The 60,123-nt window shown below is 53.1% G+C and overlaps 2 protein-coding genes and 1 non-coding gene across 5 annotated transcripts in view; all 3 read left to right on the top strand.

The window, feature by feature from the left end:
* The window catches only part of L1CAM (L1 cell adhesion molecule), a 23,646-nt gene extending 21,163 nt beyond the window's left edge, over positions 1 to 2,483 (top strand). Inside the window, exons 26-29 of the mRNA XM_032846383.1 lie at positions 7 to 69; positions 516 to 588; positions 695 to 706; positions 1,143 to 2,483. Coding sequence (XP_032702274.1) covers positions 7 to 69; positions 516 to 588; positions 695 to 706; positions 1,143 to 1,374 — 380 coding nt within the window. The 3' untranslated portion in view covers positions 1,375 to 2,483. The remainder of the gene's footprint in view (positions 1 to 6; positions 70 to 515; positions 589 to 694; positions 707 to 1,142) is intronic.
* Positions 2,484 to 24,396: 21,913 nt separating this feature from the next.
* On the top strand, positions 24,397 to 24,533 carry LOC116860366. Its single transcript, XR_004381303.1, has one exon. It is a non-coding gene; the product is annotated as a U4 spliceosomal RNA (small nuclear RNA).
* An 8,260-nt stretch (positions 24,534 to 32,793) lies between these two features.
* On the top strand, positions 32,794 to 58,877 carry PDZD4 (PDZ domain containing 4). 3 transcript variants are annotated; one of them, XM_032846356.1, is made up of 8 exons: positions 32,794 to 33,239; positions 53,539 to 53,774; positions 54,764 to 54,854; positions 55,300 to 55,398; positions 56,251 to 56,313; positions 56,688 to 56,789; positions 57,054 to 57,164; positions 57,300 to 58,877. In XM_032846356.1, the coding sequence occupies exons 1-8, from the start codon at positions 33,180 to 33,182 to the stop codon at positions 58,815 to 58,817; spliced, it is 2,280 nt and encodes a 759-aa protein (XP_032702247.1). In that variant the 5' UTR covers positions 32,794 to 33,179; the 3' UTR covers positions 58,818 to 58,877. The 3 variants fall into 3 exon arrangements, with proteins under 3 accessions (XP_032702247.1, XP_032702246.1, XP_032702248.1); XM_032846355.1 differs by having other exon boundaries at positions 53,539 to 53,792; XM_032846357.1 differs by lacking the exons at positions 53,539 to 53,774; positions 54,764 to 54,854 and having other exon boundaries at positions 32,797 to 33,239.
* Positions 58,878 to 60,123: the final 1,246 nt, after the last annotated feature.

The following is a 60,123-nucleotide window of genomic DNA, read 5'->3' as shown; positions in this document are numbered from 1 at the left end:
TCGTCCTCCTGCTTCTCGTCTTGCTCATCCTCTGCTTTATCAAGCGTAGCAAAGGCGGCAAGTACTCTGGTAAGCGAGGCCGGCAGCCACCGGGTGGGAGGCGGGGCCCAGGCTCACCTCCCTCAGGGGGTCTTGAAGGCCGTCTCGTTGGCGGGCCCCAGTCCCCGGCCATGGAAGGCCTGCACTTCCAGACGGTAGGAGCTATAGGGCCACGGGCCTTCCAGGACAGCGCTGGTGGTGGTCATGGGCACCCGAGTCTCTGGCAGGATGGCATGGCTGCATGGGGACAGGCAAGGGGCCCCACAGGAGCTTCCGTGTACACTGGCAGCACGTGGCGCTCAGGCTCACGTGGGATGAGGGGTCTGCCTCGAAGTCTTCCCAGCTTCTGAGCACTGCCAAGAGAGAACGGGGGCACTCAGGGCACAGAGGGTCTCCAGCCTGGGGATGGGGCCCAGTGCCCAGAGGCAGGCAGGGGTGGGAAAGGAAGCTGGGCCTTCTCTGTGTCTGTGTCTCAGTGAAGGATAAGGAGGACACCCACGTGGACTCCGAGGCCCGGCCGATGAAGGACGAGACCTTCGGCGAGTACAGGTGAGCCCAGGGATAAGAGTGGGGCCTGGCTGGCCACCTGGCACCACCCTTGCTTTCATATCTGACCCTGTCTCTCTCTTTCTTCCTTGCTGCTGGGTGATGTCAGGTCCCTGGAGAGGTAAGATGGGGGTGGTGGGAAGATACCGGCACAGCCTGATGACGGGGGCCGTTCCGCGGACAGTACCCTGGGGTTCTGCCATCCCCCAGCCTTCGGCCCCGCAGCTCCCTGTTTCGGGGAGAAGCCGACATGCCCCAACCCGTCCCCACACTGATGCCCAGTTTATGGGTCTGCGTCACCTGTAGGTTGAGCACCCACTTCCTTCCTCTTGGCCCCTGGATCCTGGGCATGCCCCAATCTTGCCCCTCTGGTGGTGTGCACCCCACCTGCCCTCCCGGGCCATGGGGCAAGGATGAGGACTTCTTCCTCAAATGAAAGGCAGGTGGAAGCTGGGCCCCGCCCTCCAGCCGGGCCTCCTCCCTCAGGCTAGACCTGCACGCTCCTGCTGGGCTCCCCCGGGCAGCCTCCCACTCCCTCCCGCCCTCTGTCCTCACAGTGACAACGAGGAGAAGGCCTTTGGCAGCAGCCAGCCGTCCCTCAATGGAGACATCAAGCCCCTGGGCAGCGATGACAGCCTGGCCGACTACGGGGGCAGTGTGGACGTCCAGTTTAATGAGGATGGCTCCTTCATCGGCCAGTACAGTGGCAAGAAGGAGAAGGAGGCCACAGGAGGCAATGACAGCTCAGGGGCTGCCTCCCCCATCAACCCTGCCGGGGCGCTAGAGTAGCGCGTTCCAGCCAGGCAAGGCCAGGCAGGGCCAAGTCTGGGGCCGGGCTACAGGGGAGTCAGAGGCCAAGACCCCCGAGCCCAGCACCTATGCTGACCTTGGGACTGAGGCTCCATCCACTCCCTTCCAGGCCTCGGCCCCACCCTCCCGGCCCTGGGCCTGCGGGAGGCTTGAAGTTGGGGGCAGAGGAGAGGAGCTCACTGCCTCTGAACCCCTTCTGACTACCCGGTCCCCACTTTATTGCCAAAACCCAGCTGCACCCCTTCTTGGGCACGCACTGCTTTGTTCCAACTCGGGGACCAATCACCCGCCCACCAAGAGCCTGCAGGGCCGTGGTTGGGCAGAGAGGAAGTAGGGGTGGCCACTCTTCGGACAGCCTGGCTGGGGTTGGGGACGGGACTCGGTGTCCCCACCATCTGCTCCAATCAGGACGGGAGCTGGGCAAGCTGGCCGCGGGGGCGGAGGAGGCCATCTGGAGGGCCCAGAGTCCCCACCTCGCAGTATCAAGCTGGTCGCCACCTTCCTCCACTGCCCGCTCCACCCCACGGCCGGCTTCCCGGAGCTCTGCACACACGCTGCCTTCAGTGCCCACCAGACAACATCCAAGTGGCCTCTGTCACTGCCAGGGCGTGGGGCAGGCACGTTTCCCCGCTGCCCCTGCCACAGCCTGCAGCCCAGGACCCTCTAGCCACCCTGCCCGGTCCGAGTAGAACCCCTCCTCAGCCTCCCCTGCCCCTCAGCCTTGGGAATGTAAATACACCGTGATCTTGAAAGTTTGTGCCCTCGCCTTTCCCCATATGCCACTAGTGTAGGCAGATGTCTGAGTCTCTAGGTGGTTTCTAGGTTTTATAGCAATTAGCTTTGATGATCCCATCCTAGGAAAAATAAAAACAGACACACACACACACACACACACACACACACACACACGGGAAAAAGGAAAGATTGGTTCTCCCAGCTCTGCCGCGCTCCTGCCTGGCAGCTACGGTCTCCGTGTATGCCTTTGCTTGGTCTGTTGATGAGCCCTTTACAAAAAAACAAAAGAAATATATATATATATGTACATAAATATCAGAATTATGACAGGCAAATAAAAACCTGTGACTGAAGACAAGCTGTGTCATTTTACCGAGCACACTGGCCTTAAGTGGACCCGAAGGGCCGGCCCCTGGCTCTCCAAGGGGAGGTCCGGTTCCTTCCCCACAGTTCAGGGGCAGCCCGTGTTTCATCTGCAACTGAGCACGGAAAGCATCTGAAGAGAATTTCTTTCCCCCAGTTGCCCCCTTCCTGCTGCCAGATCAGCCCCCCTGGCGCTTAACCCGAGCCCTTGGCCCTCCCGGCCCCCAAGGCTGAGCTGCAGGCCATCGAGGTCACCCACCTTCCCCAGGCCCTGGCTCCCAGGCCGTGGCCTCTCAGGGCTTGCCTGAGGGAGGCTTGAAGTTGGGGGAAGTTTCTGCATATCTCATTCTCCCGTCGCTGTTGATCAGTCCTGTGGGCCGACGAACATGCTGTCCCAGCTACTAGAAACACCGGCTCTCCCAGCACACACCCCTCCAGTCCTTGCCCCGGTTCCGAGCTCCGGTAGACAGCAAATCCCTTCAAGGCTTCTCCACACTCGTCATCCCGGCTTAACCTCCGGCCGTAGCAGTCAACGTCTGCTTCTTGTCCCCAGAATCAGGGCTTTTTGTGACATAACAAGGAGATGTTTTGCTCAGCTGAAGGTCCATCCCCCCTCCTCTTTTGCACTGAGGTGGGGGCCGGTGGAAAGTGAGCGGATGGGGAGCGTTGAGGCTGGGCCTTCCCCTGCCCCAGTCCATCTCGTCGCTGGAAACCCAGTGTGGCCTGGGAAGGGCTGACTACAGGGCATTTCCGACCCGGGGCCCTGTTCACTCGTGGCACAGAGCCTAACTCAGGGCTTGAACTCGAGACCCTGGGATCGAGACCTGAGCTGAGATCAAGAGTCGGACCCTTAGCCGACTGAGTCACCCAGGTGCCCCAGACTTGGGTTTTTAAAGCAAATTTAGGGGGGCGCCCGGCTGCTTTAGTCAGTAGTGTGTGACTCTTGATCTTTGGGTCATGAGTTCAAGCCTCATGTTCTGAGTGGAGCCTACTTAAAACATTAAAAAAAGGGGTGCCTGGGTGGCTCAGTGGATTAAGCCTCTGCTTTCGGCTCAGGACATGATCCCAGGGTTCTAGGATCGAGTCCCACATCGGGCTCTCTTCTCAGCAGGGAGCCTGCTTTCCTTCCTCTTTCTCTGCCTGCCTCTCTGCCTACTTGTGATCTGTCTGTCAAATAAATAAATAAAATAAAATAAAATAAAATGTAATTTAAAAAATAAATAAAAAATTAAGAAAAGATAAAAATTTTTTAAAAAATAATAAAGCAAATTTAGGTTTACAGAAAAATTGAACCGGCAGTAGAATTCCTCCACAGAGTCCCTTACTCGCCAACCTCAGCGGTTTTCACTCCCGTTAACATCCGGCACTTGCAGTGGGACACCTGTTACCACCCGAGAGCCGGGGCCGGTCTATTGTCCACGAGTCCGCGGCGTTCACAAGGGCTCACTCTGTGCGTTCTATGGATTTGGACAAACGTATAATGACATCAATCCGGCTTTCCCATATCCTACAGAATTATTTCGCTACCCCGAAAATCCCCTAAGAATGTCTTCACCGAGACCTGGCGTGCACGAAGGAAAATGTATAGCTGCGTTTGGACCTGCAAGCCCCTCAGATCACGCTGCAGAACACTGGACAGCTGAACCAAATTTTCAAATTTCCCAACACCGACAGATCAGCTCCGGGGCAACCTACCTCCCCAGACCAGCAGTGCCCCCTCCTCAGAGCTCTGAGTCCCAGGGCCTAGCCCCTGTCTCGAAGCTGCTATGTCTGAGGAACTGCAGCCTACCCATTGCTCCGGGAGTCTGTGGGGGCAGCTGGAACAAAGGACCACAGACCAGGGGCTCCAACAACAGAAGTGTCTCCTGGTTCTGGAAGCCAGAAGTCCGGGATCAAGGTGTCGGCAGAGCTGCGCTTCCTCTCCACACACTAGGGAAAGACCTGCCATTGTTTCGGCTTCCTCATAAGATCCAGACTGATGATGGAGAAACTGGTAACAAGAGTGTGTTGGGAATCCTATCTCAAAAGAGGGGCCGCATGGATGGGTTTGTCTGCGTCTCCAGGCCTGAAAGCACCACTGGGTTTGCGGGACCCGCTCCCCGCAACCCAGTGTTCTGCCTTCCACGAGAGAAGCATGAGCCCCGGCACTAACAGCCCTACAGCTATAAAAATCAAGAGAATTTTTATGGATTTTTATCTATCTTGTTTATTTTTTTAAGATTTTTTAAAAAGAGGGCACCTGGGTGGCTCAGTGGGTTAAGCCTCTGCCTTTGGCTCAGGTCATGATCTCAGGGTCCTGGGATCGAGCCCCACATCAGGCTTTCTGCTCAGCGGTGAGCTTGCTTCTCCCTCTCTCTCTGCCTGCCTCTCTGCCTACTTGTGATCTCTGTCAAATAAATAAATAAAATCTTTTTTAAAAAAGATTTTTTAAAAAAGATTTTATTTACTTATCAGACAGAGAGAGCACAAGCAGAGGGAGAAGCAGGCTCCCCGCGGAGCAGGGAACCCGATGCGGGGCTCGATCCCAGGACTCTGGGATCATGACCTGAGCCAAAGGCAGAGACTCAACCCACTGAGCCACCCAGGCACCCCAAAAGATTTTATTTTTTACATTATCTCTATACCCAACATGGGGCTTGAACTTACAACCCTGAAATCAAGAGTTGCTTGCTCTACCGACTGAGCCGGCCAGGTGTCTCTTAGAAAGTAAGAGAATGTTTAGGGCTCTCATGCAAGTTCCCTGGTGTCTTGCAAGGGGGTACCCATTCTCCTCAAGACCCACCATAACCATCCCCTGTTACCATTAAACCCATAGCCAGGGTCTACTCTCCATATACACCAAAAGAATAGCGAGAGTTTTGATAGTAAGTACTGGCAGAACGTGGGCACAGTATGTGTAAATTCTAGAGATGTTCCGCCAAGGAGGAGAGGATGTGACATTGAGTTAGATGCAATTTATTGAGCTGACGCATTTACCAGGGAGTCTGTATTTAATGTTAGCCTGTGTAGCTGCAAGGGACTCTAACAAGTCCACTTGGTTGGTTGACTTAAACTTGAAGTCAATCCTGGCCTAAATTCAGTGATATCAAGATGTCAGAACAGGGGCGCCTGAGTGGCTCAGTGGGTTAAGCCTCGGCCTTCAGCTCAGGTCATGACCTCAGGGTCCTGGGATTGAGGCCCGCATCGGGCTCTCTGCTCAGCGGAGAGAGCCTGCCCCTCTCTCTCTGCCTGCCTCTCTGCCTACTTCTGATCTCTATCAAATAAATAAATAAAATCTTTAAAAAAAAAGATGTCAGAACAATAGATCATTGGAATGGACCAATCACCCGCAAGGAAATTGAATCAATAATTAAAAAAAAAATCCCAACAAACAAAAGTTCAGGGTCAGACAAATGGCTTCACAACTGAATTCTACCAAACATCCAAGGAAGAGTTAGTACTTATTCTTCTCAAACCACTCCAAAAAACAGAAGAACAAAGGAAACTTCCAAATACACTCTATGAATCCAGTATCACCAAAACCAGATAAAGACGCCACAGAAAAGAGAACTACAGGCCAACATCTCTGACTAACATAGATGTAAAAATACTCAACAAAATACTGACAAATCAAATCCAACAGTACATTAAAAAGATCATTCACCACAATCAAGTGGGATTTATTCCCGGGATGCAAGTGTGGTTCGGTATTTACAAATCAATCAGTGTGACACATCACATGAATAAGAGAAAGGATAAAAACCATATGATGATTTCAAGAGATGCAGAAGAAGCATTTGACAACGTACAACACCCATTCACGATAAAAAAAAAAAAAAAAACTTCAACAAAGTGGGTTTAGAGGGAACATACCTCAACATAATAAAGGCCATCTCTGAAAAAAACTACAGCTAACATTATCCTCAATGGGGAAAAACTGAGAGCTTTCCCATGAAGGTCACGAACAAGACAAGAATGTCCTATCCGCTCTCACCACTTTTATGTAACATAGTATTGGAGGTCCTATCCACAGCAGTTAGACAAGAAAAGAAATAAAAGGCGTCCTAATTGGTAAGGAAGAAGGAAAACATTCGCTATTTACAGATGACATGATACTACATACAGAAAACCCAGAAGATTCTGCGGAAAAAACTACTAGAACAGATAAAGGAATTCGGTAAAGTCCCAGGATACACAATTAACATGCAGAAATCTGTAGCATTTCTGTACACCAATCATGAAGCAGCAGAAAGAGAAATGAAGAGAATAATCCCATTTACAATTTCACCATAAATAATAAGATACCTATGAGTAAGTAAACTTGACCAGGGAGGTGAAAGACCTGTGCCTTGAAAACTATAAACCACTGATGAAATTGCAGAATGACACAAAGAAATGGAAAGACATCCCATGCTCATGGGTTGGAAGAACAGATATTGTTAAAATGTCTAAGCTGCCCAAAGCAATCTGCACATTTAATGCAATTCCTACCAAAATACCAGTAGAATTTTTCACAGAACTAGAACAAATGATCCTAAGATATGGGACCACAAAAGACCCAGAATAGCCAAAGCAATTTTGAAAAAGAAAAGCAAATGGGCGCCTGGGTGGCTCAGTGGGTTAAGCCTCTGCCTTCGGCTCAGGTCATGATCCCAGCGTCCTGGGATCGAGCCCTGCATCGGGCTCACTGCTTAGCGGGGAGCCTGCTTCTTCCTTTCCCACTCCCCCTGCTGGTGTTCCCTCTCTCACCGTGTAATTCTCTGTCAAATAATTGAATAAAATTTTAAAACAAAAAAGAGAGAGAAAAAGCAAAGCTGGAGGCATCACAATGCCAGACCTCAAGTTGTATTAATCAAAGTAGTATGATACAGGCACAAAAACAGACACATAGATCAACAGAATAGAAGAGAATACCCAGAAATAAACCCACAACTCTATGGTCAATTCATCTTCGACAAAGCAGGAAAGAATATCCAATGGAGAAAAAGACAGTCCCTTCAACAAATGGTGCTGGGAAACTGATCAGCTACATGCAAAAGAGCGAAATTAGACCACTTTCCTACACCAAATATACACAAAATAAACTCAAAATGGATTAAGGACCTAAATGTGAGACCTGAAACCATAAAAATCCTAGAAGAGGACACAGGTAGTTATTTCTCTGACATCAGCCATAACAGCATCTTTCTAGATGTCTCCTGATCCGAAGAAAGATCGATGTGCAAAATAGATGAAGAACTTATAAAACTCAACACCCAAAACGTGAATCATCCAGTTAAAAACTGGGCAGAAGACATGAGCAGACACTTCTCCAACAAAGACTTCCAGATGGCCAACAGACCCATGAAAACATGCTCAGCGTCACTGGTCATCAGGGAGATGCAGACCAAAACCACAAGGAGGGATCACCTCGCAGCTGTGGCTAAAACAGAAAACAGAAGAAACAACAAGTGCTGCAGGGCGCCTGGGTGGCTCAGTCCTTAAGCGTCTGCCTTTCGCACAGGTCAGGGTCCCAGGGTCCTGGGATGGAGTCCTGTATTAGGCTCCCCTGCTCGGCGGGGAGCCTGCTTCTCCCTCTGCCCGCCACTCCCCCTGCTTGTGCCCTCTCTCTCTCACTTGCTCTTGCTCTCTCTCTCTCTCTCTCTCTCACAAATAAATACATAAATAATCTTAATTAAAAAAATGAAAAAAAATTTTTTCCACAACGGATGGAAGGGGCAAAAATAAAATCAATAGTTAGCTGGGTCGGTAGGTAAATACATAATTCTTTTCCAGCCTTATTGAGCTATAACTGACATATGTCACTGTGTAAATTTAAGATGTGTGATGCGATAATTTGGTACATGTATATGTTGCAAAATGTTTACCACAGGAAGGTGAGTTAACATACCCTTTACTTCCTGAAATTACCATTTTGTTGTTGTTATGATGGAAACATTTAAAGCCTACTCTCATAGCAACCTGTAAGTATACAACACAGTATTTTTAACTCTAGTCACCCCGCTGCGCATTTGCGCCCCGAACTTACTTAGCTTGTAACTGAAAGCTTGTACCCTTGACCAACATGTCATTACCCAGCCCCCAACCCCTAACAACCACCATTCCATTCTCTGCCTCTACCAGTTCCGCTTTTTTAGATACTAATGTAAATGGGGTCACAGTACTTGTCTCTCTCTGACTTATTTCACTGAACAGAATGCTTTCAGGGTCCATCCATGTTGTCCCAAATGACAGGATTTCCTTCCTTTTTAATGGCTCAATAATATATTCAAATACATACAAAACCACGTCATCCTTATCCATGCATTCATTAATAATCTCTTGTCATTTTGACAAGATATCATTTTGATGATAGTTATTCTTTAAAAAAAAAGTTTTATTTATTTATTTGAGAGAGGGAGAGAGAGAGAGAGATAGAGAGCATGAGCTGCCCGAGGGAAAGGGGGAAGCAGACTCCCCACTGAGCAGAAAGCCCGATCAGAACCCGATCAGCAGAGAGCGGGGCTCGATCCCAGGACCCTGAGATTATGACCTGAGTGGAAGGCAGAGGCTTAACTCACTGAGCCACCCAGGTGTCACTAATTCTTCTTTTTTTTAATTTTTTTCAGTAATCTCTACACCCAGTGTGTCACTCGAACTCATAACCCTGAGATCAAGAGTCACATGCTTTTCTGAGCGAGCCAGGTGCCCCCGATGATACCTGTTCTACCGTGTGTGAGGCGTATCTCATTGTCAGTTTGATTTGCATTTCCCTGACCTTGAGTGATGTTGAGCATCTTTTCATGTGTCTGTTGGCCACTTGGATGTCTTCTTTAGGCAAATGTATATTCAGGGGGCGGCTGGGTGGCTCAGTGGGTGAAGCATCTGCCTTCGGCTCCAGTCATGATCCTGGGGTCCTGAGACCGAGCCCCGCATCGGGCTCCTTGCTCAGTGGGGAGCCTGCTTTTCCCTCTGCCTGCTGCACCCCCTGCTTGTTCTCTCTCTCTCTCTCAAATAAATGAATAAAATCTTTGAAAAAAAAAAAAAAGAAAATGTGTATTCAGGTCTTCTGCCCATCTTTAAATTGTTTTTAGCCATTTAATTGTAGGAGATTTAAAAAAAATACATTTTAGATATTAACCATTTATCTTATATATGGTTTGCAAATATTCTCTTCCATTTTGCAGGTTGCTTTTTGGTCATATTGATTGTTTCCTTTGCTATTTATTTGTTTGTTTATTTAAAAGCAGGCTTCCTGTCCAACGTGGGGCTTGAACTCACAGTCCGGAGGCCAGGGGCTGTGTGCTCTACCAGCCAAGTCGCTCCGCCCGAGGCTACAAGTTTGGCTCCACAGCGATGCGTAGGACGCTGCTCAGGATGTGGCCGAAAGGTCATGACTTGGAAAGAACAGGGGTGGGAGTTTGGTGACAGAGGTGTGGGGAAGAATGTGGATGGGCCTCTCGGAAGGGGCAGAGGAGACTCTCAGCGCGGAAGGATGAAGGATGAAGGGCCTGCTTGGTGAGCGCCTGCCCAGCCGCTCCCCAGCCAGTGAGGAACCTTCTCCGAGGTCCCTCGAGGGCCTCAGCCCCAACAGCAGAGACTCCCACTGCCTGTAAATGGCAGCATCTGCAGAGCGACCAACCTGTGGGGGACATGGCGCTCTGGAAGGTGTTCGGACTCTCCGGGAATAAGAGTTTGAGAAACTCCCCCACATATAGAATCCCAACCAGCTAAAGTGGCCACTGATGGGAAGAGAAAGATGGAAAAGATAGGAGAAGAAGGAAGTTATAAAAACCAATTTTGGGCAGACCATTGATAGAAATACATGTTACAGCTGTGTATGATTTCTTCCTATATTTTATTATATTATATTATATTGTATTATATGATAATTTCTTTTCTGCTTCCTCTCCTTTCCCTTTAGTATGTTATATAGCAATTGTTGTGATGAGTAATTTTACAATGTCGTCTCTGGATCACAGAATATTCAAGTGGGACTATGATTTACTTAGAGGGCACCTGGTTGGCTCAGTGGGTTAAAGCCTCTGCCTTCGGGTCAGGTCATAATTCCAGGGTCCTGGGATCGAGCCCCACATCGGGCTCTCTGCTCAGCGGGGAGCCTGCTTCCCCCCCTCTCTCTGCCTGCCTCTCTGCCTACCTGTGATCTCTCTCTCTGTGTCAATTAAATAAATAAATCGATTCTGTGGCTGCGAGTTGGGGATGATTACAAAGGCTGTTGGGACTTCGAGTCTCTCGGCCTTGGGGAGAGGGTGTGAGCATATCTTTTATTAATAATGCCAGCATTTTGTCAGACAGAAACAGAAAGTTGTCACCATTGGTGACTGAAGTTCAAATACACATAAAAGGGTTTGTACTGATGCTGAGAAGCCAAAGAGGCCAGTGGGGGGTCAAATACACGGCATTTAGCTTTGTGATGCTCGCACTGGGACTCTGTAACCTTCCTTGTCTTCTGGCTGTCTGGTAGTTTGGTTCCACCAGCAGGGACACTAGAGGAACACTGTGAGCTTGGAGAAGGGGAGCATGATGCCGACTAATCCAGCATCCTCAGAACTGGTCAGGGGTCACCCTTCCTCAGGGGCTGATGTCCCAGCCCTGTGTGGCCCTTCCCCTAAGCCTTGGCACTAAGGTAGCCATTCTGGAGAAGAACATATAAGTATTTGGTTAAGCGTATACCCAGCCTATACAGCCAGCAATTCTGCTTTTAGGTGTACATCACAAAGTAGTTCTTACACAAGGTGTAAGGTGGCATGTGTAAGAAAGCTCATTGCAGCTTTATTGGCGGTGACTGGGAAGGGCAAGTGATCTGGGCATCCATCACTGAGTAAGCAAATAGGACATTAGGGAACACTGTGCAGAATTTTCAAGCAAGATTATATGTAGATCCACCAATGCAGAGAAAGTCTAAAAGCATGGTACCGAACAACTTTTGTGGCCAGTAAGGACAGAGTAAGTAATTTGAATTATGGTTCTCACTGAGAACAACCAAACAAGCTCAATGAAATATAAAAAACACTCCCTTGAAAATATCCAAGTGGTAGGGGTACCCGATTGACTCAGTTGGGAGAGCATGTGACTCTTGATTTTGGGGTTGTGAGTTTGAGCCCCACGTTGGGTACAGAGATTACTTTAAAAAAAAAAGGCACCTGGGTGTCTCAGTAGGTGAAGCCGTCTGCCCTCAGCCCAGGTCATGACCCTGGAGTCCTGCGTTCTAGTCCCCCATCAGGCTCCCTGCTGAGCAGGCAGCCTGCTTCTCCTTCTGTCCTTCACCCTGCTTGTGCTCTCTCTTTCACTCTCTCTCTCTCTCAAATAAATAAATAAAATCTTAAGAAAAAGATATGCAAGTGATAACAGGCAGTGAAGCATTATGGGGCCAAGATCTGGGAGAGAGTGGAAACAGAGAAAGCTGAGCTCAGCCGCTGATTCCAGAAGAGGCAGCTGAGAGTATGAAAAGCTGAGCTCAGTAGTCGACAGACTTACATGCCAAGGGATCAAGACTTGGCGTTCAGGGCCCAGCAAAAAGGTGGCATCTCTCGCTTTGGGTTGCAAAGGTCTAGGAGTAAACATAAAGTATAAATAGAATAGTCCTGTACAAGGACTGTACTCCTGTCCTTAAGGGACTGTAGTCAAGATCTGAGCCATTTCAATACCTGGAAACTGGGTGAAGGAAATCCAAGATTTTATTGTCCTTCCTGCCTAGCTGCCTGCCAGAAGCACATATAAATCTTTTCTGGAGGAAGATAACATCATCCTTGGCCTCAATTTATTTATGCAGTTTTCCCCATCTAATGCCCAACACTCACTTAAAAACAGCCAGTCTATAGGGAGGGAAGAAAATGTAATAAAAATAAAGTTACAAAAACCAGCAGCAAACAGTAACAGAGGGGTACCTGGCTGGCTCAGTCAGCAGAGCACTCAACTCTCGATCCTGGTTTTGTGAGTTCAAGCCCACATCGGGTGTGGAGTGCATTAAAACAAACAGACAAGCAAAACCACAGTAACAGAGCTACATGAAATTCAGTAATGGAATTATCCAATGCTGACTTCAAAATAATCATATTTAATATATTTAAGGAAATAAGAGACAAAACTGAGAAATCAGCAGACAATTTGCAACTACAAAAAGGATAAAATAAAAATTCTGGAAATGTAGAGTACAAAAACAAAAATTAAGAGTTCAAAGTGTGGATTCAACAGGGGCTGAAGAGAAAATCAGGGAACTGGAAGTTAGGTCAGAAGAAAATAGCCAGAATATAGCCTGGCGAGGTGAAAGGATAGCAGAAGACAAGGTAAAAGGAGGTAAGAGACATAGGGCATATGGAAAGAAAGCCTAGTGGATGTTTAACGGGAGTGCCAGAATGAGAGGAGAGGAAAAATTGGGGCATAAATAACGTTTTCCAAAATTGATGACAGACATCCATTCACAGTTTCGAGAAGTCATGTGAACCTGAAGCAAGATAAAACAAAAGGAAACCACACCCAGATACTTCAGAGTAAAGTTTAGGAAAAGCAAAGACAAAGAGAAAATATTCAAAGCAACGCGGGGCGGGGGCGGTGCGCAGATTGTTTTTACTTACGGGATTAGACTGACAGCCAGACAACTTCTTAGCACAAACTACAGAAAGCAGAAAGCAAGGTGATAGTATATTTGACTTGCTGGCAAAAATAGCTACCAGTGTAGAATTCTGTATCCGATGAAAATACCTATGATAGATCACACAAATGACAATACGTTCTTCCTATCCTTTATTTATATCTTTTTTTTAAAGATTTTATTTATTTATTTGACAGACAGAGATCACAAGTAGGCAGAGCGGCAGGCAGAGAGAGAGGAAGGGAAGCAGGCTCCCTGCTGAGCAGAGAGCCAGATGTGGGGCTCGATCCCAGGACCCTGGGGTCATGACCTGAGCCGAAGGCAGAGGCTTAACCCACTGAGCCACCCAGGCGCCCCGGGAACTCAGTTTATTGATTTGAGACTTACCCTTTTTTTTTCTAATGTATCCATTTGTTATGCCCGAGTTTTCACGTCTGAGAGACCACCAAGGAGCCAACACCGATGTAATCACATGAGGGTTTATTTGACAAGCTTAAGCTTGGGCCCAAGTATACCCGACACAGCGGAGTGGGTACTTGGACCCTGAACCAGATTACAGTCAGAGGTTTTTTTTTTTTTAAGATTTTATTTATTTATTTGACAGAGAGAGATCACAAGTAGGCAGGGAGGCAGGCAGAGAGAGGGGGAAGCAGGCTCCCCTCTGAGCAGAGAGCCCGTACAGTCAGAGTTTTTAAAGGCAGAGTAGGGGTGGACTCAGCGGTGGGTGAGGACAAAGGGGATATTCAGAAGGGCTATCAGGGTAAAGAAGACTGTCAGGATACTGGAGGCCTGGTTATTATCAAGCCAAGGCCGTTTTTCCCTCTAATGAGGCGCTAACATGAAGACAGAGTTTCCTGGTGGAAAGTCACATTCCTCCTATCAAACATCCTTGTTAGTGAGATTTAGCACTGGGACATTTGTAAACCGAGGGAGACTCCTGTCTTGCAGGGTTGTGATTTCTACAAGTTAACTATTTGTTCACACATACTAGCGAGGGGAGGGGAGCGGGTGGAGAGGGGTTCCAGGTGCCAGCTTTTGCTTTGTCAAGTTGGCTGTACTTATGTCAGGGCTAGACTCGAGGTGGGTACAGCCTTGTTTTTCTTGGCCTCCACACATTTAGTGTGTAAATCTCCGACTCGACACTGCTTTAGCTGTCTCCCACACATTGTATTTTAATTTTCATTCAGTTCGGTGTATTTTTAAAAAATTTCCTTTGTGCTTCTTCTTTGACCCATGGATTATTTCTAAGCATTTGGCGATTTTCCTGTTCTTTCTGTTATTAATAAGGTGTTAAACTGATGGGCGTCAACACTGGGAAGGAGACCTGAAGGCCATACAATCCTCCCCCTTTCTTGCCTCAAGGCAAGGAAAACCAGGCTTTCTTATTTGCATGGCCAGAAAGCCGACGCCATTGAGAAACTACTTGGGACTCTGAGGTCATCCACTCGCCTTTTCTGTCATCTGATATTTCCCACCTAAAGCCTTCTGGGGGCACCTGGGTGGCTCTGTTTGTTGAGTATCTGACTCTTGTTTCCAGCTCAGATCACAATCTCAGGGTCGTGAGAATGAACCCTGTTTTGGGCTCCATGCTGGGCATGAAGCCCACTTAAGAGTCTCTCTTTCCCTTTCCCTCTGCCTCTCCCCTAACTCTCTTTCTCTCTCTCTCAAAAACAAAACAAAAAAAAAAAGAAAAGAAAAGAAAAGAAAGAAAGAAAGAAAAAGAAACAGATGAAAAAAATAAAGCCCTCTTTTCTCTGTGCCCCAGAAGTTTGCAGAAGCACTTGACAGAGTGTTTTTCTTTTTCTTTAAAGATTTTATTTTTTTGACAGACAGAGATCACAAGTAGGCAGAGTGGCAGGCAGAGAGAGAGGAGGAAGCAGGCTCCCCGCTGAGCAGAGAGCCCTATGTGGGGCTCGATCCCTGGACCCCAGGATTGTGACCTGAGCCGAAGGCAGAGGCTTTAACCCACTGAGCCACCCAGGCACCCCTAAATAACATCTTTTTTTTTTTTTAAGATGTTATTTATTTATTTGAGAGACAAAGAACAAGAGGGATGAGGGGCAGAGGGAGAAGCAGACTCCCCGCCGAGCAGGGAGCCCAATGCGGGTCTCGATCCTAGGACCCCAGGATCATGACCCGAGCCAAAGGCAGATGCCCAAAGACTGAGCCACCCCGGGACCCACTGACAGACTGTTTTAAATTCCACACTTGGAATTCCGCAACCAGAAGATGGAGGAGCATACTCAGAAGAGAGTGAGTTCCCTTGTTTATTTTATCCATGGTTTGTTGAGGATTTTTATCTCTCAAAATGGATTTTTATTTATTTTTAAAGAGATTTTATTTGTTTATCTGAGCGAGAGTGAGCACAAGTGAGAGAAAGGGCAGAGGGAGAGGTCAAGGAAGGCAGCCGAGCAGAGAGCCCAACACAGGGTAGAACCCGGGACTCTAGGATCATGACCTGAGCTGAAAGCAGATACCCAACTGACTGAGCCACCCTGTTTGAGAAACAGGGGGTCCCTGTTTCTCAAAATCTATTGCCATGGATCCAAGTCAAAATTACTCTCTGGTCCTGACCACATTTGTTTTGACTCTTTTTTTTTTTTGTTAGATTTTATTTGTTTATTTGACAGACAGAGATCACAAGTAGGCAGAGAGGCAGGCAGAGAGAGAGGAAAGGAAGCAGGCTCCCTGCTGAGCAGAGAGCCCGACACGGGGCTCGATCCCAGGACCACGGGACCACTACCCGAGCCGAAGGCAGAGGCCCAACCCACTGAGCCATCCAGGCGCCCCTGTTTTGACTCTCGAAACTCAAATTAAGAGAAGGTGGGAGGCTGGCAAGGCCTGACTATGGCCGAAGATCAGCAGCAGATACCTTGTTTGGGAAGAAAAGGAGAAACTAAAACCTGCTGTGTTAATTTCCCAGTTGGACCTCTTCTCTAAAGAGAGTGATTTCTACTTTGCCAGCCTAGTAAGGGGGAAAGAGGAAGAAAGACACTCTGTTTATCTAAAGAAAGTAGAATGCTGGAAGAGGTATTGTGGAGAGAGGCCGGAGGAGACCAGAATCACAGTACGGGAGACTCAGGAGCCTACAGGGACAAGACCCTCAAGTAGAAAACAGAAGGCCCAAAACTCGGGGCGCCTGGCTGCCTTGCTCAGTGAGACATGTGACTGTTGAGCTCAAGGTTGTGAGCCTGAGCCCCACGCTGGGTGTAGAGATTATGTTTTTAAGTAATCTACAAGAGAAAACTTTGAAAAGGCTCTTACCCTTTAGTACTTACACACTTGGAATAAAAAAGAAAGACACCTTAGTCAGCTCAGCTGCTATGACAAAACACCACAGACTAGGAGGTTTAATAGCAGACATTTTCTTCTCAGGTTTGGGCGGTTGCAAGTTGGAGATCGAGATGCCGGCAGAGCCCGCTCCCAGGGAGAGCCCCACTCTGATAGTGAGCTGCCGTCGTGCTGTGTGCTCCCACAGGCCCTCCTGTGGGTGGGAAAAACTGGACCGCTCACCTCCTCTTCTTATAAGAGTATTAATTAATCCCTTCTAAGGGCCCACCCTCATGACCTCATCCAAACTTAATCACCTCCTCATGTCCCCGCCTGCAAATATTAATCCACTGGGGATTAGAGCTTTGACATATTGTTAAAGAAGAAAACTTTGGGGGCACTAGGGTTACTCAGCCAGTTGGGCATCTGCCTTCAGCTCAGGTCATGGTCCCGGGGTCCTGGGATCAAATCCCGCATTGGGCTCCCAGCTGGGCAGAGAGCTGCTTTTCCCCAGCCTTCTGCTGCTCCCCCTGCTTGTGCTCTCTCTCTCAAATAAATAGATAAAATCTTAAAAAAAAAAAAAAAAGAAAGACTCAACTAAGTAAATTCAAGGATACAATTGGCTTTATTAAGTGATTCAGTTGAGTTCTTCCTGTTTAGCAGGTAGGGGGGTCGCTCTAAGGAACTGCACCATGAGATGGGCCCCAAGAGGTATTAGCAACAGAAGAGAAAGGTTATCCCAGGTGAGGTCCCCTTCCCTCGGGTGGAAGGACGAGGAGTCTTGTCGTCTGGATGGCCTCATCTCCCTTTGGAGGACGGAGACAGCCCATGCGACAGCTTCCCCTATTGGCCCTGATCAGAAAATTCCTGACTGACCTTTCAGACTGACATTTCTGGGGGAGGCTGAAAGTGCAGTTAGGTATCATATCAAGCCAGGGTTTGATGACTTGGCCCAGGCACTGCCATGTTGGTCCTGTGGTTTTCTTTTCACCATTCCCTGCTTTCCCTTAGACTCCCGCCGGATGAGAGATCTGGTTGCTCTGTAGTTCTTACGGCTTTTACTAACCCGCTGGGTGATCCTCACAGGTTCACGTTGCTGCTAAATCCCCGTGATCTTCTCAGGCCACAACTCTTAAGTCAGCCATTCTCTTCACTCTTCCTCTCGAGTTCCAGCCTCAGGGAGATCACATGCTTGGTAGTCAGTAGCTGTGGACAGACATTTATAGCTTCTGAGAGGATACAAGAGGGAGATTATGGTAACTATAAGAAGGATAAATCCTAATGAGCCATGGTCCACAAGACCCAGACTCATCACAGAAAGACCCCACTGAAGGAGACACCCTTGTAAGCCACGGAGCTTGCTCAGGGATGGCGTGCGACCGAACGTATAATCCAGGTATAAGGGGCGAGCTTAGCCACAGTACAGATGCTTCCTTGCTCAGCCAAAAAAGAACGAAAGCTATCCTATTACCAACAACTTCTGCTGCAGATTCTGCAGTAATTTCAAGAATTGAGGAAAAATTCTTGATCACAGCCTCATTTACGTGTATTCCTCACTGGGAAGTTGGGACAGGCCAACACAATGAATCCTGGTGGGTCCTTTCTAACTCAGCAGTGTAAATTCAAGGCAGCCAGCCAATGAGATCTCTTGTTTTGCTTCAGAAAAGATGGGCCGGTTACGTTTTTTCCTAGACCGAAATAAAAGGCTGGTCTCGTTTCCAGAAGTGACTTTCGCACTCACCAGGGGCCTGGGAGGTACAGATCAGGGCGTTATCTTTCTCCCGCTAATGCCGGAGTAAAGGAAAGTAAAAGGAGAAAGGGTTTCTCTGTTATTGTTTTTTTAAAGACTTATTTATTTATTTGAGAGAGAGAGAGAGAGACTGAGCATGTGGGAGCAGGGGTGGGGAGGGGCAGAAGGAGAGGGAGAGAGAGAATTTCAAGCAGACTTCCCGCCGAGTGTGGTCCCCCCCAGGGGGGGCTTGATCCCATGACCCTGAGATTATTATCTAAGCTGAAATCAAGAGGTAGGTGCAAAAGCAACAGAGCCCCAAAAGGCACCCCAAAAGGGTTTCATGTTTAAAGTATGAAGTCTTGGGGCACCTGGGTTAAGCAACTGCCTTTGGCTCAGGTCATGACTCTGAGTCCTGGGACTGAATCCTGCGTTGGGCTCCCCGCTCCATGGGGAGTCTGCTTCTCCCTCTGACCTCCTCTCTCATGCTCTCTCTCTCAAATAAATAAACAAAATCTTTAAAAAAAAAAGTAAAGTATGAAGACTTGTTCTCTCGCATTGCAGTGTTCGTGGTCAGGAGCACTTGGCAAGGTCCCTTTCAAGCGGGCTGGGGGGCTGTCTTCTCCTTTTCTGGGGGTGGGGGGCTGCCTTCCTTTCATGACGTTTCTGGAGCACCCAGTCGCCGTACTGTAAACTGACGGGCAAGATGCTTTGTCACAGGATCTGGGAAGGTTTCCGTAACCTGTCGGTGACAGGCTTGAACACAGGGCATTAGAAATGACCACTGGCTGGTCATACTACCCGAGGCAACAAGGGATCAGCAGAAAGTTGTGTCAGTACAGCTTGGTTGGCTGCCGATTATCTTATGTGGAATGACTTTGTGTCCCAAAAGGAATACCACTAATAGCTACGCTAAAAGAGGTGCCTGAAGCCAGGGAGTCAAGTAGTTCTGGCAAATTTAGAAGTTTTATTTATTCTTTACTTAATTAATTAATTTAGTTATTTTAATTTTTTTAAGAGAGAGAGGGGGAGGGGCAGAGGGAGAGGGAATCTCAAGCAGGCTGCACGCCCAGCTCGGAGCCCAACGTGGGGCTTGATCTCACAACCCTGAGGCCGTGACCTGAGCTGAATTCAAGAGTTGGAAGCTTCACGACTGAGCACCCCGGGTCCCCCAAGTTTAAAAGTTTGAAGTTTAAGGATCCCATTAGGATGCAAAAAGCTGCTTGTGGGGCGCATGGATGGTTCCGCCGGTTACCTGTCAGACTCTTGATCTTGGCTCAGTTCACGATCTCGGGGTCGTAGATGCAGCCTGGCGTGGGGCTGTGCACCTGTGGCACCGGCTGGACATTCTCCCTCTCCCTCTGCCCCTCCCCTGCCTCTACGGGAAAAACAAAGCTTCTCGTGGGCCTTCAGGAAACATGCTTATACGTCGCTGTGTGCCACATACGTCACTGTGTGTCACGTGAGTGAGGCGTGGGCTCCTCCCTGGGCGGGGGTTTCAGTATTAATGAGGTAAGGGTGGCTGTTGGTCTCTCCACGGGTCACTGCACGATCTGTCTGCACCGGGGCGAGTCGGGCTTCAGCTCAAACTGGTTTGCGTGGTTGGGCCGCTGGAGACCTTCCACAAGGCAGTTTATCTCCTCTTGGATTTTGACTGCAAGAAACTAAAACAGATTTGGATGCACTGGTGCCTCGACTGCTCTTGAATTTATACCCATTCAACAAGGCATATGCTTCGGGGAGCCTCGGTGGCTCAGTCGGTTAAAAGTCTGACTTTTTTTTTTTTTAATAAAGATTTTATTTATGAAAGAGAGAGGGAGCATAAGCAGGGGGAGCAGCCGGCAGAGGGAGAAGCAGGCTCCACGCTGAGCAGGAAGCCTGATATGGAACTCGATCCCAGGACCCTGTCATCATAACCTGAGCACCGACCCAGGTACCCTCCCACCCCCGCACACTCTTTTGTTTCTTAAGGATTTATTTTTCTTTTTTAGAGACAGAGAGAAAGCACTCTAGTGGAAGGAGGGGCAGATGGAGAGAGAGAAAAAATGCTCATAAGTGGCTCAGTCAGTTAAGCGTCTGTCTTCGGCCCAGGTCATGGACCTAGGGTCCTGGGATCAGGCTCTCTGCTCAGTGGGGAGCCTGCTTCACCCTCTGCCAGCAGCTCCCCCTGCTTGTGCTCTCTCTCTCTCTCTCTGTCAAATAAATGAAATCTTTAAAAAAATGAATAAATAAGGGAAACAGCCTTTTTTTTTTTTTAAGAATTTATTTATCTGACAGACAGAGATCACAAGTAGGCAGAGAGAGGAAGGGAAGGGAGCAGAGAGCCTGATGCGGGGCTCGATCCCAGAACCCTGGGATCACGACCTGAGCTGAAGGCTGGGGCTTTAACCCACTGAGCCACCCAGGCGCCCCAGGGAAACAGCTTTAAATGCCAGAAGAGTAAGATGTGTTTTGGGTAAGAAAAGGTATGGGGAATGGAGATGCATTTTTTATTGAGGGGAAAGATAGTCATTTTGTCCTAAAGTGAGGTTCATTGTTTAAAGAAGAAAAACAGGGGTTCCCAGCTCGCTCAGGTGGTAGACCATGTGACTCTTGATCTTGAGGCTGTAAAAACCTAAAAAACAAAATAAAATAAGAACAAAAACAGTGTATAATTCGAATATGGAGCGCAATCTTTGAAAGGGAATTTTAATGTGTGATCAAGCTGGCTAAGAGTAAAGTGAATTTATTTAAAAATGAGTGTTAAGGGGCACCTGGGTGGCTCAGTGGGTTAAGCCTCTGCCTTCGGCTCAGGTCGTGATCTCAGGGTCCTGGGATCGAGCCCCGCATCGGGCTCTCTGCTCAGCGGGGAGCCTGCTTCCGCCTCTCTCTCTCTGCCTGCTGCTCTGCCTACTTGTGATCTCTCTCTCTCTCTCTGTCAAATAAATAAATAAAATCTTTAAAAAAAAATGAGTGTTAATATCAAAAGTATGTGGGGAATTAGGGGCCCAGAAATCCGTACAAACAAACCTTGTTAAACTCACCTTTACCCCCTGTCTTGTCAGTTTTTAAGATTCATGATTTCTTTGTATAAAAAAATAGAAAAGCTGCTGCCTGCTCTAGTCCCTTCCTCGGATCTCCATGCTTCCCCGCGTACCTGCAAAAATTCAGCGACGTCTGCGCTTCTCTCCTGTTCATCTGTCTGATGTCAGTTTCCTTCTTAAACCCAGCTCCAGACCCAAAGAGAGTAGAGGACAGTGCCTACCCCTCCGCCAATCTGGGGCACCACCCCTGCCGAAGAACACAGCTGCATCTGCCAAAAAAAAAAAAAAAAAGGGAGCACCTGGGTAGCTCACTGGGTTAAAGCCTCTGCCTTCGGCTCAGGTCATGATCCCAGGGTCCTGGTCCTGGGATTGAGCCCCGCATCGGGCTCTCTGCTAGGCAGGGAGCCTGCTTCCTCCTCTCTCTCTGCCTGCCTCTCTGCCTACTTGTGATCTCTGTCAAATAAATAAATAAAATCTTTAAAAAAAATAAAAAGAAAGAAATTCCTTCATTAAAAAAAAAAAGTGGGTGAGCTGGGTAGAAACTAGATGCAGAAAGTCGTTTGGAGGCCACAGCCAAGTCTGTGCGAAGAAGGTGGGGCCCCAGGCAGAAAGGAGGGGATGGAGGGGATGGGCCCATCTGAGAATTGTCAGCGTAATCCATTCACAATATCCCCTCCACAGGAACTCACAGGAGACCTGTGTTTCAGGAAACAGCTCTGATCCAGCGCTGAGAATTTCCAGTGGCCCCTTACAATGTGAAAGTAGCCCAGACCTGGTATGGATAAGCAAATGCCTCTACCCTCGAAGGGACTTGCATTTCAATGACCTTCAGGGTTTAGCCGAGTGTAGGGAGAGAATGCACAACATCCCTCCCCAGGAACTCCTCGTTTGCATTCACTCTTGGAAGCAGTAGTAATCTGACCCTAAGAATTTCCAAGGGCTTCCCTAAAAATTTAAAAGTACCTGAGACCTAAGGGGACTTGCATCTCATCGCAATGTCCTTTTATTTTATTTTTTAAAATTTATTTTATTTTTTCATTGTTCCAAGATTCATTGTTTATGCACCACACCCAGTGCTCCATGCACTACGTGCCCTCCTCAAAACCCACCACCAGGCTCTCCCAACCCCCCACCTTCCTCCCCTCCAAAACCCTCAGTTTGTTTCTCATAGTCCACAGTCTTTCTTGGTTCCTCTCCTCCTCCTAGTTCCCTCAACTCCCTTCTCCTCTCCATCTCCCCATGTCCTCCATGCTATTCCTTATGCTCCACAAGTAAGCGAAACCATATGATAATTTACTCCCTCTGCTCGATTTACTTCACTCAGCATAATCTCTTCCAGTCCCATCCATGTTGCTACAAAAGTTGGGTGTTCATCCTTTCTGATGGAGGCATCATACTCCATAGTGTATATGGACCACATCTTCCTTATCCATTCGTCCGTTGAAGGGCATCTTGGTTCTTTCCACAGTTTGGCGACCGTGGCCATTGCTGCTATAAACATTGGGGTACAGATGGCCCTTTTTTTCACTCCATCTGTATCTTTGGGGTAAATACCCAGTAGTGCAATTGCAGGGTCATAGAGAAGCTCTATTTGTAATTTCTTAAGGACTCTCCACACTGTTTCCCAAAGTGGCTGCACCAACTTGCATTCCCACCAACAGTGTAAGAGGGTTGGTTCCCCTTTCTCCACATCCTCGCCAGCACACGTTGTTTACTGTCTTGTCAATGTCTTTTAAAGGAAGGGAGTACTTTGTTGGCTTCCTGGCCAAGCAAAACAGTGATCAACACTGCCCTGGGCCTGGTGACAAGACACTCTAGAGCCCTCCCGAGCCTCTTCAGCCTGGAAAAGTCTTTTTCTCTCTTTCCCTTTCTTCCTTTGAAAAAACAAGTTTGACTACTGCCCGACATTCTGCACAAAAGCAACTCCAATTGTACTGAAAATGTAAAAGTAAAAGACAAAACAACAAAGCTTGTAGAAGACAAGGAGAGAACATCTTTATGGTCTTGGGGTTGGACAAGATTTCTTAAGACACAGAAAGCACTGACCATAGGGAAAATGGTGGGAAGTGAGCGTTTTCTGAGCAAGGAACAGAGGGTTACCATTTCACCGTGAGTCTCTTACCTGCAGATGAATACTTTGCTTCAGGTGTTTTCTGAGGTGTGTTGCCCCTGGGCGCTTTTGCTTTTTTTTTTTTTTTTTTTAGAAGAGGGGAGGGGCAGAGGGAGAGAGAGACTCCCCAGCAAGCTCCCTGCCCCACACGGAGCCTGACTTGGGGCTCCGTCTCACCGCTGTGAGATCAGGACCTGAGCTGAAGTCAAGAGTTGGCTGCTCAGCTGACTGGGCCCCCCCAGGCGCCCCTGCTTTGCTATGCTCTTTGCCTTTTAACCGCATGTTTCCCCTAAGCGGATTCTGTTCCATGTCCTGCTGATGTTCCCGGAGTCCCATAGTCCTTGCCATGTGCAATGGATATAGCTTCCCACCTCACAGAGCTCTGTACTTAGCTGAAGCGCACTGGTCTTACCTGGGAAATGCTATCGTGAGGCCGGCCCCCTCTTGTTTCTGCGTAGCTGTCTCGTGTGGCTTCTGTACAAATTCTAACTGCTTTGTCAGACCCTTAACCTTGGTGTGGGGCCATTTTGGTAAAAATGGAGCTGGTAGAGGGTTTCCGTGCACCTCATTGGTTTTGTGAGATCACTAGAGAAGTCAAAGCACTGTCTCTCACTCCCATATTCACACGTTTGTGCTCGGTTTTAACAGAGCAAGTGTGGAATTTTATCAAATCCTTATCAGCACCTACTGATGGGAATCCTGGGGAAGGACTTCCTGATGCTGAACTCCCCTTGTATTTATGGACTGGACCCTACTTGGTCATACGTCGTATCTTATTCTTTTGCTATATTGTTGTAGTCTTGTTTATCTTTACTTTGGAATGTTTGCACTTGTATTCAAAAGTGAGAGTTGTCTGTCCATAGGTTTCCTTCTGTACTCTCTCTCTTTTTAAAGATTTATTTATTTATAAAGATTTTATTTATTTATTTATTTGACAGACAGAGATCACAAGTAGGCAGAGAGGCAGGCAGAGAGGGGAGGGGGAAGCAGGCTCCCTGCTGAGCAGAGAGCCCGATGCGGGGCTCGATCCCAGGACCCTGACACTGTGACCTGAGCCGAAGGCAGAGGCTTTAACCCACTGAGCCACCCAGGTGCCCCAATAATTAAAATCTTCTTAAAAAATACTTTAAAACCATATAAAGAAGGGGAATCGACTCAAATGCCCATTGACAGATAAATGGATAAATGAATGTGGTCCATCCACATAGTGAAATGCCATTCGGCCAATGAGGTTTATCCGCGGCACAATCATTGCTAAGTGAAAACTTCTCCCAGTACTCCGCAGTGACAACTTGAGTTAGAGTTGGCACTGGCAATTTTTGACGGTCTCTATGGAGACTGAATGATTGATGGCAGGATGCCTGGGTGGCTCAGCTGGTTAAGCATCTCACTCAGGTCATGATCCTGGGGTCCTGGGATTGAGCCCTGCATCTGGCTCACTGCTCTGTAGGGACATCTGCTTCTCTCTCTCTCTCTGCCTGCTGCTCCCCCTGCTTGTGTTCTCTCTCTCTCAGATAAATAAATAAATAAATAAATAAAATCTGAAAAAAAATTGATTGATGGGACATTTCCTCCTCGAGGAATAATCATTCTTACTTACCTGGGAGTGCAGCCTGGAGGCCTCCCACAGCAGAGGAAGCTGTCCACCTCCTTCCCCAGGGAGTGGACACCCCCATCCTGAGGGTCACAGATTCACAGACATGGGAAGGAATTTTTTTTTAATTGGAGGGAATTTTTTAAAATATGTAAAAAAATAAAAAACTAATAAAAATTTAAAAATATTGGGGCACCTGGATAGCTCAGTCAGTTGAGCATCTGTCTTTGGCTCAGGTCATGGTCCCAGGGTCCTGGGATTAAGCCCTGCGTCAGGCTCCCTGCTCAGCGGGGAGTCTGCATCTCCCTCTGCCTGCTGCTCCCCCTGTTCATGCTCTCCTTCTCACTCTCTCTGATAAATAAATAGATACAATCTTTTAAAAAATTAAAAAAAATATATATGAGGTTCTGATCCATACTACAATATGTTGCAAACATTATTGAGAGAAATCAGGTATAAAATGACAAATATTACATAATTCCACCTAAATGAAACATCTAGAATGGGCAAAGTCACGCAGACAGAAAGTAGGTAAAGGTTACCAGGGGTTGGAGGAGGGGAATGGGGAGTCAGCACTGAACAGAAACAGACTTAAGAGGTGATGAAAAGGTTTTGGAAATAATGGCAAGAGTCATTAAGAATGTACCTAATGCGGGGCGCCTGGGTGGCTCAGTGGGTTAAAGCCTCTGCCTTCGGCTCAGGTCATGATCCCAGGGTCGTAGGATCGAGTCCCACATCAGGCTTTCTGCTCTGTGGGAGCCTGCTTCCTCCTCTCTCTCTGCCTGCTTCTCTGCCTGCTTGTGATCTTCGTCTGTCAAATAAATAAATAAATAAATAAAAATCTGGAAAAAAAAAAGAATGTACTTAATGCGTCTGAATTGTGCTTAAAAGTGGTGAAAATGGCAAATTTTGTCTTATACATATTTTGTGGCAATTTTAAAAAAGCAAGAGAATGATAAATCTTAATCCGGGCTATTGGTACCCGTGGTTCCGTGCCAGGACCAGCTCGTAGTTTCTCGGGTGTTTTTCGTTTTTTTTTTTTTAATGATTTTATGTATTTATTTGACATAGACAGAGATCACAAGTAGGCAGAGCAGCAAGCAGAGAGAGAAGGGGAAGCAGCCTCCCCATTGAGCAGAGAACCTGAAATGGGGCTCCATCCCAGGACCCTGAGATCCTGACCTGAACTGAAGGCAGAGGCTTAACCCACTGAGCCCCCCAGGCGCTCCTATTTCACAGGCATTAATGAGCTTATTTTAAAAATAAACAAAATGTAAGCGGGCCTTGAATGGACAAATTTTATGGGTAGTGGATAATCTGATGCTCTGCATCTGTATTAAAAAAAAAAAACAACCAATGGAAAAGGAAATACCCATGTTCCCAGGAGCCAAGGTAAGTTCTCCTACAGAACAAGAGAAGCCCCCTGGGTCTTGCATTTTCTTGCTTCATGCCATCAACAGGGCTTCAGTGTGGCCAAATGGAACAGCAGGAACAGTCCCTTACACATGCTGTCAACTGAGCTTTGACAGAGGAGCAAAGGCAATTCAGTGGAGAAAGGGGCAATTTGTTCAACAAATGGTGTGGGAACACCTTGGACATCCACATGCAACTAAATGAACCTGGACATGGACCTCACACACTTCACAGAAATTAACTCAAAATAGATCATAGACCGAAACATAGAACGCGAAACTATAAAATCCCAGAAGATGATAACCTAGGGGAAAGCCTAAATGACCTTGGGTTTGGCAATGACTTCTTTGGATACAAAGTTTCTGGTGCCTTTGGAGTGGGCAAACTCAATGTTTGAAGAGAGGTTGGACAGAGTTTCTGGGCCACGGTCCGGCCTCAGTCCCTGAGAGATTCCTTCCGGGGAAGCCAGTGGGCAAGGTCATGAGTGACTACTGGGAAACAGGGCTCCCCAGATGGGCATCTGGCATGGTGGGGATGTGGACCAGCAGCCACATCCAGGGAAAAAATAAAAGAGTGAGCTCCTGACCTCTTCGCTCAATCAAGGCTGGGGTGAAGTAGAAGCCTTCCATAGGGCGATGCAGTGTCCTCAGGAGATCCAAGCTTCAGGGCATGGACGGAAGGCAGCACAGAATCATGACAGGACCTGCCGGATAAGAACCCAAGTAAAGCCCACCTTGGCATTTGTCTTCGGGCTAAACAATGCTACAATGGCCATGACAGTCATGGTGGAGACAGCCCTCCTGCTATGCTGGAGTGGCCCCCAGTCTCTTCCTCCTTGCTAGCTCAGATCAAAGTAGCTACCCCTGGATCGACTGACCGTCTCTCTTTTTTTTTTAAAGATTTATTTATTTATTTGACAGACAGAAATCACGAGGAGGCAGAGAGGCAGGCAGAGAGAGAGGAGGAAGCAGGCTCCCCATGGAGCAGAAAGCCTGATGCGGGGCTCGATCCCAGGGTCCTGGGATCATGACCTGAGCCGAAGGCAGAGGCTTTAACCCACTGAGCCACCCAGGCGCCCCCCAAAGATTTTATTTATTTACTTGACAGAGAGACAAACAGCAAGAGAGGGAGAGAAAGAGAACAGAAGCAGGGGGAGTCAGAGAGGGAGAAGCAGGCTTCCCGCTGAGCAGGGAGCCGGACGTGGGGCTCCATCCCAGCACCCCTGGATCATGACCTGAGCCGAAGGTAGAGGCCCAACCACTGAGCCACCCAGGTGCCCCTTTTTTCTTTTTTTTTAATTGAAGTATTTTTATTTTATGTATAATGAGTTAGCATTAGGTAGATATCTTGGATATCTGCAGATAAGGTAGGTCTCTTGGATGACCTTTTCAAGGAAGTTCACATAATCCAACTTAATGAAGCCTGTGTTCTTTGTGTACTGATGGAGACAGTGGGGGCAAACATTGAAGCCGTTTTTCCAGATCAGACCGTGCTGGGTTAAGCAGATTTCCTCGGATGGTTCCAGTAGAGTTGCTGGTGACCCATCTTGCTCTCGGAGGCAAAGAAGAAAAGGGCTGTTAGGATTTTCTTTTTTTTGTCTTTTCTTTCTTTCTTTCTTTCTTTCTTTCTTTCTTTCTTTCTTTCTTTCTTTCTTTCTTTCTTTCCTTTTGATTTTCTGATCGCAAAAAGAAACAGACATTAACTCAGACAAGAAAAGGGGTGTATTTGGCATGATGCTGAGTAGATCACTGAAATGGTGGCTTGTTTGATCGAGCAGGTCTTGGGATGCACAGGCGTGACCTGTTTTGCGCAGGGCCCAGAGCAAGGAAGTGTCCCAAGCCGCTCAGCCATCAGAGCCTAACACCGCCGACCTGAAGGCTGGCGGGGATCTGTCCATGGTAGATAACGATGCTGCGAAGAGTCCGTGGGAAGCCTCTATAGATGGATCCAAGCACTGACCCGTGAGGGTCTGAGCAAGGCCGGAGTCCTGCAGCAGAGCTTCTTACTATTCAAAACGCAGCTGCTGTTGCACTGCTGGGCTTTGGTACAGACGTGGAAGCCCACCACGGGACATCCAGTACCCATGTGACTGTGGCTGCCCATCATGAGCTAAGTATTGGCAGACTCACCAAGTCATGAGGCCAGGCAGGCACAGAAGCAAGATAGTGAAGATGGCACCTTCAGGACCAGGCCCATCTGGAATCAGAGAGAGTCTCAAATCCAGACCCCAGGTCACCTGCCTCCATCACGCTGGTACTCCCCCTCAACTAGCTCATATCTGTGAACTCCTGAGCGGTGCGAGAAGGAGTCACTGCGACTAACCAAGGATAGGGAAACGCTTAGACCTGGCTCATTGGTGGGTCATCTTATTACGTTGGTACTAGGAAAAGCAGACTACTGCCTAGCTCCAGTCCCACTCAGGGTGATGACAGAGAAATCCTCCCAGTGAGCAGTACACTTGATTTTCCACTTGGTAGAGAGAGAGAAATGGCCTGAGATAAAGATGTCTATTAAAAAGGACTTGGAAGATTGGTCAGGGACCCAGGAGGCATCAGATTGGAAGGTCAATAAAAAACGTTCTGTACCCAGTGCCAGTGTGCGGTGGGAGTTTTCTAGAGCACCAAGCAATTCCTGTCCACCGTGCAGTGTTTGAAAATTTAGATCGATTCTGACTATGTAGCATTCGTCCTTTTAAGACCTCACTCCACCTCAGACACCAGTCTCAAATCCAGGTCATTTTTTGTTTTTTTTGTCTTTAAGATTTTATACATTTATTTGACACAGAGAAAGAAAGCACACAAGCAGGGAAAGAGGCAGAGGGAGAAGGAGAAGCAGTCTCCCTGCTGAACAAGGAGCCCTACATGGGCTCCATCCTAGGACCCCGAGACCATGATTGGAGCCAAAGGCAGATGCCCCACCGACTGAGTCACCCAGGCACCCCTCAAATTCAGGTTGTTGCTTGTACCTCTTACCAGCTGGCTATTCAGAGGTTCCCAAGACCCCCTCTGCAGGTTGGATTAATGTGTGGGAGCAGCTCAAAGGATGCAGAGACACTTACTAGATCATTGGTTTATTATAACTCGGGAACAGCCTGATTGACAAGGCATGGGGGAAAGGCACAGAGCTTCCATGTTCTTTCCAGGCATGCCACTCTCCCGTACCTCCAACCCAGATCTCCAAACTCTGTTCTTTTTGGGTATTAAAGGAGGCTTCATTACAAAGGCACGCTTTTTAAAAAAGATTTTATTTACTTATTTGGCAGAGAGAGAGTGAGCCAGAGAGCGGGGCACAGGAGCAGAGGCAGAGGGAGAGGGAGAAGCACACTCCCCACTGAGCTGGGAGCCTGCCACGGGCCTCAATCCCAGGACCCCACAATAGGGAGCTGAGCGGAAGGCAGATGCTTAAGGGACTGAACCCCCGAGGTGCGCCCACAAAGGCATGATTAGTCAGCTCACTGGCCATCCGCCATTGATTCCACCTTCGGCCCCTCCTCCCTCTGTGGACATCAGGAAAGGAGAACTGAAAGTTCCAACCTTCTAATTATTCATTTGGTTCTCCTGGCAACCAGCCCCCATCCTTAGGTGTGGTCCCAAAGTCACCTCATTCACATAACAAAAGACACGTTTATTGCTCTCCTCACAGGAAATTCCAAGCATTTCAGGAGCTCTGGGCCAAAAACAGGGACAAAGACCAAATATATACATTTTTTTCATTATAAATCACAATGCTACAGTCAGAGACCAGAAGTTTTGGAGAGGTGCGTGGAGACATCTAATGTGCCTAGGGCAGTGCATAAAAAGGGACGTGGATTCCTGTGTCTCTGCCAGTGGCCCCCCGCAAAATGGGAACTCCACCTCAAGCCCCCCGCAAAGAGAGGGAACCCCGCGGTGGGGCTCAGCCGGCTTCTCCCCACAGCGGCAACGGCTCCGTGAAGGCAGTGGTCTTGGTGCAAGGGCTGGAGGTTCTGCACAGGCCCGGAAGGAAGAGTTTTCTTCCACCAAGGATGATCTCGATACTGCCACTACTGAATGCCTAACCAAGCCAGCAGAGAGATCAATGCTGAGCAATTGGTATGATGCCCGTTTCTCAAAAGGACCAGCCAGCCATTTGGTAGCAGGAAGGTTACATCAGGATTCCTCCCACGCTGGGGGTGGGGGGCAAATTAGTCACACTTAGGATGTGGATTTGCCTTCCCTATGTGCAGCATCTCTGCGAGCAATCCATCCGAGGGCGCACACAGCCCATGATGGACTGACATGCTGTGCCACACAACACTGCTTCAGGGCGAGAGATTCACGGTGAAGGGTTCTGTTGAACTTGAAACAGAAGTTAGCATCTGGCCCACCTAGGCTCCTCGCGCCCGTGGACCATCCAGCCAAGAAATATTGTTATACTGGTGGGGCAGCTGACCCGGGGGGACATCAGGAGTGGCACTGCTGCTCTCTAAGGACAGCAAAAAGAATGCCTGCAACCGAGAACATTCGATCGGGTGTCTTTGTGTTTCGTAAACACACAACTGTGGCCTGACAAGGAAGGTTGAGACCTATGTGGGATGAAGACCCAGTTGAAGCCTCCAGGAAAAACACCAGTGATGCTTTCCAGGGACGAGGGAAATTCAGATCTGGTGATGGAGGTATAGTCAAACGTAAAATGGCCACAGAGTCCTAACCAATCGCGTGTTCGGAGACATTCCAATGCATTATGATTCTCTTACTCCTCCCATCAAGAAGTGATCTATGCAGTCCTTGAATCTGGACTTTGCTTTGTGCGGTGAGTAGAATGATCTCCAAAATGTTCAAGTCCCAATCTCTGGTACCTGTGAATGCGATCTTATTTGGAATTAGACTCCTTGCAGACATAATCATGTCAAGAGGAGGTCATGCTGGAGGAGGGTAATCCCTAAGTCCAATGGGCCGTGTCCTTATAGAACAAAGGAAAATTGGAAACACAGAGGAGACACGAGGGGAAGAAGGCCATGTGAGGACATGCAAAAAGTGGAGTGATGCGGGACGAGCCAAGGAACAGCAAAGATTGCTGGGAGCCACCAAGAACCTAGGAAGAGGTAAAGAAGGATCCTCCCCCAGAGCCTTCAGAGGGAGCATGGCCCTACCAACACCTTGATTTTGGACGTGGAACCTCCACAACTGTGGAAAAGCACCTTTCCGTTGTTTTAAGCCACCAGGTTTGTGGTCCTTCAGCATGGCAGTACCTTCTTTGGGTTTGGGGTAGACAATTCTGAGATGCCCTCTAACCACCTCCCAGCAAGGTCAAGTCTCAGCAGCTCAGAGTGCCCACCAGCTTGAGAATGTACCCTTGAACTGGCTTTCATCCCGAGACCACCGTCCAGCACAAGGAACCTGTACACCAGCCCTTGTCTCAAGGTCTGCTTTTCCACTCATCTCTTCTGCAGACTGGGAGCAGGCCCACCATTCCTGATTCCCAGCCTGTCACCCAGCAGTCAGGGCGGGGAAGGGCTTTGGAGCGGCCTTCCCCAACCGCCGCTGTCTAATTAAACAGCTCCTAGTGGTTAATGATTCGTCATTTGCTAAAGCCTGGAAATGAAGCGTGCGGCAATTTAATCAAGCGAACTTCAGCCGGGGGGGGGGGGGGCTGGGCTCAGCAATTCTCCCGGGCACCCCATGGGAAACCAGCTCTCAGTCTGATGCTGCTTTCCAGGCACAGGCCTTCCCTCTCCAGGCCTGTCCGAGAGGAGAGGGCAGGCTGTGGGGGAGAAAGAGATGGAGGGAACGTCAAAGCAGGGTGCCTGAGCGTGGGCTGGGTGTGAGACACAGGTAGGCAGCGGACCCGGGTGGGCCAGCCCTGCACATGCGCAAGGGTCCCAGGGCACCCCAAGCCATGTGGCATGGCGGGCTCTCCATCACCTCTTCTTTTTATCTTATTTTAACAAAGGTGTCCGTTTAAACGACAGCGGGGGGAACGGCCCGAGTCGAAGGGGAGAAGCAGTTATTAAAGGGAAGTAGGAGGGAGGGGCAGAGGTAGTCGGGCTGCAGCGTGGAGGCCCTGGGAACCGGGCTGAGACCGCGACGCCCTCCCGAGGCCCTGAGCTCTCTGGGGGATCCCGGGGGACGCTTTTCCAAGCCGGACTCCTGCCTCCTGGGCCTGCAGCGCCTCGGCTGCACGTCCAGAGCCGAGAGCCGGGAGACTCGACGCCCGCGGGAGCGGGACGTCAGGCCCCCCGCTCCGACCCCAGCCGAGGCCCCGCCCTCGGCTCCCTGCGTCCGCTCCCGCGGCCCCTGCAGCTCGAGCTTGCACCCCGCCCAGCTCCCCTCCCCCGCGCGCGTGCGCCCCCTCCCCGCGCCCCCCCCCCCCCCCCCGCCGCCGCCGCCGCCGGCGCGCGCGCGTGTTCGTCGTCCCGGGCGGGAGCCGGAGACTGCGGGGCCGACTGCGGGCCAGAGAGCGGGCGCCGGGAGCGCTGGGAGCGCAGCCGGGCGAGGCGGGAGCGTGGGCGCGGGCCTGGCCGCGGGCGGGGGCCGCCGCCGCGCCGCCGCCCCCCAGTCGGCGGGCCGGGCCGCGGCGCCGAGCGCGAGGGCCGGGCTCCCGGGGCCGGTGGCCATGGGTGGGAGCCGGAGGCGGCAGCGGCAGCGGCAGCGGCGGGCCCCGCGGGCGGGGAGGCGCGCGGCCCACGGCCCCTGACGGCCCCCGGCGGCCCGGCGCGCCCCCGCGCCTCCTGGGGGGTCGTCGCCCAGCAACGCCCGGCGCGCCCGCCCATCCCCCGCTGCCCTTTTTCTCCTGGCGGGTGTGAGGGAGCATGCCGGCGCCCGGCCTCGGGCTGCCCAGTTAACCCGAGGGGCGTGGAGCGGCCCCTCCCTCGGGGGCGTCCCCCCTCCCCCGCTGAGCGGCCCGCCCCCTGCGCTAGGGTATGGCCCCTGGCCCCAGCCCGGGACCCGAGGTCCCGCACTCCGGCCAGTGAAAGGCGTTTTCCCGCTCCCGCCCTCCTCCCCTCGCTGGCCAGCACCATGGGATGTAATATGTGCGTGGTTCAGAAACCGGAGGAGCAGTACAAAGTGATGCTTCAGGTAGGGGCCGCTGGGGCGGGGTGGGGGCGTGGGCGCCACCTGGGAAAGCAGCGGGCGGCAAACCTGGGAGGGCTGAAGGGCTCGGAAACGAAGAGGTAGGGAGCCATTCCCGCCCTCGATTTCTGGGGCTGCTGGGTGTTGGCGCTCCGTGGGAACCAGTCACAGACGGGGGGAGCTGCGTGGGGATGGGGTTCAGGGCGCATCCCTTGGGCGCCCGGCGTAGGTGGGGACGTGAACCCTGGGTCCAGATCGGTCTGGCTCGGGAAGTTGGGCTCGGCCTGTTCCGGCGCACTTGCACCCCGGGCCCGGGAGTCCGGAGGCGCGGTGCTGCCGGCGCCGGCGCGGGATGGAGGTTGCATAGCAACGGGCTCAGTTCCCTGCACACGCTCGCCCCGCTGGACCCAGGGCGGGGGAGGGAGAGGGGCCCCCGCGCCGCGGGGGGGCATCCAAATCCAGGGCCCCGAGGACCAGGGGCGCAGGAGCGCGCGGGCGGTCTGGGGCCGGGGCGGTTATCCCGGCCCCCACTCTCCGCTCCGGCCCTGCCCAGATGGCGTGCTCCCAGACTGGGGTGCCGCGGGCTCAGCGAGCGGAGGGCGATCTGCAGGCAGCGGTGCCCGGCTCGCTCCCTGCCCTGCAGGGCCTCGGGTCCGGGGCCGCTGGGTTCGTGGACCGAGATGTGCTCTGCGGGGCAGGAGCGGATACGCCCGGCTGCGCTATCGGAACCCAAGCCCAGCCCGGTGGCCCGGAGCGGGGCTTCCTTGCTTGTGCGTGGCGTGACTTCGTGAGTGCGTGCTTGTGCCCCGTCTGTGTGTGCGCGGAGGTTCCTCCGGCCCCGCGTGTTTGTACTTTCTGTGTACGCTCAGAGAGGTGTCTAGGGAAATGTCCCGCATGGTGTGGCCTGAGACGCCCCCGCGGCTAAGTGGAGGGAGTTCAAGGTCGGAGGGAGTCGGGATCCAGGGGCAGACCCAGCGCGGACAGGTATGCACTTCGATTCCGGGTTTATGGGTCAGGACTGGGGAGCAGGCGCTGGTCGGTGCGGTGTTGGCTGGGGGAATAGGGTCTCCTTAGAAGAATGGGGGAACTCCTGTTAGCATCCGCGGGGGCGCCGTGTGTGGGGGTGGGGGAGGCATCGGAGGCCGTGGGAGCCCAGCTCCGGGGCTGTGAGCCCGGTTCTGGTCCCGGTGAGCGGGAGGCGGCGGGAGGGCGACTTGTGCTCTGCCCTGGCAGCGCCGCTCGGCTCCTCTCCGAGGCCCTGGCTCCCCGGGCGCGCGCGGCCCTCCGCTTTGCCCGCTCGCTGCCCCTCGCCTTTCTTCCATTCTCGCCGTCCGCCCCCGGGCTGTTCCTCTCGTCCTGTTCCCGGCCATTGTCATTGCTCGCTCGTGGAATCGGGCTCGGTAATAACTCGCGCTGAGACCGAAACGCAGCCCCTCGGAATCCCAGTGGCGGGCACCGGGGCTGCACTGGTTGGTGGGTGACGCCGTGGGATCCCACCCTCTCTCCTTCCTTTCTTGGAATTATTTCACCAAATGGCAAGCGATTCCAAAGCTCTTGGCTCTTGACTTCCTCAGAGAAGGATTGAGGTCGTATTTTGTTTAAGACCGATCTCACAGGGGTGCGTGGAACGAGAAGGGTGACCTGCGCCGCCCTGCAGGCTTTGAAACGATTGGTAGTTGACCAGGCAACGCTGAGGTGACCCTTCGGGCTCCCCCCCCCCCACCGGCAGTGAGGGAGGGAAGGCTCCACAGGTGGGGCAGGGACCGCCGTCAGGGAGGCTCCGTGTTGGGGGAGGGCTTGAGATGGACCTGGGCAGGAAAGTTCGAAGCCAGGCTTTCCTTGAGAGAGAGCCCCAAGCCCTGGGCAGAGAAGTCCCCAGAGGAGGGCCTGCATCGCAGCTGCCCTTTGCCATTTCCTGGTCAGGGTTGCAGCCATCGCAGACTGGTCTCTGGGGGCGCTGCCCCCTTTTAAAGCTCCTGAGGAAGTTTGGGCAGAATCAGAACGTGGATGCACTTTTTTTTTTTTTTATAATTTTATTTTTTATAAACATATATATATATTTTTTTTCCCCCAGGGGTACAGGTCTGTGAATCTCCACGTTTACAAACTTCACAGCACTCACCATAGCACATACCCTACCCAATGTCCATAACCCCCCCCAACCCCCCTCTGCCCAGCAACCCTCAGTTTGTTTTGTGAGATTAAGAGTCACTTATGGTTTGTCTCCCTCCCAATCCCAACTTGTTTCATTTACTCTTCTCCTACCACATTAACCCCCCATGTTGCATCTCCTCTCCCTCATATCAGGGAGATCATATGATAGTTGTCTTTCTCCGATTGACTTATTTCGCTAAGCATGATACCTTCTAGTTCCAGTGGATGCACTTTTAAAAGAGGAACGACCCTTTAAAAATGAAGGCGCGGCCTCGAGGTGCGGGGGGAGCTGGGTGGCTTGGCCTCTTATTAACACTGACCCTCCACTTTGGCTCAGGTCCTGATCTCAGGCGGGTGAGATGGAGCCCCAGCCTGGGCTTGTGTGCTGGCTGTGGAGACTGCTTAAGATTCTCTCTCTCTCTCCCCCTCTAAAATAAATAAGTAAACAAAATAAAATTAAAGGGAGACAAAAGGAGATCGAATAAAAAGGAGCTGGAAAGCAGGGAAAACCATTGGTAGTCCCAGTTGACCCGGTTTCTGGGGGCTGGAGTCCCAGGCACAGCCGGGAGAGCATTTCCTGGTCCAGTCCGGTCCTTTTCTCAGAGTAGAAAGAAGCTTCTGTCCCAACAGACCAGTCAGAGCCCTTTCTTGGCTCCCGTACTCCCCTAAACCCTGGTGCCCCCCCTAGCGTAGTGGTGCTTCTCCCTGTCCTGTCTTTGTCTGCCTGTGGCCTCTGCACCCTGCAAGAGTGAGGGACCTGGGCGGGGCCCGGCACAGCCCAGAGGGACGCTCGCACAGGCCTGCACCGCTTGCCCGGGGGCTTCCATGTGCCTTGGATCCCCCAGCCCCCAGCTTGAGAACCCCAAGTTGTCTCTTCTAGCCTTGACTTCCAGGCCCTTTTTTCGTGGTGGCTCGCAGGCACGAGACTGGCTGCAGCTTCACTGAGCCTGCCCTGAGGAAGTGTGCGGTCACTGGTCGTGATATGTTGAGAGTTGTACAGCCATCCCTGCTGTCTCCTTCCAGAACAGTCATCACTCCGGAAAGAAAGCCCGTCTTTAGCAGTCCTGTTTCCCCTAACACCTCTCAGCCCCTGGCAACCACTCACCTCTTTATGGATTTACCGGTTCCAGACATTTCATCTTAATGAACCTTATGAACCATACAATATGTGATTTTTTTTTATGTGTGGCTTCTTCCATTTATCATGTTTTCTTAAAAAAAATTTTTTTTTAAGTAATCTCTACCTCCAACGTGGGGCTCAAACCCATGACCTGAAATCAAGAGTTGCGCACTCTTCTAAACCCTACCCAGGCACCCACTAGATTTCTTTCTAGTGCTGAATTATACCCCATCGCGTTAGTGTGCTGCATGGTATGGATGGACACTGGGGTTGCTTTTACCTTTTCCAAATTGTGAATAATGCTGTTGTGAACATGGACATACAAATATCTGAGTCCCTGCTTTTATTTTATTTTATTTTATTTTTAAAAAGATTTTATTTATTTATTTATTAAAAGATTTTATTTATTTATTTGACAGAGAGAGAGAGATCCCAAGTATGCAGAGAGAGAGGGGGATGCAGGCTCTCTGCTGAGCAGAGAGCCCGATGCGGGGCTCGATCCCAGGACTCGATCTCGGGACCCTGGGATCATGACCTGAGCCAAAGGCAGAGGCTTTAACCCACTGAGCCACCCAGGTGCCCCGGTTAAGTTTCTATATAAAGTGTAGGATCAGCTTGCCAGTTTCTTTCTTTTTTTTTTTAAAGATTTAATTTATTTGACAGATAGAGTTCACAAGTAGACAGAGAGGCAGGCAGAGAGAGAGGAGGAGGCAGGCTCTCCGCCGAGCAGAGAGCCCGATGCGGGGCTCCATCCCAGGACCCTGGGATCATGACCCGAGCCGAAGGCAGAGGCTTTAACCCACTGAGCCACCCAGGCGCCCCAGCTTGCCAGTTTCTAAAAAGAAGGCAGCTGCAGTTTTGTAGGAATTGAATTTGCATTGATATGGGCGGAGTATTACCCATGAACATAGGATGTCTTTCCACATGGGTCTTCTGTTTCTTTAAGTGATTTTTGCATTTTTGTTACATTTACTGCTGATTGTTTTATTCTATCTGATGCTATTGTGAGTTGAATTGTTTTCTTTTTCATTATTTTTTAAAGGTTTTTAAAATTAGATTTTATTTATTTATTTATTTGATATTTATAGAGAGAGTCCGAGCACAAGTGCAGGGAGCAGCAGAGGGAGAGGGAGAAGCAGGCTCCCTGCTGAGCAGGGAGGCGGATACGGGGCTCCATCCCAGGACTCTGGGATCATGACTTGAGCTGAAGACAGTCGCTTAACCACCTGAGCCACCCAGGTGCCCCTTAAGATTTTTAAAAGTTCATTCATTTAACCGATCTCTCCACCCACCATGGGGCTCTAACTCACAACCCTGAGATCAAGAGCAGCGTGCTCTTCTGACCGAGCCAGCCTGGAATTGTTTTTTGTTTTTTTTTTTTAAGATTTATGTATTTATTTGAGAGGAGAGAAGCAGACAGACCCTGTCCTGAGCGTGGAGCCCAACTTGGGGCTCGATCCCAGGACCGTGAGATCATGACCTGAGCCTAAAGGGGTCAGACGTCCGGGAGGCTGTTTTCTTCACTTACTTTTCATCTTTCTCATTGCTACTGGGTAGAAATGCAGTTGATTTTTGTATATTGATCCTTTGTGCTGCAACCTCACTCAACTCATTTATTAGCTCTCATCGTTTCTTAGTGGATTTTGGAGGATCTCGAATGTGTGGGATTATGTCAAGGGCAAACTCAGATACTTTTCCGTCTGCTATTCCAACCCAGATACCTGTTCTTTCTCGTTCTTGCCCACTTGCTCTGGCTAGAATCTCCCGCAGGATGTTGAGTAGAAGCGCTGAGAGCAGGTGTCCTTGCCTTGCTGCTGATCGAAGAGGGAAGCTTCCAGACTTCCACCAGTGACTTACAACTTGCTGTAGGTTTCTCATAAATGCTCTTTATCAAGTCAGGGAAGTTCCCTTTTATTCCTAATTTGGGTGTTTTTATGATGAAGTGTCTAGGACGTTGTCCAGTGTGTTCCGGGTGGCTGCTGAGCCCCTCCCGGGTTTGGGCCCTTTATCCCCCTGCCACCGCCAGCCCCACCTCTGTCCCGTTGGTGTGTTGACGCCCGGCGGGCGCTGGGGTGAGGGAGGGGGTGCCACACACCAACCAACTCTGGAGAGGTAGAAAGGTCCTGGGGGGGTGGGCGGTCTTGCAAGGTGCCTCAGGAAGGGGCGGGAAACCAGATTCCGGAGGGTGGAAGGTGGGGAGAAAGTAGCATCAGTGCCAAGGGCACGATGCCTGCTGAGACCCCTTCCTGGTGCCTTTGCTGGCTGGGGGCCCGCTGCCCTTCCGTGGGGCACCTTGACCCCTTTGTTGTGGATTTAATCACACTCCACTCTGTTTGGGCTTCTCTCTGCCCCTTTGTCTTTCCCCTGCCACCACAGCCTTCTAGATCTTGGTATCCTCCCCCTGCCATACCATCACATGCTTGCTGACAGGCCCCGTTCCTGGGAGACCTATGTGACAAAGGAAATTGGCCTCGGGCCCGCTGCACCCATTACCTGCAGGGCCGCCCAGACTTCTCTTCTTTCAGCCGAGTGAGTCAGGACCACCACCAGCTCCCCTCTGTCCACCTCCGGAGAGGCCGAGCAACAGCCCTGCAGGTCTCCTTGTGACCACCCCCACCCCGCCTTCCTCCCTCTGGCTCCTGCTGGCCAAGCCCTCGCTGTGTCAGCTCTCTGTCCCCCTGCGGAGGAGCCACAGACCCCTCTCTTCTCCCCCCTCCCTCCCACCTCTGTGGCCTTTTTGTGATGGGAGAGACTGCCCGGGAACAAAGAGGCAACAGTTGGAGAGAGAAGGGCCCAGTGTGCCGCGAGGGCAGGGCTGCGGGCCCACAGCTGTCCCCTCTCTCCATCTTCCTCCCTCCTTGGTGGCGGCTCTCCTTCCCCTGACACGCTCCCTGCCCCTTGAGTTGGGGCTTCCTGTGAGCAGGATTTGTGTCTTGCTTCTGAGGGTAGCAGGCCCTCTGGAAGCAATTGTAGAGGGCACGACCGCGGAGCTGAATTCCAGTAGCCGTCATCTGCTCGGGCTCACCATGTTTTCCATTGTTGCAACATTTTAAAATGCCCTTCCTTACCTCAGTTCTAAGGACTGCCTGAGCCATGGGACTAGGAAGTTCTAGAAAATGCAAACTAATCTACAGTGATTGAAGGCAGATCGCGTTTTGTAGGGATGGGCAGAAGCATGGGTAGAAGCAAGGGACGACAGAGGGGCATGGGGCTGCCTGAGGAAATGGTCACTATCTCGGCTGTGACAGTGGTGTCACAGGTATAATTTACAGAACCGTAAAGCGTAACGCTCTGAATACATGCATCCGATTACATGGCAACTATACCTTAGTAAACCCTTAAAAACAAGAAATACGTGTAACACACACACACACACCAAAGGAAAAACACATGAACGTACTTAACCCAACATGGGGCCCTAGTGGGGTTGGGGGTTCTTTCCTTCCTTCTGCTTCAGGGTCCCCACAGGGAAGACAGTACCATGTGGGAGGAAACAGTGCCTCCCTCCCGCTGTCATGGCCATGGGGAAATCCGGCAGCCTTTGCTCCTAGGCCCTGGGTCTGCTGGGATCTCCTTTGGCTAGAGGGTCGAGTTGCTGCCATCAGACCACGTGGTGGGTGGTTTAGGCGGGACAGATGGATGGAGACAGCCTTACTCGTGTCCAGGACGTAGCCAATGCCCAGCGACAGAAGGATGTTCAGTAGTATTCTGAGGGTTTGTGTAATGTGAAAGGAGAGGAAACCCTCCGAGAGAGGAGACCCGAGCTGTGAAGTGGAAGGCCCGAGATTAGTGAGGACGAGGGACGTCTGCGAAGCCGGGCTCAGGGGCTGCTGTACAGAGCAGCCGGCTTCTTGCCCACGCTGGCTTGGAGCAGTGGAAATGAAGAAGATCGCATAGAGAGCGATCATTCCGGGGCGCCTGGGGGGCTCAGTTGGCTGAGCTACTGCTTTCGGCTCGGGTCATGATCCTGGAGTCCCACAGTCAAGTCCCGAATTGGGCTCCCTGCTTGGCGGGGAGTCTGCTTCTCCCTCTGACCTGTCTGCTCTCATGCTGTCTCTCATTCTCTCTCTCTCTCAAATTACAAAAAAAGGGGGGGGCACCTGGGGGGGCTTAGTAGTTGAGCCTCTGTCTTCGGCTCAGGTCATGTTCCCAGGGTCCTGGGATCAAGCCCCGAATCAGGCTCCCTGCTCAGTCAGCAGCCTGCTTCTCCCTCTGCTAGCTACTCCCCCGGCTTCTGTTCCCTCTCTGGCTGTGTGTGTCTCTGTCAAATAAATAAATAAAAAATATTAAAAATAAAAAAAGACTGTCATTCTGGTGACTGCCGGCCTTGGAGAGGTCAGGTCAGCCCAGAGGTGGGTGGTGGATGTTTTTAGTTGTTGTGAGCTTACACCTGAAGGTTGATCCTTTTTTTTTTTTAAGGTTTTATTTATTTATTTGACAGAGAAGAGCTAGTAGGGGGAGTGGCAGAGGGAGAAGGAGAAGCAGGCCCCAGCTAAGCCAGAAGCCTGATGTGTTCTGGGGCTGAATGCCACGCAGCGCTCCATCCCCCGACCTTGGGATCATGACCTGATCCAAGGGCAGGCACCCAATCTGCTGAGCCACCCAGATGCCCCCCCCGCAAGGTTGTTCTTGATGATAACCTCAAGAATTGCTTTTCTTTTTCTTTTTTTTTTTTTAAGATTTTATTTATTTGAGAGAGAGAGATCATAGGTAGGCAGGGAGGCAGGCAGAGAGAGGGGGAAGCAGGCTCCCTGCTGAGCAGAGAGCCCCAAGAAGGGCTCCATCCTAGGACCCTGAGATCATGACCTGAGCCCAAGGCAGAGGCTTAACCCACTGAGCCACCCAGGCGCCCCTGCTTTGCTTTTTCACACAGGCCATCTGGGTTACCTCCCTTCCCAGCCACTCTCCCCAGGCAGGACCCAGAAGTGGGGGCAGGGCAAGTGGATCAGATTTCAGCAGACCCTCGGTGGGCCCCACCACCCACTCAGCAGCTTTGGGGAGGTAAGGAGTAAGAGGGAAGGAGAGACCCTTTGAGTCACTTGTCTGGTGTCCGAACCCCATTCAGGTCTGCGTGTGTCCTTCCAGGTTCCGTGAATGCGTGCTGGATCAGCATGACCCCAGTCCTAGGCCCTTGCTAAAATGCAGAACTGGAGGAGGCCCAGGGCCTGCGAGTCTGCATTCCTCACAAGCTTCCAGGCCACATCCATTGCTCCTGGTCCTTGGACCAGGCACACCAAGAGCGAGGACCTCAGGAAGGAGCTTGGGGTACATCAGTGAAGCCCCAGGTCATGTCAGCATCATCCAGGAGGAGGCAAAGCATCACCTGGGACCTACCAAATCCATTTCCAGGGGCTACTGCCCCACTGAGGTTCCCAAGGGACATACTGTGTTTCAGATAAGCAAGCCTCCTTTTCCATCATGCACACCCTCACCGACATGCACACAGCTCCCCGGGGCACCTGGACATACACACCCAAACAGCTAAAAAGGCTTTTGAGATGAAGACCTCCCATGCTTCCTTTTCTTTCTCCTGCCCCTGGGCAAGAGGTGGTGGCCACAGTTAGGGGGTTGGATGGGCTGGTTTGTCCAGGCAGCCACGACTGGGGGCGTGCCATTTGCTGGGCCAGTCATGTGATGGTGGAATGTACTGCCCAGCTAGATTCTTCCAGATTAAGGCATTTCGTAGCCACTGACGCGATTCATTTAGGCAAGGATCCTCCTCAAATGGTAAAACCATTACTTAAAGGGTGTCAGGGTACGGGATGGTCACAGGGTCTCAAGGTGTTACCCCGCTACCTTGTAAATTAGGAAGGGAAAAGGAGAGACCTGGCAGCCGTGTTTTGACCATGTGACTAAAGCAAATCAAGAGTCCCCAGCAGTGGGACGGCCTCATCCCAGTGCCTCCTGACGCTGTTGGTCCGGAGGGGGCAGGACCCAGCAATTCGTCAGAGCAGTTAAGCTGAATCTAATGAGGGCAGACCCAGACTCAGGCATTGTACAAGGCAGCTGCCCCAAACCTCTTCCGAGGTCAGTGCCATGAAAGTTAAAAAAAGAAAAAAAGTGGATAGATTATTCTAGATTAAAGGATACTAGACACATAACAACCAAATGTAATGTGTGTGGTCCTTGACTGTATCCTGGGTCCAGAAACCGGAACAAACGAGCTGTAAGGGCATTAGGGGTACATTGTGGAGATGTGGGGGTGGCTGATGATGGTGGTTCTCCTGGAATGGGGGCATGGCGCTGGCATCTTGCTTGCAAAATCGTGTGTGTAGAAAGGAGAGAGCAGCGTGGGAATGCGCACTCTGGGGGAGAGCTGCCTGAAGGGAATGCAGGGTTGCAACGTCCCTGTGGGTTGACCATTTTCAAAATCTCGAGTTGGGAAAACAGGAGGGAGGACTTGTGCTGGGCCATTGAAAACAGGAGTGCAGAGAGCCTGCCCTTGGCTCAGGCTTCCCTTCTCTGCTTTCTCTCTCCCTTCTGCTCTGTTGGTTTGGGGGTCGGCGGAACACTTGTCTGAGGCCAGGGCACACCTGTCAGCAGAGCTGAGAGCCACCGATCAGGACCCAAGGGCGCACTGATTTACCCCCAGTTGCAGAGGGCAACTTCCGGTTTCTGTTGTCTCCTTGTCTGTCCCTCCATCCGCAGAGTGGGGTTAGGAGGGTCCTAACGTAGCAGCCTTGAGCCCCACTAGACATTTATGTAGGTAGCCCCCTACTCCCCGCGTTCGGGCGAGTGGAAGGGGCCTTTCGCAGGCCTCCCTGGGGTCGCGGGTCCGGCCCGGCCGGGCTCTTTCCCGGGCCCCTTCCCCGCGCCGTGCTCCCCGCCCTCCCGGAGATCCCGCAGCACAGCCGCCCCGCATAGCGCCCGTGGAGCCCCCGCACAGCTGCGCCTGCCTCCCCAGGTGGGGGCCCCGAGGCTTGCTGCAGCGGAGGGTGGGAGACCGCCGGCAGCCCGGCTCGCGCAGCCGCCGCCCTCTTTGTCTGCGGCTTCCGACGCGGGGGAGGGGGCGGGGGCGGGGGCGGGGCTACTGCGCCGGGGCCCCTCCCTCCGCCGCCCGGGGCGCCCCCGCTTCTCAGTCGGGGGCGGGGCTGGGCGGAGCACCTTCCTCGGGGGCCTCCGGCTCTGGCTGTGTCGCGACTGGTCACCCGGCTTCCCGCCTAGCTCTCGCCCCCGCCCCGCCTCCCCACCGTGTCCCCTCGTTGCCCCTGTGTCTCCTTCACCTGCCGCTGGTGATTCTTCTCTTCCTCGGTGTTCCGCGCGCCTACTCCCATGTCCCCCAAGGCCTGCGCGGCTGCAGTTTCCCCCGCGCTCTTTGGCCTGAGGTCTCCCTCTTGTAAATCTCCCATCAGCATTCAGACTGCCCAGGTGTCTCTCCTGGTAAAACCCAAAGGCAGCGCTCACCCGCAGCCCCCAGCCACTGGGACCCCATTCTCTGCCAAAGTTCCCAAAGGCTGTTTCTGTACAGACCAAGCTTCTCACTCCGCCCAGCGGTGGTCCACCCCTTAACAGATGCCGAAGGCCATTCTGGCTCTGGGCCAGCCGTTCCCTCCCCACTCCATGCCGTCTTGTTCAGCTTTCCTCCTTAGCTTCTCTCTGGCTGGCTGTAAACTGTGGGTCTCTCTCTCCAACTGCTAAATGTAAGCGTGCCACATAATCGTCCGTGGGCCTCTTCTGTAATCCCACGTTATCTCCTCCATCTCATGCTTTTGTATATAATTTATTTTTATTTTAAAGTAATCACTGGGCCCAACGTGGGGCTCAAACCCACAACCCTGACATCAAGGACTGCATGCTGCGCCGGCCGACTTGCCCAGGTGCCCCATCTCAGGCCTTTTTTTTTTCTTCTAAAGATTTTATTTAATTATTTGAGAGAGCACACAAGTAGGGAGAAGCAGGCTCCCCACAGAGCAGGAACTGGATGCGGGGCTTGATCCCAGGACCCTGGATCATGACTTGAGCTGAGGGCAGACGCTTATCCAACTGACCCACCCAGGAGCCCCGCCTTTTTCTTTCTTTAAGATTTATTTATTTATTTATCTTGGAGAAAAAAGTGGAGGCAGAGGAAGTGGGAGAGCGCCCCCCCATCTCATGATTCGGGACACATGTAGGAGGAGCGGGCCATCAAGGATGTTTGCATGTCTCAGGAACTTCAAATCTGAGAAAAACTTTTTCCATTAATAAAACATGCCCATTTCCCCTGTTTCCCCCAATGCCTGCATCGTCCACAGTGACCCTCACCTTCGTGGTCTCTGCAGATCCGGGTGGCACTCTTGTATTTTTACTGCGGGAAAGGCTGGGACATCAGATTTGCCATCAGTGCCATGTACCTTCGCAGTGTTGTGCAACCATCACCACTATTATTTCCAGAACATGTTCATCACCCCAAAATGGAACTTCATTAAGCAAGCACTCCCCATTCTCCCTTTCCCTAGCCCCTGGCACCCGCTCCTGTGCTTTCTGTCCCTACGGATTTGCCGTTGTGGAATCACACAGGTGGCCTTTGCGGTCTGCCTTCTTTCACTTGTCAGGCTGTCGTCCCTTTCCGTGGGGCATAATGCACCTTGTGGGTGTTACCACGTTGTGTTGATCCATCTGTAGGCAGACATCGAGGTGGCTTCCAAGTGTCGGCGGTTATGGACAGTGCCGCTCTGAACAGGTGTCTGCGCCTTTCCATGTGGATGCCTGTTTTTTAGACTTCTCCATAGCCACTGTCCCGTTTTCCATCCCCCCCAGCGCATCAACACCTATCTTCCCCTTCGCCACCCCAGCCATCCTAGTGGACGTGAGTGGGGATCTCACTGTGCTTTTGACGTGTGCTTTCCTGATGGGGAGCGAGGCCAGGCATCTACTCTGCTTATCAGGCATCCTCCTCCCTTCGGGTCCCCTTCTCCACTGCCACCTCCATCCCAGGCCAAGCCACCATGATCTCCGGTCTGGGCCGCTCTGGTTGCCTGCGGCTCCTTCCCCCACCTCCGCTTGGTCCCCTCCTCTGCCGGAGCCACGGGAGGCCTCTCCTGTGTGTGCCCGGCACTCTCCAGAGAGCACCAAGAGCTTAGCTCTGGCTGGAATGTTCTTCAGAGTCCCTACAGTGGCTGGCTCCTTGCCGTCATTCAGGTCTTAGGTCAGGCATCCCCGGGGACGCTGTCCCTGCACACTCCATCTAAAGCAGGCCCCACTTGAGCTTTTTCTACAGCGGAACTCGGGGCTCTGAGTGCGGTCCCAGACGGCCTCACTGGCTTGTTCCTCGCCTGGGTTCCGCCCCGGCACCGGCCTCTCCGAGCACAGGGATCACGTCTGTCTGCTTTGTGGCTGTTCTTCCCGTTCTTCCAGTGCTCGGCTGGAGAAGTAGCATGTGCCCTCTTCCTTCCAGTGGTTCCCTGCTGTCCGGGGACACGGAGAGTCCCTCGTGCACCCAGGACCCCTGCGCTGCCCTCATCCCCTGCACTCCCTGCCAGGGACAGCTTTGCCCCTCCCCCTCCCACCTTCCCACCAGGCTTGAAGCAGTCTACCTCCCTGCTTCCCTGCTTCCGGGGCTCATTCTCCACTGTCCCTCCGCTCCCTGGAGAAGCCGCATACGGGACCGCACAGGTCTGTCCTAGGACTTCCTTGTCTTCAGTTGCCTGGAATGAGAGAGACAAGTGGGCAGTGGCCCAATTGCCCACATCATCCCTTACCTTCTTTGCTTACCCCCAACACCCCTGCTTGCTAGAAAGTTCTTCCCCCATTGGAGCTCCCTCCCCACCCTCCTTTAGAACCTGGGTTGGGGTATGTCCCTGTCTTAGCTTGTGTCTTGTCTCAGCCCACTACCTGATCTGCTGCCCTGTGCCTGTCCACCCCCTGGTGGGAAGGGGTCCGCTGTGACCTGGCTTGCATCAAGGGGCTGGGGTGGGCCTTGTGTGTGGGTTGGCCACAAGCTCCTTCTGAAGGCAGACCTGGGGGCCTGCCTGCTCTGCCTCCCTGCCTTGTTGGCTGGTGCTTATGGGGTCAGTGCTCCCCCAGCCCCAGGGGCCTCCTGTCCTCTTCTGTTCAGACACTGGGGCCCACAGCTCGATCACCCACAGGACGCCTTCTGTAAATCCCACCTTAGAGGGAGGCAGTAGGGGGCTGGCCTGTAGGGGTGCTGCACTGGGGGAATGGGGAGGGTGTCTGCTTGGTCCTGCTCCCCAGAGCCTGAGGCCCATTAAGGCTCACTGGCCAGCCCGTGGTCAGGCCTGGCTCCTGGGGTGGGCGTGGGGCATATCCCTCAGGACCACCTACTCTAGGGGGTAGGTGGCTGGGATTCATCCCCCTCACCTGGAGCCCTCAGCCCCAGTGCCTCCCCTCCAGCCCTCCTTTATTCCCCTGGGATTCCAGGCTCCTTTCTGGGGACACCCCAGCAGGAGATGGAAGGCAGTAGAGGGAGAAAGCAGTGCTTCTCCCAAGCCGCCTCAGATCAGGTGTGGATGTGGAATGTGATGTGACTTCATTAGTGCTTCTCGCTGTTGCCGGCACCCAGGGCCCTGAGCCCAGAAGCCGAATGCATTCCCAGCCCTCGCTGTCCTGGGGCTGGGAGTACACACCCGTCCCCTGCCACAAAGCCTGAGAACGACTCCGGATATATCGGGCCAGATTGCTTTTGTTTGTTTTCTCTATGATCGTAAAGGCGATGTTCATTGGAGAAAATACTAGAAAGAACAAGAGAAAAGAGAAGTCACCTGTAAATACTATTTCCCGTGAATTTCCTCCTATTCTTTAAAGAAAATATTGTGTTGAACACATATGTGAATATATGTAACATATGCCCAGACCCATGCTCCCAGAATTGGGGTCACCTCGGTCTAAGCAGGTCTTTTGCTTAATATTTTATCGTGAGAATTTTCCAGCAATAATGTTTTTTTATTTTGCAGTTCATAAAGATTTATTTTATTTTCAAAAAACAGTACAGGAAAAAAGGGGGGAAAAATCTCAGATTTCCTTCCCACAACGATTTTATACATTCTTTCCCAGCCTTTTTATTTTGTATGGTAATCAACCTAGTTTACATGTCATTTTATATCTTTTTAAAAAAGATTTCTTTGTTGGGGCGCCTGGACAGCCCAGTCAGTGAAGTGTCTGGCTCTCAGTTTCAGCTCAGGTCATGATCTCAGGGTCGTGAGATCGAGCCCCACATCGGGCTCTCCAGTCAGTGCAGTCTGCTTGAGTTTCTCTTTCCCTCTCCCTCTGCCCCTCCCACTTGTGTTCGCTTGCTTGCTCACTCTCTCAAAAATAAAGAAATAAATCTTTAAAAATTTATTTATTTGGGGCACCTGGGTGGCTCAGTGGGTTAAAGCCTCTGCCTTCGGCTCGGGTCACGATCTCAGGGCCCTGGGATCGAGCCCCGCATCGGGCTCTCTGCTCCGCGGGGAGCTTGCTTCCCCCAACCCCCCCTCCTGCCTCTCTGCCTACTTGCAGTCTCTCTCTCTCTGTCAAATAAATAAATAAAATCTTTTAAAAAATTTATTTATTTGTTTGAGGGATAGGAGGGGCAGAGGGCGAGAGTCTCACGCGAGCTGAGCTGAGCGTGGAGCCCAGCACTGGGCTGCATCTCACGACCCTGAGATCACAACCTGAGCCAAAACCAAGAGTCTGAGACTTCACCCACTGAGCCACCCAGGCGCCCCATTATATCTTTTTTGAGAAACAGGCGTGTTACCGGAAGACTGTGGTAGGGCGGCTGCGCGCTTTAATAGGTAGACACTCAGTGCTTAAGATAGTTGTGAAGTTGTCGGCCTTAAAAATAGTGCCGGTACCTGACTGAGTTAAATGTAGGAGCGTAGGGCTTGGCACTTCTACTCCTACACGTACAGCCCAGAGACTAGAAAACAGGGTCTCAAACACTTGCACACGAATACTCAGAGCGGCGTTATTCACGGTGCCACGAAGTGGGAACAATCCAGTGTCTATTGACAGATGGAGTTGGGTAAACAGAATGTGGTCCTTCCATATGAAGGAATATTCTGGCATATAATGGAATGTTATTCGGCCATAAAAGGAATGAAGTACTAATGCTTACTGCAATACGGATTAGCCTAGAAAATGTGTTAAGGAACATCTATTACTTAGAGCAAATTTATTGGATCGAAGGGAGTATGATGAATGTTTTCAAGATTCTTCAGATAATGACAAATTCTTCCCGACAGCTTATCAGGTTACAGTGTGTGGGGTCTGGACGGAGAGTGCGTGACCGGGTGACGCGGCCAGCCAGGATCAGGGTTCGGAGGTGGCCAACTGTGCTTGGGGCCCAGGACGGCCCGGCTGGCAAGGTGCTCCGGTGCCTATGGATCTAGGGCCCTGGGTGCTCTGCCGGTGCGTAGACGGGAACCAGGCCACACCTGCCAGGGCCATGTGAGGGCCACCCGGGCCACTTTGAGCAAAGGGGTGCCTTGAGGCTTGGGTCCCCTCTCCCCACAGTGGAAGTGAAGCGACTTCCCGCTCAGCTGGGATTGGATTAGAGCTGTGGGTTTTAGGTCAACCCACTTGGGCCCATCCGGGCAGCAGGAAATGGATCCGTGTGTGGAGAGCTCCTGAGTAGCGAGCATGACGTCTGCCTCAGGCGAGGCCGTGCTTGAGGGTTTGCTTGCTATGAAGCCAGCAGGATCGGCTGCCGAAAGATGGTTCCAGCTAAGGCAGGGTAATGCCTGGCGCGTGGCAAGGCCGGCCCAGCTAGAGATGAGAGTCATCAGGAACTGGCGTGGGGCGTGGCGGGGGGACATTTCAGGTGGGCTTCAGGCATATGAGGAGTGTTGGAAGACACAGTGTATGTCTTCTGGAATGTTCCAAAGAAGAGAGGTTTGTACTTGAGAAGGCAACATCTTCTAATAATGAGAGTTTCTGACAATGGGCATGGCCAGCAGGTATTGCCGTCCCTGAAGTAGAAATGACAGTTCCCACTGTGACCCTAATTCTGGATTCCTTCTGGCTGTGTGGGTCATGTATGACCTCACGGGTCTCACGATCGAGCACCCTGTCTCACCGGGGCTGTGCTGTCAGTGGGGAGTCTGCCTGGAGAGTCTAAAAATTTTTTGATATAAAAAAATTAAAAAAAAAAAAAAAAAGAAAAAGCAGGCACCCTGGCCTGGTGGGAGAGACAGACCCAGAAGCAGAGTGGAGGCCCCCTCGGAAGCTTGGGTGGGGCTCCTGGGGCCTGGCTTCTGCTCTGAGCTGGGGATGAGCCTTTGAGCTCTGCTGTGCCCTCTCGGGCCTGAGGAGCCTGAGGAAAATGAGCGAGGCCCGGGCCAGGCTGCTGGCCGCACGCTCACGCTGCACTTTCTCCCCAGGGGTCTGCTGAGCCTGCCGCGGCCCCTCAGCGGGTGTCTGCTCCGCAGCCAGGGTGACTCTGGGCACCGGCGGACACACGTGGGCACCTGTCCTTGAGTGGGTGTAGGTGACAGGAGGGGGCAGGAAGGGACGAGCAGCTGCTGGGGCAGGAAAGAAGGGTGCATGGGAGGGGGGAGGAGAGGGAGGGATCCAGGTGGACATGTGGGGTGGCAAGGGGAGGGAGGGGAAGAGAGAACCGTCCAGAAGGAGAACGGGCTTCCACACAGGGTCGTGGGCCGCTGCTGTTACCACGGGGGCTCCTGCCCACCCACACAGGCCACTGCCCCGCAGACGCAGCCCCTCCTGTCCCATGCTGGACGCGGTTCTTGGTGCTGGCAGGTCACTTTCTCCCGCCGCTCCGGCCACCCGGGCCTCCAGCGTACTCCGTCCCCCTCCGAGTAGGGGACTGGCCTCCCCTGCCCCTGGCTGTCCCCGTCCCTGTCCTCCGCCCCCCCCCGCCGTGCGACCGTCCTGAAACATTTCTCAAGTATAGGAAAGTATCGCGCGTCCTTCTGGCATCAGCGCGTGCTGCCTCCCGCCTGGGTCTCGGCCTCGTGGCCTCAACGTTTATCCCTTAAGAAGGCAGATTTGAAGCCGCCTGTGCCCGCAGTCCCTGACCCCAAGCCTGTCCTTCCCTCGCCTGAGGGCTAGTGAGGCAGTGGGGCTTCCTCTTATGTGAGCACGGGCTTTTCTACTGTCTACTGTCGTCTGTATTTTCTTAGGGTTTTGTTGGAATTCTTTACGGACTATTTTGGATAATCCTTTATCAGTTCTATGCATTGTAAGGATCCTCTCTTAGCCTGTCTTTTCACTGTGTTTCTGTCCTTTGGAAGTTTTACCGTTTAGCATAGTCAGATGTGTGTCTTCCATTCTTGCTGGCCCGTATCGATCTTAAGAATTCTCTGTCACAGCATCGCGGACATTGTCCCTCAAGTCCAAGGTAGGCAGTTTCGCTTTGTCCTTTTAGGACTTTGGTCCATTTTGGATCGTGGCTGACGGGGGTCTTGGAGTGGCGGCATTAGGGGAGGGAAGTGGGGAACAGGAAGGGAATTGGTCTTGGATGTCCTCCTCCCACGGGGCCCCTGGAGACATTTGCATGTGACTCCCGGTGGGAGTCGAAGGGCAAGCTATCCTGGGTTCAGACAGGTTGAGACTGGAGCAGGCCTTCGTGGTCTTTCTGTAACTCATGGTGGCAGGACGAGGGCCGGGCTCGGGGCAGGACGAGCACAGGTGTTTGCAGAGCACTGGGTTGGTACTGTGTGCCTGGCCGCAGGCTGCTTTGCTCATCCGCCCTCCCCCCCCCCCCCCCGCCCCCGTTTCCCTACCTTCTCCGGAGCTCACACCCAGTCTGGGAGGGGCCTGTTTCTAACTTGTCAGGACCCGTCTCTGCCCCACTCCTCTTCGTTAACTCAGCACCCACTGACTGAGGAAGAGGAGAGAGGAAGCTGAAGGAGGGCGTGGGTCAAGGGGAAGCTGCTGGGTGCCCCGGGCCTCACTGTGATGACCTCACCTCTGTGGGCACCTGTCATCCTCCTCCTCCTGCCATCCCAGCCCACTGCCATCCCAGCCCACCCTGCATTCTCCTCCCCACTGTCTGGGCCCAGTTTCCATAGCAACGGGGTGGCAGGTGAACCAACGGATTCCAGGGAGAAAGACATTCCTGCATTTCTCAATGTCCCTTGTGGCCCTCACTTGTGGCCCTGCTCCGGGGAGTTTCAGGGGCACACCTAGCCTTTGACAGCCCAGCCCTTACACATTTTAGGGAAGCTCTTGACTTAAGGGCAGTGGGGAGCTGGCATATGTCCAGGACCAAAAGCCCTCGTTCGAAGCTGTGGCTGATTTCCGTGGTGTCACTCAGCCCGGGAAGAGAGACACAGGCACACGCCAGACACACTAGGCACCGGTCACGCTAACAGTGCTAACAGGAGAGTGTAGTAGAACTAGAAAGTCATGAGCTTGGAGTACTTACTGCCTTTGTTTTTTTGTTTTTTTTTTTTTTAAGATTTTATTTATTTATTTGACAGAGGGAGAGATCACAAGTAGGCAGAGAGGCAGGTAGGGCATGTAGGAGTAGGCTCCCTGCGGACCAGAGAGCCTGATGCAGGACTCAATCCCAGGACCCTGGGATCAGGACCTGAGCCGAAGGCAGAGGCTTAACCCACTGAGCCACCCAGCTGCGCCTGCCTTTGTTTTTAATATAATTCGTCCCCTTGTAAGATTACAACGTTGATAATGGCTCGCAAATTTCCCGACAGCTTTACACCCAGCCCTGCTAGGGTCTTTGAGGACATTCCTGACATTTCCTCTGTTCACAGCCTTTCCCACACTGCCCTGCCCGCAGCTTCCCGAATTTCTCCCGTGCCACCTGCCCCTGACACTGTGGTCTCTCTGGCGGTACTGACCACATTCTCACACTTACCTTTAGTTGGCTACTAGTAACTTCTTGGCAGATTTCTGTGTTCTTCCTTATGGTTTTCTGTATTTTTCAAATGCTCTACAATGAACCTGTGTTTCTTGCATAAGTAGACCAGATTGGTTAAAAAAAATGTCTTCTGACCAGGGAAAGTTTGTGGAGCCGGGAAACATCAATACTGAGCTTCTTATCGACAAGGACAGAATGAAGTAGTGGATAGGTAATTGTTTGCTTTTCTGACACGGCCGTGACCCTGGAATGACATCCAGGTCTGTTCGGTAGCAGCCGGGACATGCTAGCTCGCAGTCGGACTGGGCATGTCTCTGCAGAGCTCCCATCCCCTAGACCCCCAGAGACACAGATGGCACTGTGGGAATTCGGAGACTGGGACAGCCTGGCCACTGTGCCCAAGTGCGGCCCCTGTCCCCTCATCCTGCACTCTTCCTGCTGACTGGTGGGGACTCTGCTTCCACCTGCAAACACGCCTCCCTTTCTCCCTTCCCCTGAGGCCGGCCAGGTGCCCCTCCTCCGCTCAGGGAGCCTTCCCCGGAGGCTTCATCAGACCAGCCTTCACCCCAGCTCCTGCCACTCTGCAGCCCAGCTCGTGACCTTGACTCACTCACTCCCTTCATTTTGCTGGACTTTGGTTTCCTCAAGGGCACAATGGGGCGTTGGGGTCAGGATCTAGGGGAGACACATCGGGCGCCCAAGAAATGGCAGTTGTCTTACGAGGATCACTTGATTGGCACCTCCCTTAGGTTGTCTTGCCATGTGAGGGGGCTCTGTGGGGGTCACCCTTTGTCTTCAGTGATTCTGTCATTGGCTTGAGGACAGATCCTGTCCTTGACGTCTGCGTGCTCTTTTCGACCCTCCTGCCTTAACCCAGTTATGGACTGATGCCACTGGGAGAGGAGTCCAGGTCTTCCTCCAGCCCTGATGTCAGAGGAGCACGACAGAAGTGCAGTCATTGCCAAGGGGGCCTCACTGCAGGTCTCCTAGATGCTAGCTCTGGCCTCTGTGCCGCCTGGAGGAGAAGCCGGTCCTCAGGAGCACTGAGGACCGAAGCCTGGGGGGCTCCTGCTGGATGACGTTCTAGGGTGGGGGCGGAGTCCCAGGGGCTCCCTCAGGCCCAGGCAGCACCATGTAGGGGTAGGGCTGAGACGTGGGGCTTCCCCCGGCATGAGGGCATGAGGGTGGAGAGTGCACTTGGCCTTGGAGAGCCGAGCGGTGGGCGGGTTCTCACGGGGGCGTGTCCTCACGGGGGCGTGTCTCTGCCGCAGGTGAACGGGAAGGAGCTCTCCAAGCTGTCTCAGGAGCAAACCCTGGAGGCCCTCCGCTCCTCCAAGGAGCCTCTAGTGATCCAGGTGCTGAGACGCAGCCCCCGCCTCCGGGGGGACAGCTCGTGCCATGACCTGCAGCTGGTGGACAGTGGCACTCAGACCGACATCACCTTTGAGCATATCATGGCGCTGGGCAAGCTGCGCCCGCCCACCCCGCCCATGGTCATCCTGGAGCCGTACGTCCTATCTGAGCTGTGAGTCGCCCTCAGGAGGGCCCCGGGCCCTGCCTCCAGAGAGGGCACGCCACCCAGAGGCTACGTCGCCGCAGCTCTGGGTGCAGCAGGGAGACCCTGCCTGGCCTGCCCTCTTGGGCAGGAAGCAGGCTGCTTGGCGTCCAGAGCCGACTGGGACCTCCAAGGGCTCAGCAGTCTGTAGGCGTTTGAGGCCTCAGGCTGGACAGCAGCCGGTGCAGGGACCGGGGAGGCTTCACACACAGGCTCCCTTTGGTATCTCCCCTCCCCCTCCCGGGGCGGAGGGAGGAGCATCCCGGGACTTTGCTCCTGGAAGGTTGAGGGCCTCCGCTCCTCCTCCTCCATCCTGTCTTCTCTGCCGTCCATCGTCTTCTGCCTCTCAAGCATCCTTCCTTGAATCTTCTCACATCCTTATCTGTCCCATCCTTCCCCTGCTCTGAACTTCCTCCATCTTTTCGGCTTCTTTCTGGCCCCTTCGGAAGAAGGGTGTCTCATCCAGGCCGGGTGGCTCATTCCACTAGTCTAAACCCGTGCTGCAGGGCGGGGGTCCCGGGATGCCCTCCTCCGCAGAGTGAGGACCCTGGCCGCCGGCAGCTGCGCTTAGCCTTGGGGCAAGGAGGGCTGCCCCTGGAGGTAGAGTGGGTCCTCCTCTACTCCCCAGCAGTCCTCTGGGGCCTGGATAACTCCTGGGGGCATTGCATGGGCGGGACCAGTGCTGGGTGGGGTGGGTGGCACCTGCAATTTGGAGAAGTGGGTACCCTGCCGGCTGGGCTGGGCAACAGGGTGGGATGGAGTGGGGAGAGCGAGGCATGCCCGTGTCCTCAGTGCGGAGCCCTGCACACTCCCGTTCAAGAAGCATTCCTGGCCAGAACAAGGGGCTCCGTGCTGAGCGCAGTGGGAGCGGCCAGCCCAGGAGCTGGGGCTAGGGCACTAGAGGAGCAGACGGCTGGCCTGACCTCACTTCTCCTGGGCAGCCCCCCCGTCAGCCATGAGTATTATGACCCGGCGGAGTTCATGGAGGGCGGCCCGCAGGAGGCAGACCGCATGGACGAGCTGGAGTATGAGGTGAGCCAGCTTCAGGAGCCGGCCCCGGGGCGGCTGTCCGCAGCCCAGTTCAGGCCTGGCTCCCCTTGGCCCCAGCGGCCGAGATGCACGGCTGCCGACTCAGGCTCATGGGCCAAGGCGGGTCAAGTCGGGCTGAGTCGGGGAGGGGCGTGGGTGAGGTCCCGTAGTCAGTCTGTGTCAGCGAGTCTGTGTCCCACGCATGTCTGTGTCCTGTGTGTCCCGTGCGTCTCGTGTGTGTCTCGGGCATTTCCTGGCAGGGGAGACCGCGGCACACGTGCGCCACTTGGGATGGTAAGAGAGACCCTCCAAGCTGGAGGCTGGAAACTTGCTTCCGGCGTGCTGCCGGGGTTGGGACTGGGCCGCGGCTGCCGCCTGCTAGCATGCCTCCGCGCTCACCGGTTTTGGGGGCTTTCTTCCTTTGCTTCCCCCACGCCCACTGTGGCAGGAGGTGGAGCTGTATAAGACCAGCCACCGGGACAAGCTCGGCCTGATGGTGTGCTACCGCACGGACGAGGAGGAGGACCTGGGCATCTATGTTGGAGAGGTACGACGGCGGGGCATGGGGGCGGGCCCTCTAGAAGGTGGTGGGGCTCCAGGCCTCCTCCCTGGGTGCCGGACCCCCAGGCTGCACGTGGCACCGGCAGTGGGGAGGGCGGGGCATCATGGTGGCGGGTGACACGGCAGCCACACGGAGAGTGCCCGCACTGCCCGATCCCTGAGGCCTCTCCATGCAGCGTGGGGCTCTGAGGCGGCCCGGAATGCCCCGGCTGCTAGGGGCAGCGCCTGCTCAGTATCATGGGGCATGTGTTCAGCCCCCGCCATCCTCCCCGGGAGACCTGAGCCCCGGCTGGGACCGGGAGCGAGGCTGAGGTCTGGGCCTGGCTTTGCTCTTCCTCCCACGGCCCGCAGCCAGCGCCTCCTGGTACTCAGAGGGTTGTTCTTTCCCACCTGTCCGTGGTGGACGTGGTGCGTCGAGCCGCCCTCATTCTCGTCAAGTCAACCTTTGCATGGATACCTTACTGCCCATTGAGCCCCAGAGGTGGCGTGTGGGGGGGCAAAGTGTGGGGAAGTGTTCGGCTTCCTGCATTTGCCCAGCCTCTGACGTGGAAAAGAACAAGTTTCCATGCACGAGAGTATACGAGAGACAGCTGGGGGCCTGGGCTTGGGCCTGGGGAGCTTGGCTGGCCCGTGCTGGGGAGAGGGGACTAGCCTAAGACCCACTGTTTTGTCCCTGCCTCCTGGAGCTTGGAAGCTTCCAGTCTGAGCTGAAGAGGGAGCAAGCAAGGAGGTTGTAGTTTGGCTTCAGAACCCCCTGCCCAAGGTGAGGCTGCCCCTTGTTCCCGAAAGGGAACCCGAGTGAAGGATGCCAGGTCCCCATGATGCATCTGCCTTGCAGGTGAACCCCAATAGCATTGCAGCCAAAGACGGCCGGATCCGCGAGGGAGACCGTATCATCCAGGTGAGTGGGTGCGTGCTGGCGGTGCGTGTGGCCTGACCGTGGCCCCACTGCCCTGGCCGCCCACTGACCTCTCCCTAGCCAGTCCCAGCTCTCTCCTGCCAAGAGCCTCGCCCGATGGCTAGACATCCTGCTGTGCCTGACACCGGGGCTGGGTCTTCTCTCTCTCCGGTCTGGCTGTCCCGGGGGATCTGCTGGCATCAAGGTTCTGTGCTGCTCTGGCACGCGGACACCTTCCTCTCCCTGGGCACCTTCTACTTTATTTCCATCCTGTCAGAGCTCAAGAGCCTTTCCTAGCCCAAGATGCTCCACTAGGGCACGGCCCACCACAGAGCCAGCCCTGGCATTCTGTGTGATGGTCCCTTGGCTTGTCGCAGATCAATGGTGTGGACGTCCAGAACCGGGAGGAGGCGGTGGCCATTCTGAGTCAGGAGGAGAACACCAACATCTCCCTGCTGGTGGCCCGGCCCGAGAGCCAGGTGTGTGTGCGCCCGGCAGGGCCCTCCAGGACCCGTGGCATCGGGCTTTCTGTGGGGGCTGCTGATGGAGGGTGGGGCATGTCTTTGGGGCCCATTTCCCCTTCCGGCCTCTGATGACCGAGTGTGCTGCGGCCGCCCTCTCGCCTGGGTTCATTCAACTTCACTGAGACCAGGAGACCGGGTATGGTACTTAAAGGCAACCAGTGGGGTTGTGTCCTGGGCGGTCCTTAAAGCAGTGGGGACAGCACAGTTCTGTCTCTGCAGCTGGCAAAGCGGTGGAAGGACAGTGACCGGGATGACTTTCTGGATGAATTTGGCTCTGAGCATGAGGGGGACCTGCGTGCACGGAAGCTGAGATCTCCCCCTGCCCAGCAGGTGAGGAAGGAGACAGGCCGGGCGGGAGGCCATGGGGCTGCGGCATGTGGCAGATGGGCTGGACCCGAAGGCCCTTCTGACCCCAAGCCTGGCATGTGGGACCCACACCGAGTGGGACTCATCTTTTTGCCCCAGCTTGGCCACGAAGAGGAGAAAGGGGTCCCCGATGCGGGCACGGGTCTGAGCAACAGCCAGGAGCTGGACAGCGGTGTGGGCCGCACTGACGAGAGCACCCGCACCGAGGAGAGCTCCGAGCACGACCTTCTGGGCGACGAGCCCGCCAGTGCCGCCAACACCCCTGGGGCCCTGCGCAAGAGCCGGGACCTGCATTTCAGCATGGACTCGCTGCTGGCAGAGGGGGCGGGGCTGGGCGGAGGCGACATCCCCGGCCTCACCGACGAGGAGTACGAGCGCTACCGGGAGCTGCTGGAGATCAAGGGCCACCTGGAGAACGGCAACCAGCCGGGCCTGCTCTTTCCCCGGGCCGCGGGCGGCAATAGCGCCCTGGACGTGAACCGCAACGAGAGCCTGGGCCACGAGATGGCGATGCTGGAGGAGGAGCTGCGGCACCTGGAGTTCAAGTGCCGGAACATCCTGCGGGCGCAGAAGATGCAGCAGCTGCGGGAGCGCTGCATGAAGGCCTGGTTGCTGGACGAGGAGAGTCTCTACGACCTGGGTGCCGGGGAGCCCAAGAAGCACGAGCTGTCAGACATCTCCGAGCTGCCCGAGAAGTCCGACAAGGACAGCACCAGCGCCTACAACACCGGGGAGAGCTGCCGCAGCACCCCGCTGCTTGCCGAGCCCTCGCCAGAGAGCCCCCTGCGGCGGGCTGCTGCCGGCAACTCCAACTTGAACCGGACCCCTTCCGGCCCCGTGGTCAGTGCCCACCCCAGGGCTGCTCCCCTGCAGGGGAGCCCCACCAAGTTCCGCTCTCTTTCCCGGGATCCCGAGGTGGGCAGGAGACAGCACGCGGAGGAGCGGGTCCGCCGAAGCCCCAAGACGGGCACGACCCTGGAGCGCGTGGGTCCTGAAGGCAGCCCGTACCTGTCTCGGCGCCACCGCGGCCAGGGCCAGGAGGGCGAGCACTACCACAGCTGCGTGCAGCTGGCCCCACCGCGCGGCCTGGAGGAGCTGGGCCACGGCCCCCTGAGTCTGGCCACAGGCCCTCGCGTGGGCGGGGCCGCGGTGGCCCCCGAAGCACCCCGCATGGAGTGGAAGGTCAAGGTGCGCAGCGACGGGACCCGCTATGTGGCCAAGCGGCCCGTGCGCGACCGCCTCCTCAAAGCCCGGGCCCTGAAGATCCGCGAGGAGCGCAGCGGCATGACCACGGACGACGACGCGGTGAGCGAGATGAAGATGGGGCGCTACTGGAGCAAGGAGGAGCGGAAGCAGCACCTGATCCGGGCCCGGGAGCAGCGGAAGCGGCGCGAGTTCATGATGCAGAGCCGACTGGAGTGCCTGAGGGAGCAGCAGAACGGCGACAGCAAGGCTGAGCTCAACATCATCGCCTTGAGCCACCGCAAGACCCTGAAGAAAAGGAACAAGAAGATCCTCGATAACTGGGTCACCATCCAGGAGATGCTGGCGCACGGCGCACGCTCTGCCGACGGCAAGCGCGTCTACAGCCCTCTGCTCTCCGTCACCACCGTCTGAGGCCCGCCGCGCTCCCCAGCCCAGGTCCAGTGAGCCTCCCAAGACGCCCCATTCCCTACTCTCCCTCCCTTAGAATCTAGTGTGTGTCTGTGCGTGCGCACAGCACTTTGTGACCAGAGAGAAACCGCCAGAAGGGACGCTTCTCTCCGTGGGCTACTTCCCGCTTTCCGAGTTTGGCGACCACGTCGACAGCAGGCATGGTGCGGGGGCAGGCCTGTCGCAGGCCCCCCTTCAGCTTCATGTGGGCCGTGTGTGCGCAACACAGGCCCAGGCACATGTACGCACGCATACGCGCACCCCCCCCCCCAGAGCTCTCAGCGTGGGTGCTTGGGGACAGGAAATGTCCAGCTGGAAAGCAGAGGTCAAGAGGACTGTCCTAAAGCACAAGAGAATGCCGGGCTTTGAAGCTGAGCACAGCCTCACCCCTGCTGGAGGCCTTGGTTATTTGTAGACAAAGGCACCCCTGAGTTTTGTGGGGGTTTTTTCCCCTTTTCTGTGCTTGCCAATTGTTGTCTTTGTTTTGTGGACCTGCTGGGGTGGGGGGGCTGGCAGCTCCTTCAGGCAGCCTGACGAAAGTGGAACCCCCAGTGATGGCTGGGAAGGAGGTGGGTGGGGGGAAGGAGGAGAGGGAGGGCTGGGGCAGGGGGAGGGCGAGGGTGGGGGAGGACAGGGAGAATGGGAAGCAGCTTTTTTGGGGGACTCCACTCTTGAGGTGTGGGGATGGGGAGCCTCCCATGTGGCTTGTGTGGCCCGCCCTGGGGGCCACTTACTTCCCCGATGACCAAGGGAGAGCTAAGGTATAAGCAGCAGGGGAAGGTTTTGGTGACAAGACCCATGGTGAGCTGAGGGAGAGGCCTGGACCGGAGAGAGCCGGGCCCTGCCAGCTGGGCTGATTGGGGAGACGCTCTGTACCCCGCTGTCAAGACCAGGCCCCGCCCAGGGCTCCTGTAACTCAGAGAGCTTCAGCTGGAGGCAAACACGCCGCCCTCCCCTACCCCGCATTGGCATTGAGAGAATAAAGCAAGCTGCCTTTCTGAGGGGACTCTTGGTTTCTCTCTCTTCATTCTCACTGGGCTGGAGAAGAGATGTCGGTTGTGGTGGGGTGGGAGGACTTGGGTGGGCAGGCTTGGGTCAGTTGAAAGCTCTGCGTCTGCGCTTTCTCTGTTACTGGGGAACAGCTGGGTCTTTTCAAGTCCATCTTATGCTCTGAGAGGAGGCGTTGACCATCACTGGAATCATTTCACAAGTGTGAGGTCACAGAGTGAGGCCCAGAGGTAGGCCCTGCCATCAGTGCTCAACCAGGCCT

This window comes from Lontra canadensis, unplaced genomic scaffold (assembly GCF_010015895.1).
Source record: "Lontra canadensis isolate GAN:19392208 unplaced genomic scaffold, GSC_riverotter_1.0 scaffold174, whole genome shotgun sequence".
Classification (NCBI taxonomy): Eukaryota; Metazoa; Chordata; class Mammalia; order Carnivora; family Mustelidae; genus Lontra; species Lontra canadensis.
Note: the sequence above shows the minus strand (reverse complement) of the source record. Positions and strands in the feature narration are given on the sequence as shown.

What these genes read in the sequence shown, in the direction of transcription:
- PDZD4 (XM_032846355.1), top strand. Translation starts at nt 33,180, where the DNA reads ATGGGATGTAATATGTGCGTGGTTCAGAAACCGGAGGAGCAGTACAAA. An exon ending in AGTACAAAGTGATGCTTCAG is followed by an intron (nt 33,240 to 53,538) that starts GTAGGGGCCGCT and finishes TCTCTGCCGCAG; the next exon opens with GTGAACGGGAAGGAGCTCTC. An exon ending in TGGGCATCTATGTTGGAGAG is followed by an intron (nt 55,399 to 56,250) that starts GTACGACGGCGG and finishes TCTGCCTTGCAG; the next exon opens with GTGAACCCCAATAGCATTGC.